The following is a 72,089-nucleotide window of genomic DNA, read 5'->3' as shown; positions in this document are numbered from 1 at the left end:
TTGATTTAATCATATTTAATAAATTAAGTCTAACCCAATTAATTAATTATATTAATTAATTAAATTTAATCTAATTAAATCAATCGTATTAATTTATTTAGAAAAGACCCAAAATTTAATTAATCACATTAATTAAAATCTGGGCTTCCCGTCATATGAACTCTCCATTAAATGATCACACAATCTAACTCTATAGAATTAATTCTATTATATTCATAGTGATTTTTGTGTGACTATATAGGTTCACTTTTGGATTTATGTTAATGTACAATTTAATTTACAAGTAATTTGCACTAGATTAATTAAATTATGTTTAATTAGTTACTTCAGATTAACATTTAATCCAGAGTATACTCGCTATAATGGGTGGACGTCTAGCAACAGTAGCACTAGAGAACAAGCTGTGAAGATAGCAGACTCTCGAGTACATATAGGTATGGTCCTTTCACCTGCCATCTCCTAGTCTTAGTCTAAGGCATAAAATTAGATATCGGTTCCTGGGGCAAAATCGTGTTTTGGTACCGCCAAAAAAGGTCAGTTTTGTTTTTGGTACCACAAATTTTACAAGTTCGAATTTTGTTATCATTAAACAAAAAAATAAGTATCTTTTGTACCAACTTAACGGTAGAGCCCATGTGGGCCTTAACGGTCGTCAACTCCACAATTTTGGCTGGAAAAGTCAAGTGAGTCTGAGAAAAAGGAGGAAAAATTGGTCTTTCAACATTCGATAGTGTTTTGGTACCATTAATTTAAAAATAAGCCTTTTTGGTCCCATAAAATCATGTGAGGCGCAAATTAAGTAATACAACACATTCCAAAATAAAAGATAGAATGCATAAACATAAAGCAAAATTTATTGGTCATATATACACGATTTGAGCTAATTGAAACCAGGTTTGACAAAAATTTGACAAAATCCACTTGACAAAATATATGCATTGCAATGCATAATTTTTCGCTAATTGAAACCTGCCAAAAGACTTCAATCTATACAAGTATTTAACCTATTTCTAGATGTCTTTTTGTTATAAAATTTTTTATAAAGTTTTATTACATGATACATATAATACTTGTTAATTTTCAGAATTTTTGAAAATTTAAGTAAATTTATAAAGCTCTTTGAATTATGCTATACGGTAGGGCCCTTCTCTGCAGAACCGTACTCTTTCTAAAACTTTATTTAACAATTTTAAATAGTTTTATAACGATTTATTATTTTCTATATTAACTAACGAGTTTTGAGTAACATATAAAATTTATAAGATTTTTCTATGGATGGCCGAATTTTAAAAATCCATCCAAGTAAAATGTGAGTCTGTATTGTAGTTATTTTTCATCTCGATTTTGTGAAGCTTTACACCTATTTGTTCAACTAAATTTTATCTGATATATTTTTATATATGTCAATCAATACCTTTATCACTTTATTTAATATTTTTCAAAGCCATATACTAAATATGTAAGTTGAAGTCTTTTGGCAGCTTTAAATTAGCGAAAAGTTGTGCATTGCAATGCATATATTTTGTCAAGTGAGTTTTGTCAAATTTTATCAAACCAGGTTTCAATTAACTCAAATCGTGTATTTATAACCAATATATTTTGCTTCATATTTATGGATTCTATATTTTATTTTGGAATGTGTTGTATTACTTATTTTGCGCCTCACATGACTTTATGAGACCAAAAAGGCTTATTTTTAGGTTTAATGGTACCAAAACACTATGGAATGTTGGAAGACCAAATTTTCCTCCTTTTTCTCAGATTCACATGACTTTTCCCGTCAAAATTATAGGGTTGACGGCCGTTAAGGCCCATGTGCCGTTTACTGTTAAGTTGGTACAAAAAATGCTTATTTTTTGATTTAATGTTACTAAAACCCGAACTTGCAAAATTTGTGGTACCAAAAATAAAATTGACCCTTTTTAATGGTATCAAAATACGATTTTGCCCCGGTTCCTGTCCCGGACTATACAATTATGTACAACTCTAATTTATGCCACTCCTTCAATCAACATAGGAAGTCCATTTCCTATTTGATCGACTATTATGGCCATAAACTTTCTGGAGATACATACATTTCAAAGAACACTGGAGATAGATATCTCAAATCTCACCATTATTCTCACTTTATTTCAACTTTTTCTTTTTATTTCTTCTTAAATCATTACTGATTCAAGCATCAGAGTGCTAACCTCTATTTTGCAGGACTAGTTCTCTGATAATCTTAAAATTTTCTTAAAGATTTTTCGACCCTAGTGGTATGGCCAAATTTCTAGTAAGTATCATTGGCGCCACCTGTGGGAAACACTTGAGTTTTGGCGTGAGAAATGGCGAATTCCAAGAATGGAGGTGACTATGGATCTTACGAGGGAGACTTTTCCCTCCCTGTTGCATCTGGACCTACTGTCTCGTCTACAGACCCGACTTTGGGAGATGCCACCATCCCTGGTCCAGATTCGACACCAGGAGTTAATACTCCAGTCTCGGCTCCAGCTCTTGACCAAGCAGATGGATTTGCTGCTCTGAATCCGTTCTTCTGTGTGTAGCTTCCTCAATTCATCATGGAGATTATCAACTCAACCCTCCGCAGTTCTCAAGCCAGCGGAGAAGGACCCTCTTCTCAGCTGAAAAGAGGAGGAATACTAGGAAATCAAGGTATGGATGAGCAGATTCCAGAACACGTGCTTTGCAGTGCTCCTCCGTCAAGAATATAATGAAAATGTGAGTGGGACGTAAATTGCAATTTTTTGACAGTTTTGGGACAAAATGTGGTGGGGGGTAAAATAATGAGACCAAAATCACAAACAATGTAAGTCGTGGGATGTATATTGCAATTTGACAGTTGTGGGACATATATTGGAACACAGAATCATGAAAAGCATCATCATCTTTAACTTTGCAACTCATGTTCTGATCAACATTTTCTTGAGCTACAGTCAGATACGAAGGCGGGTCGTAGAAGAACCCTAGCTCCAGTTTCTCAAGAGTGATGCTAATTTCCGTGTAGTTAACACCAGCCACAGCCAAAGCTTCTATGGACATTAATGTTTGATTCAGGACAGACTTTTATGGATGTTTGTACAAAGATTAATTGAGAGAAGTGATGATGAGAAGTGCAGTGAATTTGGAATTAGTTAATGAAAATATATTTTACAATCATGCAAGTTTACTTATTGTGGATCAATAAACAATTATAATACTTATTAATGGGAGTATAATGACACCCAGAGTTTTTCTATTATACAGTATTTAATAATTTCATAATATAACTAACAAATATTTGTAAAAAGTTAACCATGAGATATACTTATTGAAATAAAGTTTATTCATACCATAAATCGATATCATGTGTACAAAAACTGTTAGGAACTGAATGTGTGCAGAAAAATATGAGAAAGGAGGTACTTGCAAGACACAAGAAATTCTTCGGTAGTCGAAAAAGGAGGGTAGACCACCACGACCTCAGTGGTAAATGCGAAACTTTAGAATGGTTCTTACAGCATGTGATCTCTCGGATATTGGGTATAGAGGAGATCCCTTCACGTGGAATAATCGGCATACATTCCCGGATACCATGCAGGAGCGTCTTGAGTGTGCTTATGCGAGTATTGGTTGGTTGCAATTGTTCCCGGACGCCTTCATGTCACATCTCCTGAAAAGTTGTTCAGACCACAAAGTACTTCTTATTCAGTTACGAGAGAACCCAACCAATGTGCCCCAAAGGTCTAAGCCTTGGCAGTTTGAAGCTGGTTAGGTTCAACTCCCCCCAGTGTGAAGAGGTAGTGCGTAGGGGCTGGAGGACTGCAACTACGTTCCGTTCAAATAGAGGTATCTCAGCTCATATTGCACACTGTCAAAGTAGTCTGTCTACTTAGAGTTCTTGGGTTTTTCATCGGGATAGGTGTAGACTTAAGACACTTGAGAAACGGTTGGCTTTGCTTTTGAATGGATCATGACTCTAGAACAGCAGCAAGAAGTGACTTCCATTAGAAAGGAGGTGGAAGAAACAACCGCCTTTGAGGAAACTTCTTAGCATCAGAGAAGTAAAGCGATATGGTTGAAGGAGGGAGACCGGAACACAGGATTTTTTCACCAAAAGGCTAGTCATAGATTCCAAAGTAACTTGATCAGAAAGCTTAAGGATTCTGAGGGGCCGTGCATCATTGAGAATGATGACATCCAATGGCTACATTATCTACTACTTCCAGTCGGTCTTTGCTTCTAATCACCCTAGGGATGATGACATAGCCAGGGGGACGGAGCACCTATGCCGTGTAGTGGATGATGGGATGCGAGAGGACCTTGTGCAGCCATATACAGAGGCCAGAGTGACACGGGCCCTATACCAAATGGCCTCCTTTAAATCGCCGGACCCTGACGGTATATCACCCATCTGTTTTCAGAAATTTTGACATATTGTTAAACAGGATATTGTCACTTGTGTGCTTACTCTTTTAAATTCACACTCTGTGCCTTCTAAGCTTAATGAGACTAATATTGTTCTTATTCCAAAATGCAAAAATTCGGAATTCCTTTCCCAGTTCCGGCCGATAAGCTTATGTAATGTGGTTTATAAGCTAGCTTCTAAGACCATTGCTAATAGACTTAAGGTTTTGCTTGATAGAATTATCTCCCCTGCCCAATTTGCTTTTGTCCTAGGCCGCTTAATTACTGATAATATTTTTCTGGCTTTTGAGCTTAACCATTACTTGAATACCAAAACTACGGGTAAGCAGAGCTTCATGGCGCTCAAGCTCGACGTTAGCAAAGCTTATGATAAGGTTGAGTGGACCTTCTTGGAACAGATTATGTCCAAACATGGATTTTCTTCCCCTTTCATTCGTCTTGTTATGCTTTGTGTTACGTTTGTCTCGTTCTCCTTTCTGCTTGGTGCTAGTCAATTTGGTCACTTGATTCCTGAACTGGGACTGCGCCAAGGGATGAGGTGTTTCCGGCTCCCAATCACTCTACTTTCCTAGATTCAAGGTATGAGTGTCAGGTTCTTGTGGAATAATCGAGGAAGATTCCTGAACTGGGACTCCTCCAAGGGGATGAGGTGTTTCCGGCTCCCAATCACTCTACTTTCCTAGATTCAAGGTATGATTGTCAGGTTCTGGTGGAATAATCGGGGATCTTCTAAGATTCATTGGGTTTCTTATCAATGCATGTGCGAGAGCAAGCTGAAAAGTGGTTTGGGATTTCGACACCTTCATCTATTCAATCAGGCTATGTTGGTTAAGCAGTTATGGCTTATTATGTGTTGTGCGGAGAGGATTCTCTCTTGTGTGCTCAAAGCGCAGTATTTCCCCAACAACGACATCTTTTCTGCCACTTTAGGCCACCATCCGTCTTTCACTTGGAGAAGTCTTATGTCGGCCCAAGAGCTTTTTTGGGCCGGCTTTCGTTGGAGAGTAGGGTATGGCACTAGCATCCGCATTTGGTCTTACCCCTGGCTACCTCGCCTGCTCACTTTTCACCCGATCACCAACCCTCAGCTGCTCCTCGCGAGATATATGTGGCAGAGTTGATTGATCCTTCCTATGGGGATTGGAATATCGAGAGGGTTAGTGAGCTATTTTTGCCCGTTGATTCCACTCTTATTCTTAGCATTCCTCTCAACAGGTTTGGTTGTGACGATATCATGGTTTGGCACTTTTCGAGCACTGGGCTTTTTAACGTTAGTAGTGCTTATCATCTGGCCTGTGAGCTTGAGAATCGATCCTGTTGGAGTGGTTTGCTGGACACTGAACAGGGTTGGTGGCGGAGTTTATGGCAGGCCAAACTCCCAAATAAGGTTAAAGAGTTCATTTGCAAAGCTTGCTTGAATGACCATCCTACCAATTTGAATTTGGCTAGACGGATTCCGACTCTTTCTGCTGCTTGCCTATTCTGTTAGGATGACCGAGGGGATGTTTCCCATGCGTTGATTTCTTGCCCTTTTTCCCGTCAAATTTGGGGCTTGGCAAATTTCAGTTCATCTAGTTTACCTCAGTGGCCCTTGGATACTGTTAGTCGCTTCCACACTCAGTTCCCTTGTCTGAGCTTCAGGTTCCAAGTGTTCAGCAGCTGAAGATGAGATTTTCTTTCTTTCTTTCTTCAATTTTTTACATTCTCCATTTCTCGACTGCAAGAAGCACTGCTCTCATTTCAGCTGACTAACAATTGAAGCCATAAACTCCAATTAACATGAAATTAATTAAAATATAAAAAAGGATAAGAGTTGCCGATAAACATAAAAATAGAGTATTCCGTTGCCGGGACTCGAACCCGGGTCTCTCGGGTGAGAGCCGAGTATCCTAACCATCTAGACTACAACGGATTTGTTTAACTTGGCGACGTAAAACTTAAATCTCTGTTTTCTATATAATTCTTTTTAGAATCCGACTAATCAAAAGAACTTAAGGTAATAGGAAAAATTAAAATTTTTATTCTGTAATTTAGAGATGGGGTAACGTTAATAATTAAAAAATTAGAATCTTAAAAATATAATTTTTAACAACAATTCCACTAACAAGAAGTTGTGCTAAACAAGTAGTATAAAAATATTATTTTATATTAAAATTTCAGCTGCTGTTTGCTCCTCTTTGGAGAAACAAATGAATAAAGTCATACTTTATTAAATCTGAGCCATAAAAATATAATTTTCAAGCAGCGTACATAAACATGCCCTTTACATGAGAGTCAGTCCTAAATAAATAAATTTAAAAAATTGATTTTTTATTTTGAAAATTCAATATTTTTTTACTCGTAGAGAAAAAAAAAATATAAGTAACGTCTTTTAATTACAAAATTAGAGCATTAAAAATATTTTTTTACAAAGTTCGTAAATCGACATGCCCCTGCATGGGGTTTGGCAAGGGTAGTGATGAACAAGTAAATTATCAGCCCAATCCGAGAAATCGAGTCTGTCCTAATACTTAAATGACGTATGAAGCATGTCCTAGAATATCTCTCTCAATTAAATGGACTCCACCCACTTGAAGAAATTTGACTTTTTTCATTATGGACACTTACCACAGTAAAAGGGGGGGGGGGGGGGGGGGGGGGGGGGGGGGGGGGGGGGGAAAAATCATAAGAAATATTGATTAATTATAACTGGTTATTAGCCATTTTTTCTGTAAATAATGTCAAAAATATTAATTATACCTAAAAATTATAGCAAATATTTTGATTAGAGCTGAAATTATGTAAAACGTCAATTTACTGTGGTCCAAATTAAAAATTTTCACATTTTCTTTGTTAGAATATAATAAATAGTATTAAGTTATGATCATTTGTAGTATAGAAAAGAATTCATTTTTCTTTTGTCGACCATTATTATATCACAGAAGAAAGATCTATATACATATATGGATGCCGGACTAATATTGCATATCGACCCCAAAAAACCGTTTACAGTCATTCACACTACACGATCCAAATGGTACCACCTCTTTGATAATCTGTCTTCGACGATGCACTGGGGAGCTAAGACTTTGTAGTAATAATGGTCCACAAAATCCTTTCTGGTTAGGTCATATGTAACCTTAACAATTGTTTCGAACTTAAGATTCTTGCACTTATTGCACCGGAATCTAATCTTATCCATGCCCATATATGCATTCTAATCTTTAGCCTAATTAATTTATCAAATCATAAACACCATCCTCAAATTCTAGTTTATTTCCGACATTCTCGGGTAGGTTTTTCTCATAAATTCGCTTTTTGAATTATCTTAATATTGTTACCTAAATGCATGCATATAAAAATATAATTTAAATACAATATAATATACGGTACACTGACTTACATATTTTATTAATATCGAGATAAAGGTACACATATTTTCGCAATAATTAGCATAAATAGCATATTTAAATGTAACACAATTTAAGTGAGTGAGATACAATATGTATTGCAATCTAAAGAAATTAATTAAAGTGTTTAATTATTTAGATCGAAATATAAAATATGTGTATTTAGGGCACCTATAATAGAATATATAAATACATAAATTAAATAATTATCTGGTTAATGAAGAACCGCCTGCTTCACTTTACATTGGATATACTGATTAAAATCTAGGTCGCAAATTCAATATAAGCTATAAAAATAAATATATTTCGATGCTTAATTAATAGAGAAAGCTCTATTGCCTAAAATGTTTGGGCAACAGATTTAAAGACAAATGTGCGACAGAAAAAAATGATACCTGGATTATCATCGTCAAAATTGAGACGGATTTTGCGACAAAAGTAGTTGTTAAATTGGTAAAAAAATTTTGTGACGATTTGCGAAACGATTTCATCATTGTAATGGAACTAGACTCTGTTGCTAAATCAAGGTGTGTCGTGTCTAGTGTCGCAAATTGCAACAATTTTAGCACCGAGTTTCCAACAAGCACGCATTTTCCTAGTTGATCTGTCCTGAGCTCAACTCATATTTGTCCCAAATTCATTACAAATTTGCTGCAATAGACTGTCATCGCAAAATTTATTGCAAAATTCTGGCAAAAAAGGAATTCGCAATGGCAGATTCTCTCACTGATTCCATGCCAATTTTGCAATGGATTTTGCGACAAATTTGTTGATGTAAAAATTCAATCTACATTTTACAACGAATTTTCTTGCACTTTTGTGCCCCTGCGAATTTCCGACCAAACGATAAAAGTTGCCAAATTTTCAAAATTATATGACTAAATTGAAAAAATTAATTCGTGCATGATAAAAAATGCCACCCTTTTAAATTATAGGACTAACTTTGCATTTTTTGTTTCAATTTAAAATATCAAATAATTTAAAGATTTTGTTATTTTAAATTCAAAATTCAGAAATTCAAATGTAGCCTATGAAAAGTCGACAGCATGTGAACACGTACCACAACTGCACAATCATTGTAAGAGTTCATTCAATGAATTGAAAAGGTATCTTTTATTTTCATGAAATTCAAATAAAAATTCAAATCACGTTAAAATGCCACGTTGTTCTCGTGACAAGTTAAATTAATATATTCATATACATATCATTTTCAGACGTTGATATACAGAAGCTTCTAATGATAAAATATCTAATTAGGAGGCGTTTACTTTGTAGTATGAATTATTCGAGTGATACAATAATTTATCACTAAGGCCGTTTTCATATTGATGGATTCGGTTGGATAACTTGCCTAATCCCTCCTAGTTCAATGTTTACTTTTTTTTATATGAACTCAGTGATAAAATTTGAGCACATAACAAAATATTAATTTGATGGGATAATTCATCCGACTTTGATTCGACTCGAATGTGCAACTTTGATCAACGAATTCGATCTGATCATGTCACCTCCCCAGATCTATAATGGGGCCTGAGGATAAAACAAGCAAATTAGGCTAGTCGGGTTCGTTCCCGACGAAAACCCTACAACGCCCAAGTTAATTGGTGGTCGAGATAGAAATATGCGACCTGAAGCTAATTAATCAATGCAATAAATGCCCTTTACCTCCATTCAGTCGGATCTGCGGTATTAATAGGGTCAATATTGAAAACTGTAGATATAGCCACATGTCACGATCTTAGGCTCCTTGTCTCCAACCGTACGGCGCGCAGTTATTTCAACAATTGGGTTGACCTACGGGGTGAGTCCCAGCGACCCAACCCGTAGGTCTGTGCGCGATTCTTCAGCAATAATACCCCTTTTTGTCTTTGAATAATTAATTCCTCATCAGACTTCATGAGATTGGATGCATTATCCCACAATTTATTCCGCCACCCCGATAGATAAAAAAAGACCAATTTTTCACTCAATTGTCCCATCTCTCTTTCTATATATATATATATATATATATAATATGTATAAAAGGATATTTCGTGGTTTTAGTTAACCTTATGCCACATTGCAAACGTACCACGATATTTATCCTAATATTTTTATTAAATAGAGTTAAACAACATATAATTTATCCTGGTTTATCTTATTTTATATTTAATTTTGAGTTATTCTATCACTCATTTATCCTATCCAATAAAATAAACGAGGCCTGAATAGGTGATAAAAAAATTAGGGATTAATTGTGAGTTGTTCACTTGTATTGATTGTGTAGTTGAGATTAAACCAAACCCCATGTTTACTTCATTTTATTAAAGGGTAAATTACGACCTCCGAGGTTTGGGATAATTATAAATACCCTCTTGTTGTTTGAAAAATTACCAATAACTTTTTTATTTTAATAGCGTATAACAATTAGTCTAATTTTATAGGTTTTCATACATTTTTTATGGTGAAATGATCGAATTTCTCTTATGGATTAAAAATTATAATTTTATTTATTTTTTAAAAAAAATTAATTTTTTTATGAACTAAGTTGATAATTTTTTTATAATTTCTAAATTTTTCCATCCACCCCGTTTGATTTTTCTAAGTTTTTTATTTTTTTTTAAAAAAATACAGTAAAGGTAAAGTTGACAATTTCCTAGGGGTATTTTTTGTAATTTTTCAAACAACGAGTGGGTATTCATAATTATGTCAAATCTCAGGGGAGGCCATTGTAATTCACTCTTTATTAAATACTAGTTATTGTGGTACGCTGTTCCTGCATGTATATAATAAATAGTATTTCACACTTTAAAATATATTATAAATAAGATTAAAATATATAAACTAATATTACATAAAAAAGAAAGAAAAGAAAAGAGAATAAATTTATCAATTAATTTAAAATTTTGAGAGTTGAATAAGTTAGTTATCTTATCAATTAAAGGACATTTTTGGGTCTATAGAAAATTAGTACAACGGTATCACTTATTGCCATTTGTGAGTGTGGGTAGCCTTTCTTATTAGTATAGATATGATAAGATACATTTTACTTAGGGATAATTACATTTCCCTCCCCTGAGTTTTGAGGTAATTACACGTAGACTCCGTGTGGTTTGAAAAATTACATATAACATTCCTGATGTTTGCTTTCGTAAAACAAATAAGTCCCTATATTAGTCAAAGTTTACTGAATTTGCTAATATTAATAAAAAAATTGAATGAAAATTGATATTTATATTGATTGCTTGATGCTAACTTATTGCAGATCAAATACTTTTTTGAACTGAACTATCCTTATAACGGTGAAAATATACCTCCTCACATGCATTAACGCGTGAAGAGGTATAGGAGTAATTTGGTAACAAAAAAAAATTATTTGACTTGCAAATAAGTCAGTACTAAATCAATCAGAGGTAAATATAGATTTTTTTTTCTAATTCCTTTTGTTAATATCAACAATTGAGTGAATTTTGACTAATGGAGGGAGTTATTTATTAGACGAAAGCAAATTTTAGAGGTGCTAAATATAATTTCTCAAACTATAGGGAATCTACCTGTAATTACACCAAATCTCAGGAAAGAGGAATGTCATTATCCCTTTTACTTATTTACCCTCCATTTTAAGTTATATTAAATAGACATAAATTTTGGTGTACGCTTTGTGAACTTTCCTTCCATGTTCACAGTTTATCTTCTTCAACTCCCATGAAAAAACATTTTAAGTCGCAGCTATTCCACCATAATTCGGGTTTGCAATTTTCATCATTTAACCACTGTTTCACTTTTCAATTCGATTAAACTCAGTTGCAGTATTCCTTGCTTCAATCATAGCTTAAATGTGCAACCCAAAAAAATAAAAAATCAACAAAAAAATTTCTGTTAAAAATAGAAACTTCGCTCAATATAGTTGTTAAGAAACAATCGTATTGGGCGTGAGATTCATTAAAAAAAAATGCCCAGAAGAAAGAAAAAGTAGCGAGTTCAATCTTACTTCATTTTCGGGTTAAATGCAATTTAATCCCCTATGATATATGAAATGAGCAAATACCCTCCTATGAAAAAAAATTAACAAATTACATCACCGTGTTTCAAAAAATGAAGCAAATTACCCCCTATCTATAATTTAGATATGGGGTGATTTGCTTTTTTTTTTTTTTCAAAATATAGGGGATAATTTGCTATTTTATTTTTCACAAGAATTTTTGTTGCTCATTTCTCAAATTAAATAAAAAAATCAATTAAGCTCAACTGAACAAGGAAAATTAAATAAAAATAAACAATTAAAAAATATATAAAAAATAAGCTTCCGTTGCCGGGAATCGAACCCGGGTCTCTCGGGTGAGAGCCGAGTATCCTAACCATCTAGACTACAACGGATTTGGTGACACATAATATAATACCCAAACTCTTATTAAATTAACTCAATTAATGTCGGAGTAGAACTATTTCACTTAAATCTTTATAAAAACTTGATTCAAATCATTACAGTGCAGCATAATTTAAATATTATTATTAGGATTATAAAGCACCAATGATTTTAAGTAATTAATGCCAATAAAATCTAACTTAGTCGATGAAGTTGATGCCCTTAGACCATATGCACAAATCCCATCAATGTTCGAGACTTTTTCGTCCATGAAGTCAATAAAAAATAAATTTAAACACAAAACCAAAATGAATACTTCAAATAACTGTTTGAGAGAAGAATTAACAGAAAAATTTTAGACTGAGTAGATTATATATATATATATAATTTAATGTAATTTATCCCTTTATAATACTGTAAATGAGTAAATTATCCCCTTATACAAATAAATTAGCAATTTAATTCTTTGTATTTTTTAAAATGCAACATTTTTTACCTTATTGTATATAATATCACAACAGGGTTGCTTGCATTTTTCTCTTATTTATATGAACAAACATCATACACAACTTTGATAAATTTGGATGTGTAATTGCTTATGATATGAAACTTTGATCAAGCATTTGAACCCTTCCTGAAATATTAATCAAGCATTCATCTTCACATAAAACACAACTGCAATGCAATTAGATTCACGCAATTATCGTCGGAGTTCAAGCGGCCTTCACTGAAGCAACTGCTTTTGCCCATTCCATAATCTTCACTTTGATCTTCTCTTCATTTTGCAGCACAGAATGATGATCAGCATCGTCATCTTCAACTCTGCAACTCCTGTTCTGATCGATATTTTCTTCAGCTACAGTCAGATACGAAGGCGGGTCGTAGAAGAACCCTAGCTCCAGTTTCTCAAGACTGATGCTAATTTCCATGCAGTTAACACCAGCCATAGCCAAAGCTTCTATGGACATTATTGTCTGCTTCACACAGACTTCTCTGTTGGAAGATATTTTAGAAAGAAATTAGACATAAGTGAAAGAGAGACAACCCAATACTTATACAGCTGCATACCCACAGTATCTTGTACCCATTTTTATTTAAAAAAAAAAAAATTATATTCTTGGTCGTATGTTAGGGTCCTTTTCAATTTAGTCCCGTTTCTTATGATTTTTATCATATTGTATCACATAAATTGAAAATTTTCTCAATTTTAGTCTCAAGCGCACTTCTCATCCGGTAATTTAACGGAATCGTCAGAATCCCCCTAAAACCCTGCTAACGACTCCATTAACTTTACCACATTTGGAGGGAGTGCAACTTGAGACGATTCGAAAACATTGAGAGATCTACGACTATAGTCACTAATGTCATTATTGAGGATGTCAGATTACGTATTATTAATATTAACTTGCCGAGTTCTGTTAGTACTAATGCATTTTATAGATTATGGTGTATCCTTTGGCCTGTCGCGGGAGAAGCTAGCACTTGAGCACTGTTGTATTATATCTTTATTCACTTCTATGAAATCTACGTTTTTCCGAAAAAAAAAAAAAAACGACTCCGTTAACTATTGGACAAAAATGTGTCATGTGGACTAAAATTAAGAAAATTTTCAACTTATAAAATGCAATGCCAGAAAATTGCAACAAATATGACCATATTGAAAAAGATCCCTAACATAATTTCCCTTTGTATTAATGTCAGTTAGGTTTCGGGGATGATAAAGGAAGTTCAGACATTGCACATGCATGAAATGCGGGGCCTCTATATATCCCGTGATATCTTTCGGCGTTTGCGTACACCTCTGTTTATTTATTAAAATTAATTGTTGTAGCACGTGATTCTCACGAGCATATTATAGTGTGAAATAAAGACAAAAAAAATTATAAAAAGAAATAAAACGTAGTGAGGTGAGGAAAAAAAAGAATGTGTTGGAAAAAAGAAATTTAGAGTAAAGTAATAAAAAAAAAAATTATAACTGTGGGTTTATTAAAAATACGAAAGCTTATATGAAAAAAAAAATATAGAATGTGAAAGAGAAAAAATTAATTGTAATAAGGTTCATTATAATTGAAAGTTTGTGAGAGCAAAACATATGGAGAACGTGAGAGAGAAAATGGAGTAGTGGGGTGAGAGAAAAAAAATTATTAAATAATTAAAAAATATTAAAAGTTACTATTATTGGCATTTATTTGAAAGAATAAAATAAATGAAAGAGTAAAGTAGACAATAAAAAATTAGTACGATCAATGAGTTTTTTTTTTTTTGTTTTGTTTTTTTATAATAGTATATATTTATTAAAATTACTAATTTGTGGCACACTTTATATTTATATAATTTTTATAAATATCATTTAAAATAAAATATTTATAAAATTTTATTATTTAATAAAGTAATTGTAAAATAATAAAGTATAGAAATTTATAAAAAATGATGATTTTTTTTTGAAAAAAATAATAACTATTTAATTATAATGGAGGATCGAGTGAAAAATTAGATGGCCGGGTGAAAAATTAATAAATAAATTAATAAATTAAATTAAATATTAAAATTAAAAAATTAAAATAATTAACACCAATTCTCTCCTTTTTAATTATATATAGTATAGATTGTAAAGCTCCACTACAATTTAAAAAGCCGTAAATAAGGAACTGTACATTCCTCCTTTTACAAATATCTTCCATTTTTTGAAATTGTGAAAATTTTCTTGTAGGGTTGGTGTCTTTTTTCTTTTTCTTTTTTTTTGTTGGGTTGGCAAAACCTTAAAGTTATTTTCTATATGATGAATTTGAACATAATATACGCTATTAAAAAAAAAAAAAAGAAAAAATTGTAAGCAATCCCATTGTGATATCGCATATGAGCAAATTTACTCCCTTATGAAAAATAAATAGCGATTTACCTCCCTATATTTTTTAAAATACAACAATTTACCCCATTATATTTTTTAAAATGAAACAATTTACCTTCCTGTATAAGGAGATAAATTACTTTATTTTAAAAAGTATAGGGAGATAAATTGCTATTTTTTTTCATAAAATAATAATATGCTCATTTTTAATATCATAGGAGGGTAAATTGCTACTCACCCTTAAAAAAAAAGTGGATTATTTCTTAAGTTATATGTAGGGGTGGCAGATGAGTCGAGCCGGCTCGCGAGCTCGAATAGTCGAGTTGTTCACGCTGGTGATTTTTTTTATATATATATTTTTTAATTTTTTTATATATTTAATTTTATATTTAATATTTGATCAGTTTTATAATCTAAATTGACCGTATATTATAATTATTAATCAATACCATATATTTTATTTTGAATAATAATAAATTATGGTACTTTTATTTATATATTTAATCTTTATACAAAAATAAATTTAATCAGTATAGGACTTCCTTTAGCTCTAAGACTAGGGATCTAAGGAATTGGTGGGAAATCCTGCAAAGCCTCAGCCGATAAGTGCATCGATCAGCCGAATAGAAGGAGCCAATGAGCCATGGATGGAGATTGATGAACCCTAACAGAATCTGTGTACACCGCCGTGATAGAGGGCTGCGAATCTGATTCGATACGCATCGGCGCACCATGAGAACCTGTTCCAGATAGCGGTGGTGGTGCGGTACATGAGCTTAAGCGCTCTTTACCTTGATCGAAGTCCATGATCTCTCTCGTCTCCTTTTCTTGTCTGAGTTGCCAGATCCTCAAGCTTCTTGGTGGAGCCAACCCTTTGGAGAGTGAAGTGACCGATTGGCAATAACTTAGTAAATTATAATATTTTTTATAATTAAAATTATTATTTAATATGATATAGAACTTTATGTTATATTTTAATATATATTTGTATTACGTTAATATTTTTTAAATTGACAAGTAATTCACTTATGATTCTTTATTATTTATAAAATTTATGTCAAAATTTAGTAATTCTTATGAATTAATCTAAAAATCATAATAATAATAATAACAAAAATATAATAAAGATGATGATGATGGTTGAACAATTCTAATTATTATTTTTATTAGATATATAATGAGATTAAAAAGTTTAATCAATAATTACGATATCTTAAAATTCGGGCAACTGATTCGTACGAAATTTAAATATATACAAAATTGTGCTCATTAGATCATATCAACAGTATGATCTAAAATCACATGACCTAATTCAACGATACACCATTTTGAATGATTACTCTTATGTTTCGAGTACGATATCTCGACATCCGTATGTTCAATAAGTCTAAAACTTTATCAAATGTATTTTTTTTATAAGTTTTACATATCTAATGGTCTAATCTGAATTTTGATGGCCCGATTAACCCATATTGTTCAACAATGTAAGATGATAGTTACATCAATGTTATACTAACATTTATAAATATATAAATTTTGCAGAATAGTTACATCAATGTTATACTAACATTTATAAATATATAAATTTTGCAGATTGTGAACATATATTAATTTAAACTATATCTATGTAAAAATTTTATGATTCAATCTAATGATTTAAAATAATAATGATGATGATGATGATGATGATGGTTGAACAATTCTAATTATTATTTTATTATATATATAATTAGATTAAAAAGTTTAATCAATAATTAAGATATCTTAAAATTCGGGCACCTGATTCATACGAAATTTAAATATATACAAGACTGTGTCCATTAGATCATATCTGGCGGTATGATTTAAAATCACATGGTCTGATTCAACGATACACTGTCTTCAATGATTACTCTTATGTTTCGAGTACGATATCTTGACATCCGTATATCCAATAAGTCTAAAACTTTACCAAATGTATTTTTTTTGTGACCTTGTTCCCTTTACTATTGATTTGGATCACGAAAATCTGACCCTATTCCACTTTACTGTGTTATTTTTTAATTATTTTGTTTATAATTATTCTTTGTGATCAGTAATATTGGTCTGTATTTACTAAGCAGTTTCGTATTTCATATTATGTAATAGTTGGTTACGGCATTCTGAAAAGCTCAATCAAAAGAGGAGGTTTCCACTCTACAGTGGTATCAGAGCCTCGTCTCTGATCCCCGTCTCGCCTTGGTGGTGGTATCTTCTAAACCCCTCCTTTTAAGATTTCTGCAATTTTTTACTATCTGTTGGTTGATCTATTGATTACTATTTCTATCACTGTTTACCGTGGTTAAATCCTCCTAATATCCCACCTGGTCGGACCCTTGAGGTCGTCGGGTATCTGGTCGGGACTTAGGCTGGAAGGCCTCAATTCTTATTATTGTGTTTATTTTTCTGACATTATTATTGCGGTTATTATTTCTTGAATTATTCTTGTGGCCTATTCTAACTATTTTTCTGAAATATTATTGTGATCATTCTCTGGTAATTATCTGTTGAAGCCTCCTGTTTCTGATCTGTGTGATCTGTTTTTGAGACAACTCTCTGAAACTATTATTGTGATCAGTCATGTTAAGATAAATCCCACTGCTTTTTGGAACTACTGTTAAAACAAGTTTTCTGAAATTATTGTTGTGTAAACCACTATCGTGTCAATTTCTGAAATTGCTAAATCTATGATAATAATTTTTTGAAAAGCTATTTTCTTAAATTTTCTTTGAAACTTCGTATTAAACACCTTTTTTTTTTTTGTTTAAGACTCTAATTTTCTTTTAAATGGCCGGATATAATTTTCAATCGTTTGATGGAAAAAGTGATTTTTCTATATGGCAACAGAAAATGAAAGAAATTTTATTTCAACAAAAGGTTTTCAAAGCAATAGATGGTAAGTATACTGAAAATGTTTCAAAAGAAAAGAAGATAGAAAATGATGAATACGCTTAATCTTGTATTATTTTAAACCTATCTGACATTGTCCTTAGGAAAGTAAGAAAGCAAAATTATTCAAAAGAACTTTGGAAAAAATTAGAAGATTTATACATTGAAACATCATTACCAAGTAAACTCTTTCTGTTAGAGAAATTTTTTAGATCTGAACTTGACTTATCTAAAAATATTGATAAAAACCTAGATGATTTCACCAAGTTAATACAAGACATAAAACTCACAGGTGATAAAAGCATAGATGAATACTCTCCTATTGTTTTACTAAATGTCATTCCTGAAACTTATTGTGATGTTAAACCAACCATAAAATACGGTAGGGATATTGTAGACCTAGAAACTGTCCTAAATGGTTTAAAAAGTAAGGAAACGAATTTAAAAATAAATAAACCCAATCAAAACCAATATGAGGTTAATTTTGTTAGGGAAAATATTTAGAAACTCTGGCTCTAGATACAACAGTAGAAGCAAGTCTAGAACTAGAGAGAACTTATATAAAGATGATAAAACAAGAGAACGACGTTGTTATAACTGTGGGATTAAAGAGCATTATATCAAAGACTATAGAAAATCCAAAAGAGCAAATAGAGAAAGACACTACGAAGATAAAGAAAAAGTTAATAATGTTTCTGACGATAATTCTGGTGAAGTTTTTGTGGTATTTGAAGCTAACTCAGTTCATTTTGTGAATGAATATGAATGGTTAATTGACTCCGGCTGCACTTTTCATATGAACTCGTTTAAAGAAATTTTTTCTAACTTTAGAAGTGAAAATTCTGGTTTTGTTTCAATGGCAAATGAAAAGAAGTGTGAAATAAAAGGTCTTGGTGACATTTCTCTAAACTCTAAAGAAGGTTATAAGTTAATCTTAAGAAATGTTAGGTACGTTCCCGACCTAAGTCATAATCATGTACTGTTCTTGAAGAAGAGGGTCTAGAAGGTAGATGGCAAAAGGGACAAATGAAAATAATGTAAGGATAACTTATTGTTTTCAAAGCAGAACGAAAAGGAAATTTGTATTTGTGCTTTGTTACTTATGATTCAATTGCTGCATCTGTGACTGAATATAATAAAACATCCCTACGGCATAAAAGGTTAGGTCACATAAGCTAAAAGGGGCTTGAAATATTGAACAAGGAAGGCATTCTAAGTAACAAAATTGAAAATTTAAAATTCTGTGACGATTGCGTGATGGATAAACAACATAGGGTGCATTTTCCTGTCTCACCCTCACCTAATCCCTCTATTCTTGCATTTTAGATTATGTACATGCTGATGTTTGGGGTCTCTCAAAAGAATCCACCCACGGTGGAAACTGATGTTTTTTGTTTATCGTTGATAATTTTTCAGGAAAAGTTTTCATTTTCTTATTAAAGCATAAATCTAAAGTTTTCAAAAAAAATTGAAAAATGAAAATCTTTGGTGGAAAACCAAATGGGAAAAAAGTTGAAATCTTTTCGAACTGACAATGATCTTGAATTTTGTAATCAATGTTTCTCTGACTTATGTGATAAATTCGAAATTAAATGACACAAGACCAATCCCTACACCCCCAAACAAAACGGTGTTGCTGAATGCATGAACCGGACTTTGCTTGAAAAGGTTAAGTGTCTATTGGTTAGTTCTGATTTATGAAAAACTTTTTGGGGAGAAGCTGTTTTGACAGCTTCCCATTTAATAAACTTATCACCTTCTGTTACCATTATTTGAAAAATCCCCTGAAACTGTCTGGTCTGGAAAACAACCTGATGTCTCTTCTCTTCGTGTATTTGGGTGTTCTGCTTTTGTTCATCAAATTCTGACAAATTAGAACCTAAATCTCTAAAATATATTTTTATTGGTTATCTGGAAGGGGTAAAAGGTTATAGACTATAGGTACGTAGTCAACCAGGTTTTAAAGTTCTCATAAGTACAGATGTCACTTTCAACAAAAACGATATGCCTTGCCTTACCAAAACAGGAATAGAACATAAAGAATCCACCTTCAACAAGGTAGAGGAAAATACTAAGGATAACCAACAGGGAGGAGAAGTTATAGAGAATTTTGAATAACAAAACTTAGAATTCCTGAAAATACGAATGCAGAAAACACTCTCGAAAACTATCGATTAGCTAGAGATAGAAGTAGAAGACAATCTAGGATTCCCTCTAAGCTTAAAGACTTTCACGTATCTCTCTCTCTCTCTCTCTCTCAATGGATTTAGGAAAAAGCCGTTGTTGCTTTCCTTAAGCACCAACAGTCTACCCCTTTAAAAGTGGTTTCACCCTTCGGTTTCGATTATCCCGATTCTCTAACATCTCTCTTTTGTTCTTAACTTAAAGTGTTCGAGCTGGTTCTTTGGAGTCTCGGTGAGCGAGTATCTGTGAGGGTCTACGTGATCGGAACTTTTGTGAGGTTTGGTCGGAGGTGGAGCAACCGTGGGTCGGTAAGTTGAGGGTACGGTGCCTTGTGACCGTGTTCCGTTTACTATTGATTTGGATCTGGCAAATCTGAGCCTATTCCACTTTACTGTGCTATTCTTTAATTATTTTGTTCATAATTATTCTTTGTAATCTGTAATATTGGTATGTATTTATTAAGGAGTTTCGTACTCCATATTCTTTAATAGTTGGTTTGGGCATTATGAAAAGTTCGATCAGAAGAGGAGGTTTCCACTCTACAACATATATTCTAACTCGTAATAGGGCATGACTATATCATATTTGCACAACACATAAAATCTCTTATGAAATGGTGTCTTGAACCCGTAGAGACATCTCTTCATCAAAGCCCCACTTGCACGACAAGGATGGTTGAAAATAGACCGTTGGATGCTATTATCATTCCTCGTAAGATCATCATTTCTACCATGCCTGCTTCGCTTGCAAAGAACGTGCAGCTCAAAGTGGTGGAAAGTGAGTAGCCCGATTTTTCCGCTAATTTATGCCTGGACAATGGATGTCCCAATGGTTAATTTGTTCTTCACCTTTGTTTTCAAGTCATAGTGGAACTTGTTCAAATAGTTATAATATGGTCAACAAATTCTGGAATTCCAACTTCCATCAAACTAAAATAATTTCTCCTATCAAATACAAATAAAAACTTGAACAATTGTATCGAGCACAACAGATGTTTGATACTATAATTTGGGGTGGGGGCTGCGCGAACGCAAGCCCCCGCTACCACAAATTATGACGTAGGCTCCACCATTTAGGCAGACCTTAGGCAAGCACCCCTCCAAAGTGCAATGGAAGTCACCAACCTAGGCCATGGGCCTTCTTGATCGCCTATCGACCCCGTCCAGGTAAGTATGTTTCAAGTTGGGATTCCTTTGGCTAATATGCGCTCCTCTCCTACTAGTCACACAATGCTCATTCGATGTGGGATGCATATGGATTAAAAACTTAAATTTGCAGTTTGTTAATGAAATATGATCTGCTAGATCTCACATTGATGATGACGATGATGAGGTTGCTCTACGTTTCTGTTTGACAATGATGATGATGCTGCTCTAGGTTTCTGTTAGAGAATGATGATGACACTCTTTGTTTATATTTAGTGAATACATGTAGACTAGAATTGGTGAGGTGCGCCAGGCCAAAAGCAATAGTGCAACGCCAAAGCGACGCTTGAGAGCCCCAGCAGCAAGCTACCGTGATGGGCTCTCCCCCTAAAAAAATTAATTTAATATCATGTGGACCGATGGTCCATGTATCAGATATTAAACTGATAAGAACAGATACTACACTTGATCTTAGCCAAAAGGCCGAGAAAGGTATGATAAACTCAGTGTTGGAGTCTAATCTTTTGTAGCACCCACAACCTTTTTGTATGCTCTGTTCATTTCTGATGTGGGAGATCATAATCAGATTTTTGAGCTGACTATAAATATACCTCATTAAGTACAATGGCAAATAGTTAAGAAAAGAAATTAAATGAAAATGATTTGTAGGAAATTTGTGACCTTATCGTTCCGGTGAGGCAGATATATCTATAGGTAGACGATGGTGGTAGTGATGCTGGTAAGTTTCAGGGGCGCAGGATAGCCTATAATGTGTTGGCTTCTGCAGCAAATGTACTTGATGTGGTTGGATCCACAAGCAGGGTCTGAGGCACCTGAGCAGGCTCCAATGGTAGGTTGGTCGCATCAATGATTCCAAATCATCGGAAGCATCAACCGTGGGATGTGGAATAGGCGGGCTACAACCTCAACCATGTCCCAGAGGAGGAGGTGGACCCTGATCATGATGAATCTATAACGGAAAATTAAAATTAAAAATATAATATAATTATTTTGCAAAGTTATAATATTTTGTTTAGATATACTATACTATAATTCACTAAAATTTATATTAACTAGTATTTAATTAATTATGTTATGTTATAACATTGTAAAGTATATTAAAAATTACAGAAAAAGTAATATACTTTTAACAAAATTTATCCAAAATTGCGGAAAATTTTCACAAAAATCTCCAAAAATGCACTAAAATTAGAGAAAAAAATTTAAAATTTTCAAAAAAAAAAGTAGCAATTGCAAAAAAAATTTCATAATTATGTTGGGTCTACCTGGGTGTGGCAATTGGAGGCTAGAGATGGAAATGGACTAGTAGAGGGCAGTGGCGAAGCGGAGGCGGAGGGACAAGATCCTTAATCAAAATTTAAATCGTCCTCCCCCATCAGTAGCGTTCCCAGGTTCTTGTGCATTGTTGTCGGAGTCTGGATCGATCGAGCAATAAAGGGATGGGAAGACTTTTCATCACATACATGAACATCTCCTCAAGTTTCGTGACTCGTTGATCGAGATTTGGGCGTGGCGGTGGCCACAGTGGTCGTTTTGGGCTATGATGGTCCAGAAGATGAGTTGTGTCCCTCTAAACCCACACCGAGGATACATTACTTCTTCCGTTTGCACACTGTTGACATCCGCAATTGTTGCTCAATAATGCCCAGCGAAGCTTCAAAAAAGGCTGAAGGATCTTGCTCATCAGCCGTTGCTTGGGCCTATTGCTCCTCCAGCATCTTCTGGAAGGTTTCCTATAAAACGAAAAAATTCATTATTGATAGAAATATAAATTAATTAAAACTAAAAATAAAAATTGTTTCTATAAACAACTTACCACCACTTGCACTCCCCGTGGGCCACTCCAGCTCCCACCGCCCTTCTGTAGCATTTTGGGAACAACTCCCCCTGCTTTAGAGTCTAATCGATCAGTGTCTCATCAACGGTAAATTAAATATTCATAAAAATTTAAAAAGAAAAAAGAAAAAAAAAGTTATCAACTCTTGTTTGTTCATCCCGATTGATGTTGATCACCGACGATGATTGTAGCTACTGTAGCTTTGTTTGCCGCCCGATTAGCTTTATTTTTGACGGCCTCCTCATAAAACTCTGGGTTGGTCCAGTAATCCTGCAGCTGGAGCTAGATCTCATCGGCTAGCCACATTGGTTGGACCAACTGTGCCCTAGCATTAACAAATCGCTTCCGTAGGAACCTCCCAGCGAATATTCGGAACACTTTGAACATGGACGTATCGCTGCAATCCATCAGTAAGTTGCAATTTTCACATAGCTAAAAATAAATTATAAGTAACTAGTAAAATAAATATTTAAAAATATAAATAAAATATTTTCGAAATTTTTACCTTGAGATTGTCTACGAGAGCTACTGCTGATCCAGTGAATTTTTTTACATGCATCCTTAGGAACGGGAAAAATAGCCTCACACCACAACATTGATGGCGCTGTGGAAATCTTAGTCGGACCAGAAAATATAATTTATCAGTAATATTCGGCCAAAAGATTAAATGAAAATGATTTGTAGGAAATTTGTGACCTTATCGTTCCGGTGAGGCAGATATATCTATGGGTAGACGATGGTGGTGGTGATGCTGGTAAGTTTCAAGGGCGTAGGGTAGCCTATAATGTGTTGGCTTCTGCAGCAAATGCACTTGACGTGGTTGGATCCACAAGCAGGGTCTGAGGCACCTGAGCAGGCTCCAATGGTAGGGTTGGTCGCGTCAATGATTCCAAATCGTCGGAAGCGTCAACAGTGGGATGTGGAACAGGCGGGCTACAACCTCAACCATGTCCCAGAGGAGGAGGTGGACCCTGATCATGATGAATCTATAACGAAAAATTAAAATTAAAAATATAATATAATTTTTTTGCAAAGTTATAATATTTTATTTAGATATACTATACTATAATTAACTAAAATTTATATTAACTAGTATTTAATTATTTATGTTATGTTACAACATTGTAAAGTATATTAAAAATTACTGAAAAAGTAATATACTTTTAACAAAATTTATCCAAAATTGCTGAAAATTTTCACAAAAATCTACAAAAAAATACAATAAAATTAGAGAAAAAAATTCAAAATTTTCAAAAAAAAGTAGCAATTGCAAAAAAATTTTCATAATTATGTTGGCCCTACCTGAGTGTGGCAATTGGAGGCTAGAGGTGGAAATGGACTAGTAGAGGGCAGTGGCGAAGCGACGGCGGAGGGACAAGGACGGATCTAGAGGCGAAGTGGAGGTTTCTTATACATTTATTTTTACTTTTACTTTTCTGTTACATTCATTTTTCGATCCCAACCAAACAAATCCTAGGTGAATTGCATAACAATAATGTAAAAGAAAATACTAAGCTAAAACTTTAAATAAATAGGACAACATATTGAATAACAATAGTAATAAAACTTGAAATTATTATTCAGAAACATTATTAAAGGAAAATTACTTATGAAAATTTTAGGCCAGGTTGTGTTTTGTTTTTATTTTAGATTGTATTTGTTTTCATGAAAATTGAGAATATGTTTATATTAGTTGATGGATTATATTTTATGTTGTTAATAGTATCAGATCAAAATATTTTTTTTTGTTTGATAAAAAGGATAGCTTTATTTTTTCATTATTACTAATAATTAAATTTTTTATTGAGAATTGTTAGTGATGTAATACAATAAAGAAATATATTTTTTTGGAATGGATTTTTTGGACGGGTTTATAAGATTTGGAACAGATTCTCTGTAATGAAAGAACATCAGTAACTTGTAAATGCTTTAAAAAAAAATTGTATTGTAACGGCCCAAAGCTGTTATAAATTTGGGTCGGCTCTTGTAACAATCTCGACACCTATTACAATCATTGACTGGTAAATGAAAAAATATCGTATTTAAACACAATTTTAAAAATAATAAAAGATCCTTAATCTAAATTTAAATCGTCCTTCCCCATCAGCAGTGTTCCGGGCGTCTTGTGCGTTGTTGTTGGAGGCTGGGGAATTAACTAGAGTTTGGATCAATCGAGCAATAAATGAGTGGGTAGATTTTTCATCACATACATGAACTTCTCCTCAAGCTTCGTGACTCGTTGATCGAGATTTGGGTGTGGTGGTGGCCATGGTGGGTGTAGGCAATGGTTTGGGCTATGATGGTCCAGAAGACGAGTTGTGGCCCTCTAAATGCAAATCGAAGACACGTCCCTTCTTCCGTTTCTGTTGTATACTATCTGGTTCAGGCATGTTGTACGACTGATTGTCGATAGCAACTTACTGAACAAATAAGACTTCCTTATGATCAGGGTGATAAATGATTCAATTGATTTCAAGGTTTGGTTCAAACGTCGTATATAAGTTGATGAATTTGATTTATAACTATGAAATAATGAAGCTTTCTTATACTTGGAATGGATTTGTTATATGAACCATCATATTTTTTTGGTATGAGATGATAACTTTTGTAACAAGTATATTTAAGATTTTGGAACTATTCTTGCATATTTCTGTTATACATTTTGGAATGGATTTTTGAAAAATGGACACCCACCAATTTTTTTTTTCTTTTATATATGTTCACAATCACAATGTGCAAAAACATGTATATTCTTACTCGTAATAGGGCGTGACTATATCATAGTTGCATAACACATAAGTCTCGATGAAATGGCGTCATGAACCCGTAGAGCCATCTCTTCTATGAAGCCCCACTTCCCCAACAAGGATAGTTGAAATGCTATCATCATTCCTCGTAAGATCATCATTTCTACCATGCCTACTTCGCTTTCAAAGAACGTGCTGCTCAAAGTGGTGGAAAGTGAATAGCCCGATTTTTCCGCTAATGTATGCCTGGACAATGGACGCCCCGACTGTCACTTTGTTCTTCACCTTTCTTTTCAAGTCACGGAGGAACTTGTTCAAATAGTTATAATATGGTCAACAAATTCTGGAATTATGAAAATTCCAACTTCCGTCAAACTAAAATCATTTCTCCTGTCATATCCAAATAAAAACTTGAACAAATGTATCGAGCACAACACATGTTTGATACTATGATTTGGGTTGGGGGCTGCGCGAACGCAAGCCCCCGCTACCACAAATTATGACGTAGGCTCCACCATTTAGGCAGACCTTAGGCGAGCACCCCTCCAAAGTGCAATGGAAGTCACCAACCTAGGCCATGAGCCTTCCTAATCGCCCATCGACCCCGTCCAGGTAAGTATGTTTCAAGTTGGGATACCTTTGGCTAGTATGAGCTCCTCCCCTGCTAGTCACACAATGCTCATTCGATGTGGGATGCATGTGGATTAAAAACTTAAATTTGCAGTTTGTTAATGAGATATGAATTACTGCTGCTAGATCTCACATTGATGATGACGACGATGATGCTGCTCTACGTTTCTGTTTGACAACGATGATGATAATGCTGCTCTAGGTTTCTGTTTAGACAATGATGACAACGCTCTTTGTTTATATTTAGTGAAGACATGTAGACTAGAATTGGTGAGGTGCGCCAGGCCAAGGCAGTAGTGCAACACCAAAGCGACGCTTGAGAGCCCCAGCAGCAAGCTGCCGTGGTGGGCTATCCCCCTAGAAAAATTAATTTAATATCATGTGGACCGATGGTCCACGTATCAGATATTAAACTGATAAGAACAGATACTACACTTGATCTTAGCCAAAAGGCCGAGAAAGGTATGATTAACTCAGTGCTGGAGTCTAATCTTTTGTAGCACCCACAACCCTTTTGTATGCTCTGTTCATTTCCGATGTGGGAGATCAGAATCAGATTTTTGAGCGAACTATATATATATCTCATTAAGTACAATGGCAAATAGTTAAGAAAAGAAATTAATCTCTGATGCTATCACGTTTGATTTCTATTTATGTGCCTGCTGCTGCAACAGCATTAATCAGCTTCCATTTCAACTGAATAATATGTATGTATGCTTCAGCAGTTTCTTGGAACAACTTATGAGACCAAATAGTACAACATATATTATATTATAGGGGCCAAAACCTTTTAGAGTTTCAGACCCTCCAAAAATTAGAGTATGCCGTTGATTGAGGCAAGCGCACGGTATTCTTTAGTAAAAGGCGAAAGAATAGTTCGCTCTGTGCTTACCTCACGGCTCCTTAATTTCTCTCCTCTTCTCCTTATTACATTTTTCTATGCTACTACATCTGCCAACCCTTTATTGCTTTCTCCATGTGGGAACAAATTAATTAGTCCATGCCTGTTCTGCTTCTTGTTAATTCATTTGTATTAATGCTCAAGGCTGTGCATGCTTTGGTTTCAATCAACATTGTCTCTCACGTACTGAAAATTAGTCTTATTATTCTGATATATATTCAATGATAGAACACTACTGTAGTTCCAGGCATGTGTCTTCCAAAAGCTGTGAGTGCAAGAGAGATTACAAGTTCTAATTTTCCCTCATGTACCAATATATGAACAATAATATTCAGCATCCTCCTCATTTTTCTCCCACTATTCAGTATCAGTAGAGAAGGCAACTAATATTTCAATGTGATTACATTTTTAGGAGATATTCTATCATAGACATACGATAATATTTCATGATAAAGTTTTAAGGGTTCGTTTGGTTCAAATGAGATGAAAAGGGATATGAAAAAGATAATAGTTTTTTCTTCAAGTTGTTTGCTATGGTTGGGACGGGAGTAAATGCCAAAATCTTTTCGTTGTTCGGTACGAAAAAAGTATATTGAGAAGAGAAGACTAAATTCTGTAATTTTACTTATTATCCCTTTCTTTTTATTTTATACTACAAAATAAACAAGTTAATTTTATACTAAACTAAGTTTAGAATATAAAAATATAAAAACTTGTTAGTAAAATTATTCGTCAACCAAAAACAAATATATTTTTTATTAACAAAATATTCAATGAAACGAGTATTATGCATTTATTCGTAGCTATTCACTTTAAATAAAATAAAAATTAATACAAACAATCGACGGCGTAGTAGTTTTTCAGATTATTTGCTTATCATTTTCTGAAATACCAGTATTACCAGCAAAAAGTAATAATGAATTAGAGCAAAACTATATATATGGGTAATACAACAAATAAAAATAAAATATTTAATTTTTTGGTTTTTTTGCTCTATACTTTCACTTTTCCACCCAAATTTTGACCAAACGAAATTGGACCCCGAGAGAATTTTATCTACATCCAGTTTTATTTTCTCTCTAGCTATTCTTCTTAATCAAATACCAAACTTTTTCTTATACATCTATTTTTACTTCCACTTTTTTGTTACATCCATTTTTCGATCCCAACCAAACAAATCCTAGGTGAATTGCATAAGAATTATGTAAAAGAAAATATTAAGCTAAAACTTCAAATAAATAGGAAATCATATTGAAGAACAATAGTAATAAAACTTGAAATTAATATTCAGAAACATTATTAAAGGAAAATTACTTATGAAAATTTTAGGCCAGGTTATGTTTTGTTTCTATTTTCAATTTTGTATTAGTTTTCATGAAAAATTGAGAATATGTTTATATTAGTTGATGGATTATATTTTATGTTGTTAGTAGTATCGGGTCAAAATATATTTTTTTTGTTTGATAAAAAGGATAGTTTTATTTTTTTCATTATTACTTGCGTCAAATCCAATTTATTTTTTTATCAAAATAAATTAATAATTTATTTTTTATTGAGAATTGTTAGTGATGTAATAAAATACAGAAAACATAACTTTTTGGAATGGACTTTTTGAACGGATTTATAAGATTTGGAACAAATTCTATGTAACGAAAGAATATCGGTAACTTGTAAATGCTTTAAAAAAAATTTGTAACGGCTTGCCCCAAAGCCGTTATAAATTGGGGCGGGCTCTTGTAACAGTCTCGACACCTATTAGAATCATTGACCGGTAAATGAAAATAGGTTGTACCTGCTTTTAGAATGAAATTTATTAAATTATTTGCTTTGAATTTTACAACGATTTTTATAACAGAAAATGTTAAATTCTTCAAGTTTTTGGAATGTAATGTGCACCTCATTTCAAATGGGACGGAACGGTTCTAGTACCTCTTTGTGGAACAGTTTTTATGCCTCTATTTAGAACAAGTGTTGTACCTCATTTTGGAATAAGTGTTTTACCTATTTTTGGATCGGGTTTTATACCACATGTTGTAACGGATTTTCTTCCGCTTTTTTGAATGGTTTTATACATAATTTCTGAAACATATTTTGTATATCATTTTTATCAGTTGTTGTACCTCATTTTGGAACGAGTTTTGTTTCGCAAATTTGATCGGCCTTTTACTTTCTTGGAATAGTTTTTTAACGAGTTTTATGTTATGTGCTCATAAATTGTATCGCAATACTCATTACACAATTCGCTACAAATGTAAAATATTTGATTAAAATAATTAAATTACTGTTAAATATTTTTTTGCATTTAAATTAATTCCATATTTCTTATTCTAATAATTTCTTTGAATTTAAAATTTATAAAAAAAGAATTTTGAAATTTCTAAATTTGGAATATTTAAATAAATAAAAATGCAAGTGATTGTTAACAACATAATAAGAAAAAGAAATAAACAATTCATTTAAAAATTGTATTTAAACACAATTTAAAAAAAATTAAAAGATCCGTATTGAAAATTTAAATCGTCCTCCCCCATCAGTAGTGTTCCCAATGTCTTGTGCATTGTTGTCGGAGTCTGGATCGATCGAGCAATAAAGGGATGGGTAGACTTTTCATCACATACATGAACATCTCCTCAAGCCTTTGGAGTTTAATCGATTTGTGTCTCCCGTCCAAAAAAAAAAAAAATCAATCAACGGTAAATTAAATATTCATAAAAATTTAAAAAGAAAAAAGAAAAAAAAAGTTATCAACTCTTGTTTGTTCATCCCGATTGATGTTGATCACCGACGATGATTGTAGCTACTGTAGCTTTGTTTGCCGCCCGATTAGCTTTATTTTTGACGGCCTCCTCATAAAACTCTGGGTTGGTCCAGTAATCCTGCAGCTGGAGCTAGATCTCATCGGCTAGCCACATTGGTTGGACCAACTGTGCCCTAGCATTAACAAATCGCTTCCGTAGGAACCTCCCAGCGAATATTCGGAACACTTTGAACATGGACGTGTCGCTGCAATCCATCAGTAAGTTGCAATTTTCACATAGCTAAAAATAAATTATAAGTAACTAGTAAAATAAATATTTAAAAATATAAATAAAATATTTTCGGAATTTTTACCTTGAGATTGTCTACGAGAGCTACTGCTGATCCAGTGAATTTTTTTACATGCATCCTTAGGAACGGGAAAAATAGCCTCACACCACAACATTGATGGCGCTGTGGAAATCTTGGTCGGACCAGAAAATATAATTTATCAGTAATATTCGGCCAAAAGATTAAATGAAAATGATTTGTAGGAAATTTGTGACCTTATCATTCCGGTGAGGCAGATATATCTATGGGTAGACGATGGTGGTGGTGATGCTGGTAAGTTTCAAGGGCGTAGGGTAGCCTATAATGTGTTGGCTTCTGCAGCAAATGCACTTGACGTGGTTGGATCCACAAGCAGGGTCTGAGGCACCTGAGCAGGCTCCAATGGTAGGGTTGGTCGCGTCAATGATTCCAAATCGTCGGAAGCGTCAACAGTGGGATGTGGAACAGGCGGGCTACAACCTCAACCATGTCCCAGAGGAGGAGGTGGACCCTGATCATGATGAATCTATAACGAAAAATTAAAATTAAAAATATAATATAATTTTTTTGCAAAGTTATAATATTTTATTTAGATATACTATACTATAATTAACTAAAATTTATATTAAATAGTATTTAATTATTTATGTTATGTTACAACATTGTAAAGTATATTAAAAATTACTGAAAAAGTAATATACTTTTAACAAAATTTATCCAAAATTGCTGAAAATTTTCACAAAAATCTACAAAAAATACAATAAAATTAGAGAAAAAAATTCAAAATTTTCAAAAAAAAGTAGCAATTGCAAAAAAATTTTCATAATTATGTTGGCCCTACCTGAGTGTGGCACTTGGAGGCTAGAGGTGGAAATGGACTAGTAGAGGGCAGTGGCGAAGCGACGGCGGAGGGACAAGGATGGATCTAGAGGCGAAGTGGAGGTTTCTTATACATTTATTTTTATTTTTACTTTTCTGTTATATTCATTTTTCGATCCCAACCAAACAAATCCTAGGTGAATTGCATAACAATAATGTAAAAGAAAATACTAAGCTAAAACTTTAAATAAATAGGACAACATATTGTATTGAATAAGTAATAAAACTTGAAATTATTATTCAGAAACATTATTAAAGGAAAATTACTTATGAAAATTTTAGGCCAGGTTGTGTTTTGTTTTTATTTTAGATTGTATTTGTTTTCATGAAAAATTGAGAATATGTTTATATTAGTTGATGGATTATATTTTATGTTGTTAATAGTATCAGATCAAAATATTTTTTTTTGTTTGATAAAAAGGATAGCTTTATTTTTTCATTATTACTAATAATTAAATTTTTTATTGAGAATTGTTAGTGATGTAATACAATAAAGAAAAGATATTTTTTTGGAATGGATTTTTTGGACGGGTTTATAAGATTTGGAACAGATTCTCTGTAATGAAAGAACATCAGTAACTTGTAAATGCTTTAAAAAAAAATTGTAACGGCTTGCCCCAAAGCTGTTATAAATTTGGGTCGGCTCTTGTAACAATCTCGACACCTATTACAATCATTGACTGGTAAATGAAAAAATGTCGTATTTAAACACAATTTTAAAAATAATAGAAGATCCTTAATCTAAATTTAAATCGTCCTTCCCCATCAGCAGTGTTCCGGGCGTCTTGTGCGTTGTTGTTGGAGGCTGGGGAATTAACTAGAGTCTGGATCAATCGAGCAATAAATGAGTGGGTAGATTTTTCATCACATACATGAACTTCTCCTCAAGCTTCGTGACTCGTTGATCGAGATTTGGGTGTGGTGGTGGCCATGGTGGGTGTAGGCAACGGTTTGGGCTATGATGGTCCAGAAGACGAGTTGTGGCCCTCTAAATCCAAATCGAAGACACGTCCCTTCTTCCGTTTCTGTTGTATACTATCTGGTTCAGGCATGTTGTACGACTGATTGTCGATAGCAACTTACTGAACAAATAAGACTTCCTTATGATCAGGGTGATAAATGATTCAATTGATTTCAAGGTTTGGTTCAAACGTCGTATATAAGTTGATGAATTTGATTTATAACTATGAAATAATGAAGCTTTCTTATACTTGGAATGGATTTGTTATATGAACCATCATATTTTTTTGGTATGAGATGATAACTTTTGTAACAAGTATATTTAAGATTTTGGAACTATTCTTGCATATTTCTGTTATACATTTTGGAATGGATTTTTGAAAAATGGACACCCACCAATTTTTTTTTTCTTTTATATATGTTCACAATCACAATGTGCAAAAACATGTATATTCTTACTCGTAATAGGGCGTGACTATATCATAGTTGCATAACACATAAGTCTCGATGAAATGACGTCATGAACCCGTAGAGCCATCTCTTCTATGAAGCCCCACTTCCCCAACAAGGATAGTTGAAATGCTATCATCATTCCTCGTAAGATCATCATTTCTACCATGCCTACTTCGCTTTCAAAGAACGTGCTGCTCAAAGTGGTGGAAAGTGAATAGCCCGATTTTTTCGCTAATGTATGCCTGGACAATGGACGCCCCGACTGTCACTTTGTTCTTCACCTTTCTTTTCAAGTCACGGAGGAACTTGTTCAAATAGTTATAATATGGTCAACAAATTCTGGAATTATGAAAATTCCAACTTCCATCAAACTAAAATCATTTCTCCTGTCATATCCAAATAAAAACTTGAACAAATTTATCGAGCACAACACATGTTTGATACTATGATTTGGGTTGGGGGCTGCGCGAACGCAAGCCCCCGCTACCACAAATTATGACGTAGGCTCCACCATTTAGACAGACCTTAGGCGAGCACCCCTCCAAAGTGCAATGGAAGTCACCAACCTAGGCCATGGGCCTTCTTGATCGCCCATCGACCCCGTCCAGGTAAGTATGTTTCAAGTTGGGATACCTTTGGCTAGTATGAGCTCCTCCCCTGCTAGTCACACAATGCTCATTCGATGTGGGATGCATGTGGATTAAAAACTTAAATTTGCAGTTTGTTAATGAGATATGAATTACTGCTGCTAGATCTCACATTGATGATGACGACGATGATGCTGCTCTACGTTTCTGTTTGACAACGATGATGATAATGCTGCTCTAGGTTTCTGTTTAGACAATGATGACAACGCTCTTTGTTTATATTTAGTGAAGACATGTAGACTAGAATTGGTGAGGTGCGCCTGGCCAAGGCAGTAGTGCAACGCCAAAGCGACGCTTGAGAGCCCCAGCAGCAAGCTGCCGTGGTGGGCTATCCCCCTAGAAAAATTAATTTAATATCATGTGGACCGATGGTCCACGTATCAGATATTAAACTGATAAGAACAGATACTACACTTGATCTTAGCCAAAAGGCCGAGAAAGGTATGATTAAATCAGTGCTGGAGCCTAATCTTTTGTAGCACCCACAACCCTTTTGTATGCTCTGTTCATTTCCGATGTGGGAGATCAGAATCAGATTTTTGAGCGAACTATATATATATCTCATTAAGTACAATGGCAAATAGTTAAGAAAAGAAATTAATCTCTGATGCTATCACGTTTGATTTCTATTTATGTGCCTGCTGCTGCAACAGCATTAATCAGCTTCCATTTCAACTGAATAATATGTATGTATGCTTCAGCAGTTTCTTGGAACAACTTATGAGACCAAATAGTACAACATATATTATATTATAGGGGCCAAAACCTTTTAGAGTTTCAGACCCTCCAAAAATTAGAGTATGCCGTTGATTGAGGCAAGCGCACGGTATTCTTTAGTAAAAGGCGAAAGAATAGTTCGCTCTGTGCTTACCTCACGGCTCCTTAATTTCTCTCCTCTTCTCCTTATTACATTTTTCTATGCTACTACATCTGCCAACCCTTTATTGCTTTCTCCATGTGGGAACAAATTAATTAGTCCATGCCTGTTCTGCTTCTTGTTAATTCATTTGTATTAATGCTCAAGGCTGTGCATGCTTTGGTTTCAATCAACATTGTCTCTCACGTACTGAAAATTAGTCTTATTATTCTGATATATTCAATGAAATAGAACACTACTGTAGTTCCAGGCATGTGTCTTCCAAAAGCTGTGAGTGCAAGAGAGATTACAAGTTCTAATTTTCCCTCATGTACCAATATATGAACAATAATATTCAGCATCCTCCTCATTTTTCTCCCACTATTCAGTATTAGTCTTAATCAATTTTTGACTCTACATAATTAATTATTTATTTTATTATATATAAATACGTGAACTCCGCCACTATTAATTATTCAGTTGAGGTGCGTTTTTAACAAAAACTGTTCTTATTTTTTAAACTGCTCCAAAAATCCATTCTTAGAAACAAAAAACGATGTCATTTTATCCAAAAATTTTGGAGCATTTTTAACAAAATCATTTCTATTTTCTAAAAAATCGCTTTTTAATTGTGTGTCAAAACTATTTTTTCAAAAAATATTAGAAAAATAAAAAATATAGGAAAAATCGTCTCAAACATGTTAATGATCAGAAAAAGTATACCATAAATTAATTAAGGTCATTGAAAACGTATAATGCATTAAATTAAATTGATATATGTTTAGAAGATCAGTATATTTGTATATATAAGATTGTTAGTCTTACATAGATGTATGTAGCATCTTATACTATTATATTGGATCGCCTAATCAGACTGTTAAAATTTTAATCAGACCATTGAAAATTATTGAATCGACAAAATACTACATTTAATGAAGTTTTGGACATTTTTGTTATAAGAATGCTGAGATATAGTAATTATACATAATTAACGAGGTTAAAAACGATTCAACTATCCATCATATCATGTGATTTTAGATCAGACCACTAGATATGTTCACATATAAAAGTATTGTTATACTTTTAAGTTTGGAATTAATCAAGGTCCCGGATTTTGAGATATCATAATCGAAAAGTGAACAAGGAATTTGTGGACATATTTAGAAACGATTTTTTGTCAATCATTTTAGAAACGGATAGTTTATACATTTAGGCACGACTTTTAATTTTAGGAACGATCAAATATTGAAAACCCATTCCTATGTTTGATTTTCTCTCCACTTTTCATTTGATGTGAAATTAAAATTTTTGAACTGATTTTGGAACGGCTAAAAGAAATTGATCATTCCTAAATTTTGATTTTTCCTCCTTTTTCATTTAGGATATTGTAATGTATTTAGGACAGATTTTTTTTTAAAGTCCGTTCAAAGGTGGAGCGGTCTTCGAAACGGTCTGTTGGTTTTTGGATCGTTTCTAAATAGGAATTCTTTTCTTATTTTTAAAAATAATTTTATTTATGTGAGAACATTATTTTGCAGATCGTCCACAAAAAATCCGGTCCAAAAAACATTCCATTCTGTAGCGGGTTTTGAAACGATTTTTGAAACACATTATTTCTTAAGTAAAACACATAATTTGGAACGATTTTTGGCATAATTGATTAAGTGTGTACTAAAACTGTTCTAAATTGTACCTAATTTTGGAATACATTTTCAAACTATCATTTTTTTTATATCCATTGTCACACATAGGAACGGTCATTGCAAGACTGTTCCTAATTTTAATAATGTGTTCAAAATAGAGTTCCAAATATTAACCGTTACTATTTTGGAGCAGTCTTTGGAACACATATTGGAATAGTTAGTTTGGAAGACATATTGAAACAGTTTGACCGTTCCAAAATTATAATCCAAAAAAAATATGGACCATGACGTCATCTATTAATATTCGTTCCTCATGTGTTCCAAAGCCTGTTCCAATATGGAACGGATTTTGGAACGGTGACCTTGTCCGTGTTAAATCCTAATTTTTTTTTTTTTGGTAATAATGTATATATTGGCTTTATTCCTATACCAACGTATATATTAGTATATAGTATTGATGTTTCATATTTCTCCACCGAATCTTGATTCAAAAGATATTAATTTATTATAACAATTTAAGTAGTTATGCAACCATTATGATCTCTTTACTATTGGGTTCAATAAAATATTCCAATCATTTTTTCTCTATGCTTTTCTCAGTTATTCTTTTTTATTCAAAAATTTTATGATTCTTCTTTATTTTGCATTATCAATATATATCAAGTGTATAATATTTTTAAAATACTCTTTTGATATGGTGGGCATATTTTAAAATGAAGGATTGAGTATTTTACTTTAATGTCATCTTATGCCTATATTAATGTATTTTAGTGCAGTTAAGTTGACTACAAGAAGGTATGCATGAACGATAAAATTTCTTTTCTCTAATTGCATTGATGTTTTGCTTTGTATAATTTCTCAACAAAATTAGCATTATGAATTTTGATTTTATTTTAAGATATACACATCCACAACTCTTTCAATTAATCTTAATGGTACTAATTTTCTCTCTTTTTATATTTATTGTTTGAACTACAAAAATAAGGTCAATGGATTTTTGAGAAAACTAACATTTGTCCTAAAAATCGTTCCAAATTGAGAGGGTTTTGAGACAAATTCAGACGGAATTGGGACACAACGTCTCGTTGTAATACTTACCGTCCCAAAATTCATCCCAAAAGCGGACAAAAAATAGTAATCGTCCAAAGCCGTCCCAATGTTATTCCAAGATTTTGGTGGATACACTACAAAAAGAATGCGGGATTTGGGGCAAGTTTAAGAACGATTTTTTTCTTTCTTTTTTTCCCTTTGAACGGTTTTAAAGTGACCGAATTAATTTGGATCGATTTTTGGAATGGTTGGCTATCCTTCCTTATAAATCACGTTACAAAATGGTTCATACCTGACCGTTTCAATTTGGGACGGGCACTGTAACACATTGCTAGATATCATTCCTAATATTAACTAATTTGTCTAAAAAATTTTACTTTTTTAATTGGAATGGACTAGACGACATCTGGAACGGGTATATTATTTATGTTGGGTTACTTTTGGAATGGTCTTTGTGATACTCGTGCCTGAATTTTGGAATTATATTTATTTGTATTGGTGATAAATATAGGAACGGTCTTTGATGATTTGTTTGTCAATCTTTCCAATAGTATTAGGCACGATTACATTTTTGTTTGGAACAGTCTTCTATAACTATTTTAGGAATGTTAGTCTTATTTAGGAACAAATATGTAAAACTATTTTAATAGTGATATTAAGAACAATCATTCTTATTTTGGACACGTACTTAAAACTATATTAGCAATGGTATTAGAAATGATTAGCCACTATTTAGGAAAAAGTTTTGAAATGATATTAGTAATGATTTTTGGAAGGTCAATGCAGTTTAGAAACACGAGTTTAGAATTTTTTTAATAATGGTATTAAGAACGGTCATTAATTTAGATCTGTAATATTTTCTTTATAATTACTAAAATTATTTCTAGTTTTTAATCTTATAACTTATCTATATGTTATAATTTTTTATTTTTATGTAATAAAATTTAATATATAATTAAATTAATTTAATAAATTTTAAATTAATTATATTTATGAATTTAATTAATTGAATAAATATGAAATAATGGAATGTAATAAATATTATGAAATATGAATAATTAATGCAACTATTAAATTAATATGAAATATTATCTTACAAAAATTAAAAAATATTAAAACCTAATCTAAACCCTACTCATCAGCGACGTCCATATCGTCCTGGTTTGAGGTAAGGGGGGCTGTCGGAGGCGGTGCTACGGTCGGTTGTGACGGTCCCGCAGTGAGGAGGAAGCCCGCATCGTCCTCATCATGACCATCATGTTAGCCATCATCGTCTCAAGGTGGCCAATGCGGTCTTCCTAGCTAGGTTTGGTTGTGGCGGTGGTAGTGTTGGTGGGGGTGGCGATGGTGATGTGAAGGTCTGGTTGGAGATCTGAGCCTCAGAACCAAGACCGAACACTTGGCCCTTGTTCTTGCACTCGACTGTAGCCAATCACATTTGTTGCTCTGTCATCGCCACCGAAGCCTCCGATTCGATCAGGCATCATGGTCCTCCGATTCGATCAGGCATCATGGTCCTCGCCGAAGAAGAGCCACGGGCCTAAATCCAAGTTAGGACCTGGTGACAAAGGCAAGGGCAAGGAGCCTGCAGAGCCTTCTCATCCCCCTCCTCCCAAATCGCAAGGCCGGCGTGTGCTGAGCAGGATGGCTAAGGAAGCCGCAGACAAGACTGGAGCAGAAGAAGATCGGGATAAGTTTTTGCGAGTGGCGCAGCTCGCCTCATGCTGGGAAGAGAGCCAGGCGGCTCTTCGAGGTAACGTGCCGCCCCGGAGTGGGATGATATGTCGAGCTCGTCCCTTTATGGCGAAGCAGGAAACGACACTTTTGCTGTATACAACTCCTTTGTTTCCGTTCGCGATCAAGGGGCGTTGGTGACGAACAGCCCTATTCAGCTCGAGGAGTTCGCTGCTCACTCCTTGGTTCAGGTACATCTATCAGCTGATCTACCTTGATTTTTCATCAGTTCGATCTTCTTATTCGCTGTCTTTGACCTTGCAGGTCATGACCTTCGTCCGGAGCCTGAGTCTTAAGTGCACCCATTACCGAATGAGTTTCATTCAATCTGACCAAAAGGTGCAGAATCTTAAGGCTCAGTTGGCAGAGCGAGACGAGGAAGAGCGAGGAGGATAATCTGCTGGCTTTGAGCGACGAGGTCCAAAAGCTGCGAGCCGAGCTCGATGCCTCCAAGAAGAAGAAAGAGATCCTCCGATCTGAACATGAAGTGGCTCTATCGGAGGCCAAGAAAGAGGCATTCGAGGCCGGGCGTGAGGCTGGCCTCGAGGAGGGCCGCAAGCGTGGGGTAGAAGAAGGCCAAGCCGGTTGCATTCCGATCGAAGAACATCAGCGCGTTTTGGCCGGCTCTAGGATGTCCGCGGTTCGTGATTTTTTTAAGACCGATACTTTCACGACCGCTCTCGAGGTCAAGTCTGCGGACTCGTTCGCCAAAGGCTATGAGACCTGCTTGTCTCAGGTCGAAAAGCTTAGCGGATTTAACGAGTCTTTTGACCACAACAAATTGGACATCTCGCTTGATGGCGACCTCCAACCTCTTCCCCCGGATCCTGAGCTGAAAGACGACGAGTTTATGGTCCTGAGGGACGAGCTAGAGGCGGAAGCTGATGCCTGATCAATCCCGATCTTCTATTTTTGTAATAGGATTTGAGCTGACTGATCAAAATGTAAATCCTAGAGATTTTTAGAAACATCATTTTTTGTAAACAGGACATCGGGGTGAGGATTTTTTATGACCCCTGTATATGACATTCTGTTAATGGAAAAATTTCCTTCCAACTTTTGGTAGCTCGCGCATTTTGCTTCTTTATCTGCCAATTGTATATCTCTCTGATCGCATGAAGCTTGCCTCCTTTCGATCGTTCTTCCAGTTGGCTCACGTAGCACATCTTTTTCGGATCGTATGTCCGGGGTGTGTCTTTTTCAGTTCGCGTTTGCTTGGGTGCGTCTTTTTCAGATCGCATGTTGGACGCGTCCTTTTCAGTTCGCGTTTGCTTGAGTGCGTCTTTTTCAGATCGCATGTTGGACGCGTCTTTTTCAGTTCGCGTTTTGCTTGAATGCGTCTTTTTCATATCGCATGTTGGACGCATCTTTTTCAGTTCGCGTTTGCCTGGGTGCGTCTTTTTCAGATCGCATGTTGGATGCGTCTTTTTCAGTTCGCGTTTTGCTTGAGTGCGCCTTTTTCAGATCGCATGTTGGACGCGTCTTTTTCAGTTCGCATTTTGCTTGAATGCGTCTTTTTCAGATCGCATGTTGGACGTGTCTTTTTCAGTTCGCGTTTGCCTGGGTGCGTCTTTTTCAGATCGCATGTTGGACGCGTCTTTTCAGTTCACGTTTTGCTTGAATGCGTCTTTTTCAGATCGCATGTTGGACGCGTCTTTTTCAGTTCGCGTTTTGTACTTAGAAGATTCAAGTAACGAATGATAATAAAGACATAGGAAGGTACACACACGAATATAAGCATGAAAACAAATACAATTTTATAAATCCCATTGGGTAAATTACAGTGGGTACAAATGTTTAATAATAACAATGTTCAACATGGACACAATCTTCCTGACCTTAAAATATACAATTGGTAATCTGCTAGAAGTCTTCGCGTATGATTTTTCTGCTGACGGGTCCTTCGTTGTTCGATCTGTTCGTTGATGGCCTTTCACAGGCTCCTTGTTCGATCCGTCAGTTGATGGTCTTTCACAGGCTCCTTGTTCGATCAGCTGGTTGATGGTCTTTCACAGGCTCCTTGTTCGATCAGCTGGTAGATGGCCTTTCACATTCTTCTTGTTCGATCTCCTTGTTGGTGGCCTTTCGTAGGCTCCTTGTTCGATCCGTCAGTTGATGGCCTTTCACAGGCTCCTTGTTCGATCCGTCAGTTGATGGCCTTTCACAGGCTCCTCGTTTTAAGCATAGAACTTCTTCAGGTTTTGTATGTTCCAAGGACGTGGTAGTTCTCGACCTTGCATGTCTTGCAGTCTATACGTGCCCTTCTTTCTAATCTCGATCACTTTGTAAGGGCCCTCCCAGGGCGGTTCCAGCTTTCCCACGTGTTTTGAGGCCTCTGCCTTTTTCAACACGAGATCTCCCACCTGCAATTGGCGTGCTCGAACTCTGCAATTGTAGCTCTTCATCATTAAACCCTTGTGGTGTAAAATTCGAGCGTATGCGGCCTCCCTCTTTTCTTCAACGACGGTGAGGTCGAAGCTTCACTCGGTTCGATTCGTCTCGGGTTCGTACTGCATGACTCTTTGTGATTCCTCCCCGATTTCTGCTGGAATGATGGCCTCGGTCCCGTTTACTAGGCAGAAAGGGGTCTCGCCCGTAGCGATTCGTGGTGTTGTGCGATAAGCCCACAAGACCCCAGGCAGCTCGTCAACCCACGAACCCTTGCTCTCGAGGCGCGTCTTCAAGTGTTGTAAGATCGTCCGGTTCGTCACCTCGGTCTGTCCGTTCGCCTGAGGGTTCGCAACTGCCGTGAAGTGCTGTACGATCTTTAGCTCCTTGCACCATTCCGTGATCTTCCTGTCCTGGAACTGCGTGCCATTATCAGATATCAGTATCCGAGGTATACCAAATCTGCATATGATGTTCTTCCAGATGAAGTTGATGACTTCCTTCTCGGATATTTTGGCCACTGCCTCCGCTTCGACCCACTTGGAAAAATATTCAACCGCCACAATGATGAATTTCTTCTGTGCCTGCGCGGGAGGAAAGGGTCCCACGATGTCGATTCCCCACTGATCGAACGGACACGCTATCTTGATTGGTTCCATCGGGGTCGCGGGCTGATGTATTAAGGAAGCATACCTCTGGCAGTTTTCACATTTTCTCACCAAGTTCTTGGCATCTCCGACTAGGATGGGCCAGAAATACCCCTGTCGCATTACTTTCTGAGCTAGCGATCTCGCCCCTGAATGATTTCCGCAGCTTCCTTCGTGTATTTCACGCATTACGTATAAGGCTCTCTCTTCATCCAAGCATTTCAAGAGAGGGCCGTCCACTATCCGTTTGTAGAGCTGGCCCTCCAACAACGTGAATCGAGCAGCTCAAAATCTGACTCTTTTCGCCGCCACCGGATTGCTAGGCAAGGTCCCGTCCTCGAGGTACCTCACGATTTCGCTCATCCAAGACCCTGCCTCTGAGACGACCTGGACTTCCGTTCTACTCGCAAGGGCCGACTGCTCGCGTACTAAGGCTGTGATTTTGCGATCTCGGATTCCATCCATTGCCGCTCCAAACTTCGACAGAGCATCCGCTTTGTCGTTCTCTACTCTGGGGACCTGCAAAACGGAGCATCTACTGAACCTCCCCATCACTCGCTGCACGATCTCTTTATATTGGGTCATTGTTCTCTCTCTCGTCTCGTATGTTCCTTCGATTTGCATTGCAGTCAACTGTGAGTCGGTAAAAACTTCCAGGTCTCGAGCACCTGCTTCATGTGCAAGCTCCAGTCCCAATACCAATGCCTCATACTCCGCCTCATTGTTTGTCACCGGGAATGATAGGCGAGCGGCAACTTCGATCTCGATTCCCCCTAGTCCTTGGATCAATATGCCTGCTCCTCCATTATTCGCGTCAGAGGACCCATCAACATGCAGTATCCATTTCGAATAGGGGTGATCAGCCGCTTCGGGTTCCTTCTGGTCGTCGGACAGCTCTGTGATGAAATCTGCGAGCACCTGCGCCTTCTGGGCTGTTTTGGGTTGGTACTCAATATCGTGCTGCCCCAATTCGACCGCCCATTTGATCAATCTTCCGGAGGCTTCCAGCTGCGACATCACGTGCTTAAGAGGGTGGTTCGTCAACACCACCACTTTGTGCGACTGAAAATATGGTCGTAGTTTTCAGGCAGTCACTACTAATGCAAGGGCGAGTTTTTCCATCTCTGAATATCGCGATTCTGCCCCCTGGAGCATTTTACTGACATAATAGACTGGATTCTGGTTGCTAGCTTCTTCTCTCACCAATACGGAGCTGATCGCGTTCTCGGACACCCCAAGATACAAAAATAATGTCTCCCCTTCTCTAGGGTTCGCGAGCAGTGGAGGCTTCGTGAGATATTCCTTCAATTCCTGCAAAGCTTGTTCGCATTCTGGAGTCCACGCGAAACTCTTGGGCTTCCTTAAAGCTTTGAAAAATGGTAAGCTTCTGTCTGCCGATCGTGATATAAATCTGCTTAAGGATGCGATCTTTCCCCTAAGCTTCTGCATCTCTTTGATCGAATTTGGCGACCTCAAGCCCATTATGGCTTGGATTTTTTGATCGCCTGAGAGAGATCTTCCAAGTGATCCTGCGACCTCCTGCTCTTCACTAGCATATCATCCACGTATACTTCCATAGTCTTTCCCAAGAGATTTCCGAACATTTGATTTACTAGCAGCTGATATGTGGCACCCGCGTTCTTCAGCCCAAATGGTATCATGTTATAGCAATAGATCCCTTTTTCCGTGACAAACGAACTCTTGTCTCGGTCTTCTTTCGCCATGTGGATCTGGTGGTATCCTTGGTAAGCATCCATCATCGAGAACATTTCGAACCCGGCTGTGGAGTCGACCATCAAGTCAATTCTTGGCAAGGGATACGGATATTTCGGGCAGGCTTTGTTTAAGTCTGTGAAATCAACGCACATACGCCATTTTCCCGAGGATTTGGGAACTAACACGACGTTTGAGAGCCAATCGGTATACTGAATCTCGGACACGTACCCGGCTCTTAACAGTTTTTCGACCTCTTGTCTGATTATTTCATTCTTGTCACCCCCAAACGATCTCTTCTTTTGCTGCACCGGTCGAGCTTTTGGGTCGACGTTGAGGTGGTGAACGATAACCCCGGGATCGATCCCCGTGAAGTCCGAGGAGTTCCATGCGAATATGTCAACATTCTTTCTCAAAAATTCTATCATGGCTAGCTTCCCTTCCATGTTCGTGCCAATCCAGGTGGTTCTCTCGGGCTCATCCGGTACTAGCTGCACCTTTTGTATTCGCCGCTGGGCTTCATGTGCTCCACTTCATACGGTCGGGGCTCCGTATCTTCTCTGACTTTCTGCTTCTTCGACCTCGGCTCTCCCTTTATAGATAGGTTGTAGCATTTTCGAGCCTCTTTCTGGTCGCACTATACTTCCCCAATCCCGTATTCGGTAGGGAACTTCATCTTCATGTGGTACGTGGAGATGACGCCCGGAACGAGTTCAGTCCTAGCCGACCCATTATAACGTTGTATGTGAATGGAGTATCCACCACCAAGAACTTGACCATCAGGGTTTTCCTTTTTGGTTCCTCTCCCATGGATACTGGCAGTTCAATCGTCCCCAGTGAGGCCACTTCGCTTCCCCCGAAGCCGACTAACGGGGTTTTCACGGGTTCGAGCCTCGCGTTCTCCAGCCCCATTCGATCCACCATGTTTTTGAAGATGATGTCCGCGGAGCTCCCACTATCAATCAACACTTTGTGAATGGTGAAGTTTGCAATATCTAACTTGACGACCATCGGGTCGTTCTGTTCTCCACTCTCCTCCAGTCTGTCTGAACTGTTAACGAGATAGCATCTTCATCCTCTACCTTCAGCACAAACTCCTTTTCTCGAATCGAGCCGGCCGCTCGAGCGCATCTCTTTCGTGTTCGGCTCGAATCTCCCGCGGTCGGTCCTCCTGCGATCGTGTATATGACACCCTTGGTGGGTGCATTGTTTCCGCCCATCGGGGCTCTGTCGGTTTTTTATGGTCCCAGGTTTCTGTCTCGATCGCGGCTTCTCGATCTGCTTCTCCTTCCTTCTCCACCGATTTTGCAATTTGGGGGCACGCGATCCCTAAAATATCCCTGTCTGACAAGCCTTTCGATCTCATCTCTCAACTGATAGCACTCCTCGGTGTTGTGCCCCCTCTCCCGATGGAATCAGCAGTATTTGTTGGAAGTTTTCTTGGAGGGAGTGTACCTCGTATGCCTGGGCCACTTCAGTAGGTCGGCATTTTCAACCATCATCAGGGCTTTCTCTCGCGACATAGCCAAGGGAGTGTAGTTGTGGTATTTTGGGATGTATTTGGGCTCCTTCCGCTTCTCTGTTTTTGGTTGCTTGTGCCCTCCTTCCCTGTTCTCCTGAGCTCGCCTGGGTACATAATCTCGTTCCCTTCGTTCAGAATCTTTCATCGCGTTCATCTCCTCTTCGTCGATGTACTTCTGTGCTAACGCTATCAGTTGTTCGACATCAGTGGGCGGGTCGCGCGCGAGGGCTGATGCGAAGGAGCTCTTTCTAAGCCCGTGAATGAGGATACTCACGAGCATATCGATCCTTAGCTCTTGCACCTCCAAAGTTTCGTTGTTGAACCGGCCCATGATTTCAAAGTTTCGTCCTCCCTCTGCCGGATGTTGAATAGATGGGTGGCGGATCTCTTCTGCTTCTTCTTACTCGCGAAATGAAAATTGAATTTGTGCACGAGCTGTTCATAAGATTCGATACTTCCACGAGGCAGATTGGTAAACCACTCTTGAGCTTCCCTGTGAGTGTGGTCGCAAACAATTTCGCCATTATCGGGGGTGACTGTCCGTAAAGATTCATCACCATTTCGAACGCAGCCACATGCTCCTACGAGTCTCTCATCCCATCATATCTCCTCAGATCGGGTACCCTGAACCCCAGCTCGACTATTTGGATGAGGATGTCGTTACAGAAAGGGGAATTCTTGTTTTGCGAGACAATCTCCCCTCACTTCTTCAGTTCGTCGATCTGTTTGGTCAGGCTGTGTATCTATTTGCCCACACTTTCTACTTCGGCCCGGGATATCACGAGCTCCCTTCTCCTCGCACGTCCATGACTGCTAGAGCCTGCGTCGGACGACGCTGGTCACTTGCTGCGACGTTCCTGTTCGCCTTGCACCCTTGATTCCCTCAGTGGTTCAACACTTTCGAATAACTGCCTCCTAGGCGTTTCCTTGACTAGGGGGGTCGTTGTTCTCCTTTCGTATTCTACAATTGCTTTTCGACTTGCCTCCTCTATCATTTTCTGTAACTCGTCAGGAGTTAGTTGGATGTTGGTTCCTGTTCCTTTCCTGGGTGTCTCCTCTTCCGCAGCATTTCTCCTCGATGAACCTTCCATAATGATAAAGAATTCTCAGATGTTCCCACAGACGGCGCCAACTGATCCGGGTCGAATTATTCGATCTCCTGAGACGATCTCACTGCAGATTGACTAACTCTTCCGAAACAGATTTTGGGTCCCCTGAGAACAAAACACGCACCGTGAGCTCGTCGGGCACGTTCCCGACAATGACCCTCCGACGCTCAAGTTAGGTTGATCGAGTGAAATGTATGCGATCTCAAAGTTCGATCTCAATTAATGCATAACAGTTACCTCATTTATGGCGTATCGGGGTCTATTTATAGAACACAGTTGTACGTCAAGTACTGGGCCACGTGGCCTTATCTTGCTGGTTCACGTTCTGATCGAACGGTCGTCATTGTCCGGGTCTTCCATCAGTCTATGCGACCCGGGTCGGGTCCTCTGCGACCCGCCCGCTATAAAACACGCGGATCCTGGTCGCGAAAATGACTATAATGCCCTTAATGAAGGGCATTTCGGTCTTTTTGCAGGGGTGATATATATCCGCCCCCACCTTTTCGACGAGGATTTTGAAGGACATTTCGGTCTTTTCGATCTTTTCGATCTTTAATGAACGCCAACAAACTTGCACTTTGAAAAAGTGGGGGAGTAATGATGGGTATATATATATCACCCCTGCAAAAAGACCGAAATGCCCTTCATTAAGGGCATTATAGTCATTTTTGCGACCAGGATCCGCGTGTTTTGTAGCGGGCGGGTCGCAGAGGACCCGACCCGGGTCGCATAGACTGATGGAAGACCCGGACAATGACGACCGTTCGATCAGAACGTGAACCGGCAAGATAAGGCCACGTGGCCCAGTACTTGACGTACAACTGTGTTCTATAAATAGACCCTAATACGCCATAAATGAGGTAACTGTTATGCATTAATTGAGATCGAACTTTGAGATCGTATACATTTCACTCGATCAACCTAACTTGAGCGTCGGAGGGTCATTGTCGGGGACGTGCCCGACGAGCTCACGGTGCGTGTTTTATTCTCAGGGGACCCAAAATCTGTTTCGGAAGAGTTAGTCAATGTGCAGTGAGATCGTCTCAGGAGATCGAATAATTCGACCCGGATCAACGACATTGATTTGTTAAGTTACTATCTTTGGGACAACAATTGGAACTACTAATGTCGTCCCAAAATACTAATGTATAGTTGGGACTTGGCCACAAATGCTTCTCTCATTTCCCTTTTCACCACATCTCTCTGCAAATACGGCGTAGGTCTCTCATTCTCCTCTCATCGCCGTCTCTCACTCTCCTCTCACAGCCGTTGCGCCCCTGCCGGCCATCATCTGTCGCTTTCTCTCTCTCCCTCTTCAAGGTCTTGGCATCTTAGTCAGTGGCAGTTTTCATTTGTTTTGACTGGAGTAGCATTTTTGGTATTTGCATACAGAAGAGATGTAGACAGATACAAGGAAATATGTTCCCCAGAGCTGTATATTCTCATCCATTTTGATGTCATGTTCGGTACTGTGCTGTAATATATGTATTTTGTGCTATTGTTTTAAGGACTACATAAAATGGCTCTGTTATCGTGTTCTCATAATGGTTTGTCATCCTTTCTATAGAAGAAGTGTTTGAAATTTCATTACGCTGAGCTTTCTGTGAACTGTAATTAAATATTTTTGTAGGGGAATCTGAAGTAGGGACCCTCAATTAACTCCTCTACTATTCTTTGTGTTTTACTTTCCAAATATGCCAAGCAAGATTTTGAGTCAATATAGGATTTGTTTGTGGTTGGTATCATGTAAGTGAAACCCAGTCTCAAACTCGCAATTCACGGTAACTTTATGCAGTTTACTGCATAATCCCCACTGCTTGAGACTTTTGAGTAGTTGAGGTTAAGTTGGCATGAAGCGATTATCTGAACCCCTACTTTGTTGTTATTTTAGTTGCTGCCATTTGGTTCCCAGTTAGAAAAGTTCCTTTTTTGATGCTGAGAGGCTCACCTTTGATTCCTTTGTTACCAGTGTTTCATGCACTACTGGTGCATGTAGTACAGCAATTAAATGATTTGGGCCAGTGAACTTCTTTGAGTTGGAGGTTTCAGGTGGTTGGTGGTCCCTTAATATATATGTTATGACACTTGCATAATATTCGAACTTGTTGAACATGGATGAGTTATGAATGGTGACATGACATAATTTTTAAGTTCTTCAGATTAATATGTATTTTTTGCCTTACCAGTTTTTTGGTTCTTGAGGGCCCTTCCGCTGCACATCCAACACAGTACAAAATCATGCGATAGTAATCATATGTTTATGTCTCCAGAATCAGTTTTTATTTTGAGTTATGTCTCCAGGTTAATTTTCATTTTGGGTTTAATTGTTGTATGTCCTTGTTTGAATTTAAATTATATATACTCTTTAAATTTAGATAATAGTGCCAACTAACTTGTCCTCATCACATAATTCAAAAAAAGTGGATTACATATATATATATATATATATATATATGAACTTTCTTAATGAGATTAACAAACTCATTTACAGATGAGTTATTGTATATAATGATATTTGATTTCATATACGGCCTGAATTAACTAGTAGTGTCTATTTACATAAGATGCCGCTCACCCGTGGATCAAAGACTACAAAACATCGACAAGCTTACTTCGATGTTTCCAATTTCCCATAGAATCTCCGGAGCTTTCCTAGCCACTATCGTTTTCTTTTTTTATCTTCTTTGTCTGAAAATAGGTTTGATTTGCTTCACCTATGAGAATGTCTACCAATTTTTCTTTTATTCATCAAAGCTCATCCTAATCTCCGTTGAGATTACTGCCTTAGCCCTGGCCTACCATATTTCTAATGGAGTTCGTCATTTATTGACGGATTTTTCTGGATTTGGACAGAAATAACTGCATCTAGTCCCGCCTCGCCCCCAGAACCTCCAATCTCAAACAACTTTAGGAAATTAAACTTATGTTGGGCAACCTATTCGACAAGATGGGAATCCAAATATTGCTCCCCGACCTAACACCGACTGCTGATGCCCAGTTGAGGAGTCCACGCAATAGCAGGACAAAGAAGCTGCACACCCTTAGACAAATTTTGCCTATTGTGAATAATTTTATGATGTACTCAATTAATTAAGTAATATGAGCAAGCATCACGTGCAACTATTGCTAGTAAGGAAGAATTAATTTTTTTGGGTAGTCTTTCCTCAACGTGTGTGTCGTAATTAATACCTCTTTCACCAAAAAGGTAAATTTATTAACCAGATTTAGTCACCTAATTTCTTGCCTACAAAAATCTCCACTCCAAGAAGAGGTAAAAAATTTACATACACCTCGACAATTTCACAAACCTCAAATCTCCCATCAATTTTAGTTCTTTTTGCAGGCAATTTATCAGATCTTCCTTTTCTCTTCGTCCCTATACATAAACCCCGTTTTCATTTTTATTTTTTATTTCCCATCATAATTAATTGTTTTTCTTGTAATTAATTCATTGTTTTTTCAGTGTAGAGCAGAATTGTGGTATCCATAATTGAGAGGATGAAGAGGCCAGCAGCTTTCTTCAAGGTCTACATAGCTGAAATCAACAACAACGATTTGGTAATTTTACTTAAGTTTTCACTCATCTCTTGATTTTTAATTATATATATATATTGCTAAAAAATTTCCTTATCAAAAGGAATATTTATAAATTAAGTTTTATTTTTTAAAGTAATGTAGAAAAATAGTCTGTGGTGTGCTGCACGTACGCCTATTTTTTTTTTCTTTTTTCGTGATATTTAATAATAAAATAATTTTTCTGCATCCATTTATGAACCCTAGGGTTTTATTTATTCAAGATGTGAGGTGGATATTTTGAACCAGGTAAATCAAGGGGTCTTATATTATTTTATTTTATTTAAATGGGCAATTCAGATTTAACTTAAAAATTAATAATTTGTCTTACTTGATTCAATTTAGAGATTTAGATTTGAATGAATATGTAAGACCTAATATATAAATGTCAAATTTCTATGGGAAGGGTTACTGGGAAAATTGATCTGTCAATAAAATTCTTATTCATTGTTATTTTTTTTGGTTGAATATGAAATAAAATTATGGAATTTGTATAGGCAAACTATTTTATGCTCAATCTTTTATTGGAAATCCATTAGTTCTTTTGACGTGTTAATTATAATTCACTTGTTAGTATTTATGGTAAACATAAATGTATTCAAGTAGGTCTTACGAGCAAACACTATGAAAGAAAAAATTAGGCGATATGTCGACAAGATGTTGTTAGCACTAAGATAAATTACATTTTCTTTTGAACTATATTTTTTTTTTGCACTTTGTCATTTAAATTTTTTTGTGTCAATTTTCCATCTCAACTTTGCGAAATTTGCACTTTGCAATATATGACCGTGTTTTTATTGATTTTTCAGCGCGTATATGATGTTGGAGGGCAATGTAATGTGATTTTTTTCACATGTCAATTGAATGTGATGCTTTATGCAAAAAGATTGATAAGAAAATGGTCATTAATGGCATAGTGCAAATTTCTTAAAATTGAAATGGTAAGTTAACACAAAAAAGGTTAACAAGATAAAATGTAAAAACGGACATAATTCATATGCAAAATATATCACTACAAATATATACAGAAATATTGTTATTATTTCAAATTTTGTCACTGTCACTTGACATTTTATATTGCCAATACCGTATTTTCAATTTAGCTTAAAAAAATTCTCAATTTTATAATTACTGTTTATGTGGGGCAAAAGAATAAAGATGTGTTTGTGTATCAAAGGAAAAGTAAATACTTGCATACAAGGATGACTCGTGTGTATGTGTAAAAATCAGTTGATCTTGTTTGAAAAGACTAGAGAATCTCGTAATAAAAATAACAAGACTTAGCATAAGAGCATGAAAAGCAAATAAACTTAAGATATCAAACCCTAACAAGAAATATGAATAAAGGGTCTCTAATATTTAATCAAAATTAAGATATCACTTCATGTTTCTTGTATAATTTTTAAGTATTTTCCTGCTAGGCAATCGTCCCATCAGACATGTTGATATAACTTCTCATTTTATATAATTTTATTTCACAGTTTTTTGTTATGTTTACCTATTTATCGAATCGATGTAGTGCTTAATTAGTTTAATGAAACATTGATGTAATCATATAATTACCATTTTTATAAAAGAAAACGAGAAAACTATTGGATATGTACATTTCAATCATAAATGGTGCAAAGTAAAAATTTCGATACAAAAAATTATAAGAAATTTAAGTTTCATGCACTGATGATGCTACTCCTTGATCTAAATTGATTTATTTATTTATTTGCATAACAGAAAATTCCTCAAGCATTCGTGCAGCGCGTCCGCAAAGCATTTCCAGAGAAAGTATACTTGAGAGACCGATGGAACAACGTTTGGCCCGTAAAAGTGGCACAAGTTGGGGATGATTGGTATATTCGCGATGGTTGGGTTAAGTTTGTGGACGATAATTTCTTGACAAGCGGAGACATTTTGGTGTTCGAGTATTTTTGTGACAGTTTGTTCAATGTGAAATTATATGGATTATCCGCAACTGAGAAGAACGTGTCCCGGCCCCTTATACTTACGGATGGAGACGAGCAGGAACAGGATTCCGAGGAGGAAACTGAAAGTGAGGATCATGATTACATATTCAGGAGACGAGAACGAGATAATTATGAGGATGATGAAGAGACTGAGGATGGAAATTGCCGTCTGGTCCATCAAGAACACAGGCATGAAGTACGTGAACAAGTTAATCACACGGGTAATTTAGCAGTCTTCTTGCAACATAGTCTTATCATTTTGTATTTAGCTTATTCTTACCAGATGATCTAGTGGGAATTAACTTTATGTAGATGTGGGTGGTCCTAATAGAAACAAAGCAGGACAATGGATAAACTTCAGTGGTAAGTATGGCATGGAGATCTTCCAAGCTGGACTGTTGGAACAGCCGACGAATCCTTATTTTGTCACCAAAATCATGCCGAAAAGGAAGGGCGACTTGGTGAGGTTTAATATGGCACAATTATAGCATTATATATATGTAATAGAATTGAAGGTTGTTATTACATTTCGTCCTATGTATCCACTTCTAAGACAATCCCTTCATCTGGTGATAGTTTATTCCCATGGATATAATCAAATATAGCAACCTTGACTTCACACAAGACATGACGTTGGTTGATCCTAAAGGGAGGAAGTTTCATGCAAAGTGCAAAAAATGGAAGGACGGAAGGATGGTAGTCGCAGGAGGCTGGAGAAGCCTATGCAGATTGAACTTCGTGGAACAAGAGGACAGATGCATCTGTGAGTTCGTGCAAGGAGAGGGCCGATGCCTACTCCTCAATGTCACTTTCGTCCGTGCACGCGATCTGCGTTAGTGCTGAGACTGAAGAGATGAAGGGAACAAAATAGGAAAGGTTTTATCAAGAAGAGTTATTTTTGTGCAGTGTTTGCCTGGACGACTTCTGATTTTCAACAATGAAAAATTGATGAGAAATTATCGTGCAGTTATATATGTGACGTGCCACATTTCAGTTTGTCATGATGAACTTAGATTTTCAAATTTCCTATTTTTGTATTTGGATGGAAGGATTCCGGCAATGAATTTAATTAGAAACATAATTATGTACCAATCTAAATGAAGTCTATGTGATATTTTTTGTTTGATTTTATGATTAATGGTGAGTTGCATGTTGTTATTGATCAATGGAAATGATATGGCATATCAAACGAGTTGAGTGTTGTGATTGATGATGGGATGTCATACGAGTTGTGTGTTGTGTGATATTAAGAAAAAAATGATGAGATATTACGATTGAGGTGATGATAGCCGACAAATACCATTGAGTGATACATTCTAACTTAGTAGGCAGAGCCCTAAGAAAATGAACTATAGTGTCAGATATTATGTATTGGACTGATAAATGATTGTGGGCATGTGTTATTTCTTACATATGTTGTTATTATATGATGAATATTTGCTAGTTGGTGTGATTGTATTATGATTAACTTATTGCATATGTGTATATATATAGATTGATTGACTATACTTATTGAGTATGCAACTTATTTCTTGCCACATATTTTTCAGGAGATACGTCACACTGCTTGGATTTTGAGCCGTACCGTCACTCTTATTAGGTGGGTCAACCGTGACATCTGAAGTCGAGATTTTGGACAACGTGGTTATTAAACATACTAGTCTTTTATTGGTTTTGCATTTAAAATTTTGTACACTTGGCTGTTGCATTATCTTCTTGTAAAAGTTATGCACATGAGTATATCAGTAAAAAGTAAATATAAACTTTTAACGATATTTATTATCTCTTATGATATTTACATATTGTATTGATAAAAATAGAATTTATTTTACAAGTTCAATGAAAATTTCTTATAAATGGGTTGAAACAAAGAAAGAGTATAATAATTAGTGTACTTAGGTGTAGTGACGTAGGGGGTGCTACAATATGGCCCCTCGTCGTAATATGAACTATGCCCAATATCAATAGGACATGACCTCGTGTCATCATCATGTACACACTCTTAGTCATAATTAGAAGATCAAAAAGCCGGATTGACGATATCGAAAATCATCCTCTATGCCCAATCCATCTGCGCCACATCACCCAAGTCTGTACTACCTTCCTCCTGAGCAGTGGAGCTTGCTCCTCCTGCATAGGAGGCGCGGTGACGGCATCAAAGTATTCCTGCACCATCTCTTCGCCATGAGAAGTCTAACTATTATAATTCGGCATGAACCCTTATTCATATACAAGTTAATATTTACCTCGTCTAGTGTTTCAAGAATTTTATTTTTGCACTCATGACACGGACACTTAATCTTCTCACTGTCCATATATGCATATTGAGAGTTGGCCCATTCTAGAAATGTAGTACACAATCCTCAAATTCAAGCGTAAGACCTACCATCCTTAGCAGGTTCTTCTCATATATTCTTTTCTTTAACTGTCTTAACATGATGATTCCTAACATACATATACATTAATTATTATTATAGACATGCATTTTAATCGATAAAAGTAGAAAAAATGTAATATGTTAATAAGTACTACATGTATTTTAATTGACCAAAAAGGATTACCTGATCAAAATAGCTTCAAATATCAATAAAATTTTGAGAGAGATTGAGGAGACAGAGAGAGATAAAGAGAGTGAGTATAAGAATGCAAGAGAAATAATGAGAATAAATAAAATGAAAGTTACATATATATAAAATATTTGGAACAGGCATTGGAATGGTATTTGGAACTCCGAAAATAGCCGTTGCACCACATTTAGGAATGAATGTTAGAACACTTTTGGGAATGGCAAAGTAGTCGTTAAGATTTAGCTGCTGCAATGTAGTTGAAACGGGTATTGTAATATAACTTTTTTCTATCTATTAAGAGAGTTTCAAATTGTAACTCATGGTAGAACGGTACTTGAAACATATATTATTTTCCACAAATATTATATTTAGGAACGAGTACTGTAATTCAAGTATTCCTAAGTATTTAAACCGTCTCAAATTGTACCTTATTTAAGAATGAAATTTTCAATTGTCACATATTTCAATGGACTTTGGACTGCATTTTGAACGGTACGCCTCTGCAACCTGATTCGGTTTCTCAATAGTTCCAATGACCTTTTCAACTAGGAGCGTTCTTTCGACACATCATTTATTCTGTTCAAAATTCCACTTTTTTTTTTTCTTTAGTGAACGAGGGGGCGCAGGTTAGAATTTTTTAAATGAAAAAAACGGAGATAACTAACAGATGGATGGGAGATTGGCTGTGAGTGGGGTGTCAAAATATTCTCCGTCGGATGGAATTTACAACTGTGGTAGGCTTGCGTCAAGAGTTGGTCAGACGGTAAAGATATGGGAGGAGAGAAAAACTAGATCTAGATATATACGTACTTGTACACAAATATATACATATATATTAAAATAATATATAATTGTCTATATATTAAAATAATATATTTTTATTTTCTATAAAAACATGATTAAATCTCAGCCACATATTCAGATCAGATTAAAAAATATGCGCCGTTGATTCAGAAAGAGCATTTTGTTATTACACAACAAGACTTATGTTCAAATACACCAAGAACAGTGCACTTTTTTAAAAATTATAGGGAGTTATGCGATATTTTTTTTACAAGAAGATTTATTTAAATATTTTAGACATCACATCAGAGTAATACAAAATTTATCCTTTTCTAACTATCTTTTAAAAAATTAATCAAAATAAGATGTTAATTACAACTAGTTGCTAAAAAAGTGTGGATGTAGTTGTAAAGCACATAAAAGAAGTGCCGACTCATCTAAGGCCATAAAATGCAGATCTGAAATTCCAATGAAAAAGAGTGAAATCAACTTTTCACAAGTGAAAAACTACCAAAAAGTTATATTAAAAAGTATTACAATGCAATATGCTGTTGTGATCTAATTACATGTCAAAGAAATTTACTTGAAAAGTGCTTAGATATATATTAAATTGATCTTAAAATTATTAAAGTTTAAGTTAATAATAATTACTTTATTTCACAAGAGCAATACTCATTCATCACAATCTTAAATTTCATGCCTCATAAATATATCATCATCATGTCTTCTATCACTTTATGGTAGGTGAAAATATTGTTGAGCATGAAAATTTTATTTCTTTTAGTGAAAATTACAGCGATTTCTTTTTAAATTTTTTATAATTAAAAATATCCCATCATTATTTAAAAAAATTACTAATATTCAAAATAGAAGTCATGTGATTATACATTGTTCATTATTATCTTTGTCGAGTAAATTAAGTGTCAGCATCCTTAGATATGTTTGTGGGGTTTTGTTTAGTTTATGGTACTTGAAAACACTGATTTTTTTTTTTTTGTGTCTCAATTTTTTTCTTTGCCTCCTATTTTTGTATTTTTTAAATTATTCTCAACATTTTTTTCTCTCTCTCTCTCAACTTTCACTTTTCTTTTTCTTCCGCGACTCTTCTCAATATCTTCACACAACTTTTATCTTTTTACTATTTTGTATTTATATAACTAATATTTATATCTAAAAAGTAACAATTATATTATTTAAGTTTTAAATTAGTTGAACACAAATTTTGGTGTGCCACACATACTAATTAATAGTGATTAGTGTCAATGTATTTTTATGTAGTCAAATTTATTACATCATTTAATATATTCGAATTTAAAACGGATTCAATGCATTTTGATGCAAGCAAAAAGTTCCTCGTTCGGGACTTGAGACATTTGGACTGAATTTTTTACACTTCTTGAAACGCGGGCCTACAAAAAAATACGTTAGTATTGAAAGAAACGGTACAAGCCCGGGACGTAAAATGAGCAACAGAAGCAATAAATAAAATATTAGACCGACGCGAAAATTATTTAAGTGGTGAGTTCATCGATTACTTAAAAGAGAATGGAATTCTCTCTAAAAGGACTCCTCTTGGAACGCCACAACTTAACAACATGGCTGAAAGGAAGAATGGAACCATGTTGGACATGGTCCGATCCATGATATATTTTACTAAATTGCCCTTATCCTTCTGGGTTTACGCTCTTGATACGGCGGTCAAGTTGCTCAACATGGCGCCATGCGATATCATATGAGATATGGCATGGTAACCATGTGCCCTACAAAGACTTAAGAGTGTGGGGTAGCCCCGCATACGTCAAGAAGCTAGTGGTAGACAAATTGGAGTCAAGGTCTAGTCTGTGCAGATTTGTCAGATATCTGAAAGAAACTACATGATACTATTTCTATGATACGTCCGAGTAAAAGGTTTTTCTCACGAGAAACAAAGTGTTCTTGGAAAGGGTTTTTCTTGCGGATAACCGACAAAGTGAGGTACTGCTTCCAGAGTCAAGTGAAGCACCTCAGCAGAATAATGCGACGCCATCTGTACTTATGTTTTCCACTGATAGTGTTTCGGTCCTCCGTAGGTCAACCAAAGTATCCCAACCATCTGATAGGTATGGATTCTTGGTCCTGACTAGCCAATTAGATGATGATCCAAGGATATATGGAGAAGCGATGTCAGACATCAACTCGGATAAGTGGCTTAAGACCATGAGATCCGAAATGGACTCGATGGGTTGAAACAAGGCCTAGACCCTCATAGACTTACCCAAAGATGTTAACCCTGTTGGGTGCAAATGGGTCTACAATCATAAGCTAGGAGCTGACGGGGAGGTTACTACCTTCAAAGCCAGGCTCGTGGCGAAAGGATATACTCAACGACCTGGGGTTGACTTTGAGAAAACCTACTCACCCATAGCCATGGCATTCGGATACTGTTTGCTATAGCAGCATGGTATGACTATGAAATATGGCAGATGGACGTAAAAACGACCTTCCTTAACGGCTTCATTAAGGAAAGGATCTACATGAATCAGCTGGAGGGTTTCACTTATGTTGGAGAAAAGCAGAAGGTTTGTCGTCTCCAAAGGTCCATCTATGGCCTCAAATAAGCTTCCCGAAGCTAAAATATGCATTTTGATGAAGTTATACGGGGTTATGATTTCATCAAAAATGAGTTTGATCATTGTATATACAAGAAGATCCGCAGGAGCTTAGTTGCGTGTCTTATGCTTTATGTGGACGAAATCTTGCTCATTTAGAAATTATGTCAAGATGTTGGGAGATATTAAAGCTTGGTTGTCCACTCAATTTTCCATGAAGGATATGAGTGAGGCTTCCTACATCCTTCGCATCAAGATCTACAGGGATAGATCTAGAAGGATGTTGGGATTAACCGAATCCTCGTACATTGAGAAGTCGAAGAGATTCAAGATGGAAAACTCAAAGCGAGGATTCCTTCCGATGAGGCATGGAATTAAGTTGTCAAAGAAGAAGTCACCCAAGACTGATGAGGAACTTAAGCAGATGTCGAACATCCTTTATGCTTCAGCCGTAGGCAGCATTCAGTATGTTATCTAGTGCACTAGGCCCGATGTCGCGTACGCTTTGAGCGTGGCTAGCAGATATCAGGCGTGTGTTGGGGAGGCACACTGGAGTGCGGCCAAGACCATACTCAAGTATCTGAAAAGAACTAAGGATATGTTCTTGATCTACGGTAGTGGAGAGTTAATAATGGAAGGCTACAGCAATGCTACCTTCCAGTTGGACCATGACGATGCCAAGTCTCAATTGGGTTTTGTACTAAAGCTGAATAGTGGTTGGAAGAGTTCCAAGAAAGCTACCACAACAGATTCCACCACAGAAGCTGAATACATAGCAACTTCGAAAGCAGCTAAAGAAGTAGTTTTGATAAAAAATTATATCCAACAGTTGGATATAGTACCTAACATTGCTAAGCCGGTGGTTATCTTTTGCGATACTAATGGGATGATAGCTCAAGCAAAGAAACTGAGATCTCATCATCACTCCAAAGACATTCTTAGACGCTACCATTTGCTTAGAGAAAAGGTGAGCATAGGTGACGTTTGGATGGATCGAGTCAGCTCAGCAGAAAATATAGCAGATCCACTTACTAAACCAATGTCACAAATTGCTCATACTCAACATCTTCATAAGATGGGTAGATGACCAGAAAATCAATTAGAGTGGCCTGGATGTAATCTATTTTGACAATTCCCGATATTATGTAATATAATTTAGTAAATAAAATGAGTATTCACTATTGGTCTCTTTCTTTATTGTGCTCATTCTTTATATTCATATTTACTCTAACATCACAAATAAAGCCCACAGACCATTTAGACAACTATGCAGTTGGAACGCGCATTAGATGTCGGTCATAAAATCAACTGCCAATGGGTTGGGTCTAAAACGTTCCAAGTTGAGGACCTCGAGATTGGATATAGAGTGTCCTACGGAGACTTGCACTAAGAGTTGCATTCATTTGATGAGTGTTGCATTTCATCGATGACAGACGTGGAACGTCTATGCGATCTTAGTGGGTTGATTGGCTAGGTGTTGAATCGATTGAGCTGACTTGTGGGGATCATCATATGAAAGCCTTGGAAGCTTGGTCAGTATGACTTGAATCCCCGACTCCAATAGTACGGGAGTAGTTCTCAGACTTGAGAAACCACGGCAGTCACGTGCATACGATTACTGCATCTTGGATCTGACGAGAGGTGATTATATCACAAACATGATCATTATAAGTCTTTTCCAGTGCAGTCGTGTATGTAGCAAGGACGTTGAGTTTCAAGAAGAGGTTCCTACGTTGGACAATTAAGCGTAATGCGGGCTCAAATATTAAAGCATAGGCGCATAGTCTAGGATGGGAACCGACACTAAATTTCATGCCCTACACTAAGGTTCGGGAGACGGTAGACGAAAGGACCATACCTGTATGGAATCAGGAGCCTAAATGTTCACACGGGCAATCACCTTGTCTCTAGTGCCATAGATCGTTAGTAGATGGCCACCCATGGTAGCGGGCTTGATCAAGAATGATTAATTAAATTAAATTTAATTAATCAAAAATATTGGGCACTAGCCTAAAGAGTCACACACAAATCACTGAGGAAGAACAAGAAATTACTTTGGAATTAATCCCACAAGGTGTAAATAATTAGATTACTCATACATGAAGATACATTGGATGGATAGCCCAAAACTAAATTAATTGGATTAATTTAATTTGGACTTGTCTTTATTAATTAATTATTGGATTTATTAATTAACAAGAGGCATTTTAGGTTTGTGTATTTAATTGGATTATATACCTATTGGGTTTAATTAGTTGAATTTTATTAAAATTCATTGGGCCTTGAATTTATTTTATATAAATTCGGCCCACTAGCAAATTGATGGAGGGAGAGTTGATCAAAAAATTGTATTTTTGAAAATTGCAAACTTTGGCATAGTTAGAACCCTCTCTGTATAGCATGACTGGATCATACCATATAGACGGAATGGTTACCTTACAAATGCATGGAATGTATCTAGACACATTCCTACTTATCTGTACAAGGTATATATACGAAATAATTACACAACACACAAAATTCTCTCCCTCTCCTACACTCTTAGTCGCCTTCCCCTTTCTCACTAGGTGAGCCTTTGGACTTGATCTCTTCTAGCAAAGAAATCAATGTCTTGTTCATTCCAGTGTGGTGCGGACTTTCTTTGGAGGGTTGCTAATTTGAAACTTTGGGTGAATAACTCAACGCAAATAGACAGTTGGAAGTTTGAATTTTCAAGAATTAATTTTGGTTTTTGCAAAATTTATGTTTCTCCTCTCGTATCTCAACCACAGCCTTGTATGAACATTCTATTCTTCTTTTTTCATACTACATCGAACGCCTAGGAATACAGAGCATACACCCTTTGGTACGATCGTTTATTTTTCCGCTATTATTTTCATCTATTGCTTCCGCTTGCATGTTCTCGAGCCGTTTCCGCTTGTCGCTTTCATGAGCTGCAGAAGATTGGTGTCAGTCCACCATATATGCAGCTTTAAAGGGCAAAAAAAATTGCAACCTTAGTATTGTGGCAACCATGCAGCTTCATTTGGGATGCTATGGGATTGGATGGAAATAACTGCTTAAATCTATTGACCTGTTGTAGTGGAAGTTGAATACAAGGATAGTTGGGGATTCTTGTTTCAGTGTTTGGAAAAATATATTGGGAGGCTTCACTTATGACAAACCTTGGACTTGTACGACATGCAGACAAAAGGTTTGACACGGATGTTTTTGTAATGTTTTACAAACTATAGGGAGGTAATTGTAGTGTTTCAGAAATTAGGGAAAATGTTGGTGTAATGTTTTTAAGTTACATGGATGTTTTTGTGATGATGGGGTTTTGACACTTGCAGATATGAATCCATTTTCAATCCAAATTATTTGCAGTTTTATTTTATTCAAATAATTTACTCGACCAATTTTTAATACTTCTCCGGTTTTATTTTATCATTTATGAAACCCCATAGTGTAATACTTGATGGTATTCTTTAACAAGAAAAATGGGCTTAGTTTCTAAAATTTTGTATTTACAAAATCAATTATAAGATTATAAATATTCCACTATAAAAAAATTGATTTTTCATCCACTATATATAAAAGATCACGACTTAATTAAAATCGTTAAATCAATGCTATTAACCTCAGTCGAACGAAACTAATACGAAAAATTAAATCTTTACCATAATTAATTAATATTTATCATATTTTTCAGTTATCATTAGTCATACTTACATAAACAAAGCCAAATGGTCGTTGCAGATCATGATTAATTTATATTCAATATGAGTTTTTTTTTTAATAATAGTAATTAACTACAGTAAAAACTCATATATTTTCTGGCGTCACTTTTTATAAAAGTCAAGTTATTCTAAAATTAATTTTATATAAAAGCAATTATGTAACCACAATTTCAAACCAGACCTTAAAAGCTTAACATTAATTTGAATTGTTATTAAAAGCTAGGCTTAAAATTGGCAATGCCATTTAATTTTAAAATGGGGCGAATAGCGATTTATCCCTTGTGATATTGAAAATAAGCATATTACCCCCTATAAAAAAAAATATATAGCAATTTATTCCCCCTCTTTATACAGGGAAGTAAATTGCTTCATTTTAAAAATCATAGGGGGGTAAATTGTTGTATTTTAAAAAATACAGGGAGGTAAATCGCTATTTATTTTTCATAAAAAAGTATTTTACTAATTTGCAATATCATAAGAGGGTTGCTTGCATTTTTTCCTTTTACGATATGGTCTTATGGATTAGGTTTGCTGCCCCCTATTGCCCTTCAATTATAGGGTTTTTTAATGGTGCATTACTATATATCCACCTTCATCCTCTCTCTCTCTCTAGGTCTTGAATGGACCTGCCCAAATAATACATTTGATCTGTACAAAAATTACCAGACAAAAAATATTTTAGTTATGTGTTCAATTATCATAAAATTTCAAATTATTGTTGTGACCATTAATAGTATTTTAACAACTTATCACCATATCAATTAATGATATAATAATGATACATTATAATTATTCAGTAACTATTATTAAAGTAGACGAACAATTAATGTTCATTGAATCTTTTAATCCGAATTAAATACGGATTATATGTTAATAATTGTGAATTAAAAGACATCATATATTAAGTTGCATTCGATTTATGTGATCTAATTAATTCAAGTACACTTCTGCATAAATTATTCAATTGTTTGATAGTACAATATGAGTGATTTGAGATACTAATAAACGTTTTTATTATGACCTCATGATTATGAAATTTCAGATTCACTACCTTTTCATTGATTTTTAAATATGACTTTCTTGTATTGAGATCTTTACATTACCAAATATCAATAGGAGAGGAAAGAAAATTGAAGTTGTTTATTTTATTATTAACATTTGTCCCAAAAACTAAGAAAGTAGAGATGACGCCTGTTTGGGAAGACTACGTCGGCGTCCTATATGTCGTTCAAGGTCCATATAGTTAATATACTGTCGTCAAAAATTAAGATCTAACTACATGGAAATCAACACACATGTCACGATACATAGAAAGCAAAAATGACACGCTACGGATCCGTCAGAGGAACTGCGTTTGCTTCTTAGTTGCATCAAGTGTACCTCTAAGTCTCTAACTAACCTATTAAATGTCGCCAAAAATCAAATTTTAATTATATGGGAATCAACACATTTAGTCCTACCAAACACCTCGACAATAATTCGAGATTATATTCGATTTTAACCGTTGGTCCATAATAATTGGTAAATAATAATAATAATAATAAATTAAAGCTGTGACCATTAGTTTTCAATTTATTATTAGATGAATGTCAAGTATCAATGTAAATATGAATTTTCATTTTCACATTAAAGATTTCCATTTATAGTTTGGCCTTCATTTATTACCAAAGCCAAAACTTGACCTGTGACAGTTGCAATGAAGTCTCATTTACTTCACCTAAGTGCACTAAATAAAGGTGTGGAAATATACGGTCAGAAGCAGCACAAAACCGCCAAAAACAAACAAACAAAATTGTTTACATCAATGTCCAATTTTTTAAAAATAAATCAATAAAATAATTATTTTCTTTTTAGGGTTTGTGACCAAACTCTTAAAACACATAATCCCATTTTCAGCAAATTTACCTTTTTCATGGAGAAACTTTATACACTTTACATATATTTCAGGGTTATATACGTTCTTGTGCTTCCATCCCCTCTACTATATTGAGGCAGCCTCTATCCCCCTATACTAAAAAATGGAAAAAAATACAAGCAACTTCCTTATGATATCGTAAATGAACAAATTATCCCCTTATTAAAAAATAAATAGCGATTTACCTTCCTATATTTTTAAAAGACAACAATTTATACCCTTATGATTTTTTAAATGAAGCAATTTACCTCAATATATAAGGAGGTAAACTGTTTCGTTTTAAAAAGTATAGAGGGTAAATTGTTATATTTATTTTATAGGAGGGTAATATGCTTATTTTCAATATAACAGGGGGGTAAATTGCTATTCACCCCTAAAAAATGTAATGCTTCCTTCTTTTGCATTAATTATTTCGACAAAATTATCCCTTATGTCATGTATATCAATTTTTATGTTATTTTCAAGGGATGATATTCTTATACAGGTGACAATATACCTCTTTATATTTATTAGCGTGTGAAAATATGCAAGATAATTTTGTTAGAAAATATTTGTTAATTTAACGTGCAATAAGTCCGTAATAAATCAATCGAAAAAAGATATAGATTTTTATTCAATTTCTTTTGCTAATATCAGAGAATTCGGCGATTTTTTACTAACGGATGGGTCTATTTGTTAAACAAAAATAGAACGTCATTAGTACTAGATGTAATTTTTTAAATCACGGGAGGTATACGTGTAATTATACGAAATCTTTAGGAGAGGATGGTATAATTTTACCTATTTTCAATGTAACTTTTAGTATTTTGTACTTTAAATCGATAAATTATTTTCTAATAAGAAGAAAGTATTTTTAATCAAAATGTAGAGAACAATAATTATAACCCTAGGATTCAAATAAAAGTTAAAAGTGCTAAATTAGTATAGTAAGTAGATACATATAGCAAATACTAAACATAAATATATATATATATATATATATTTTGCTTATTCGAATAAAAAAAGAAGTAATTTTGTGAAAAATAATGGATAATTGTATCTTCATAACACATAAAGAAAATGACCAAATTTGTTTAACCAAAATTTGAACACTTTTTGAGGAAAAAAATGACTAACCATATTTAAATATCAAACTAATTCTCAATAATTGTGATGTGTATGTCACATGCAAATTAATTAAATTATCTGCACGTCACATGTAATTTTTTATTCAAATTGACTGGAAAAAAGATAAAAAATTATCAAAATTTCAAGCTATAGAACTAAATTATAAAAACTAATTCGTTTATGACAAAAAATGCCACCCTACTGTATTATAGGACTAAAATTGTCATTTCCCCCTCAATTCAAGAAAGAGTTAGGGTTGAAAAATAACTCAAACTACTTGATACTTGATTGAAAGCGATCAATAAAAGCTCATCTAGATTCGATTTACTAAAGTTAGTAAATCGAACTTGAACATTTTTTATTGTTCGATAAGCTTTCATGCTCAACGGTTTCCAAGTGGATTCAGGAAGAAAACATTATTGTACGTTATTCTTTATTTCAATAGTGCAATTTCAAAAAGAAAAGGGTCGATGTAATTGAGGCTTGTACGCACATTAGATTTTCTAAATCAATTGATCCTACTGTATCTAGATCAGGGTTCCTGTTTAAGAAAGCTGTGTTAGCTTTCTATTGGCTCCCATCTTACTTAACGGGGCCCTTAGTTGAATACCGATCAAAATTGTGTGAAAATTTTTCACTTTTCCAATAGAGACTTATTAGTTATGTTAAATACCCCGAAAAGTCCTCATTTACCCCGGCAGGCAAGCTCCGCAGCGAAAGGAATGAAATCCGTCTATCTCAATCAGTTGAATTAATGAAAAGGGTCGTGAAAGGTGATCAAATCAGTTTACCTTCTAAGAAGCGTTATGCTTAACACATGCAAGCAAAAATCGAATACCATCTTACTTAACGGGGCCCTTAGTTGAATACCGATCAAAATTGTGTGAAAATTTTTCACTTTTCCAATAGAGACTTATTAGTTATGTTAAATACCCCTTTTTGGTCACTAAATACTTTTCGAGAGATCTCCTCCAAATCACTGGTATGGCCATCGAAATCTCCATCTTTTTGCATAAAAGGCGATATTAATCGTTCACACTCGCAGATCAGCTTCCAGGTCTGCTTTGGGCTATGGTCATTGATGGGATAACAATTGTACTAGCACTAACTATTCTGCTCATTTTTATGAATCTATTGAAGTAGCCTTCGCTCGAACCTACGGTTAGTGAGAAGGGTATTATAGGTCTCTAAACTCACCGACCTCTAAGCTGTGGGGGTTTGGGAAGTTGTCAAAGCTCCCCAATATTCAACCTAGGCTCTATAAGAAAATATTTAGGGAAGGCCCGGTCCTTCTTTACTACTTGAGAAGAAAGACCCCCTCCTTTTCGATCTTGTATTGAGAAGATCTGGGCAGTACTCGTAATGCACGCTTTTCTCTCTCGGGCTAGGTTCCGAGCTCTTTTTGATCGAGAAAGAGGGATCCTCTAAAAAGGAATTTCTTCTGTATCGAGAATCGTCGAAATAAGCAAGAATACTATTTCTACGGAAAATGCCATTGATGGGAATTTCAATTGAGATACCTGAAGGGGGCATTAGTTCGTTCTCGCGTTCTTGAATCGATTGGAGTGGAATGATGAATCTATTTCTTCGCCTCTTTGAGAATAAATCAGAATTCTGGTAGAGAATGGTCGGATCTATGAGATTACAAAGACCAGTATATATAATTCGACTAAGGTCTAAATAATCAGGAATCCTATCTTCTTTTTTACCCACGAAGTAAAGAATTTTTGTCTCGACTGATCATTCGTTCCTGAGAGGTTAGAAGTGGATCTTCTCTTGATAGAACGAGACTGCGCACTCATATTTAAACTCGTTTTTATTAGTGTAAAATTAATAAAATATACTTAACAATATTAAATTAATCGAGTTTGATTTATATTTGATTCAATTAAAGTTTATTTGAACTTGATTAAATTAATAATCAAATCAAATTTAAAAATAATTTTTTAAATTCGATAATAATTTAAATAAATTTGAGCAATTATATACTCGATTCTAGTCGAATCATTTACAAGTCTAGTTGGCAGAGTTGAAGTTGACCCGTGTTTTACCTTTCCCGAGCTTCTAATCCGATGACCTTAACCTATGTATGGTTTTATTTTGATTATCAATTTTAGATTTTAATAGAAAATATGTGTTTTGAAGGTTTGTATGCATTTTGTAGCGACCTAAATAGTCAAAATTAAGAGAAATTCACTTTTGATCGTTTAAGCAATGTTTTTAAAATTCGGATCGATCATTAAATCGAAAAATTTAGTGGGTTACGAGTCATTGGTTCAACTGTTGGTCCAACTGTGATCGAATTGGTGACGTAATATATATATATGTCATAAATAATTATAAAATATATAAAAATTAATTTTAAATATTAAATAATATAAATATACTTAGAAATTTTGTCTTTTAAGTATTTTTCTCTTTGCAGTTAATATTTTCAATAATATATGCCTATAATTAAATAACATAAAATAAAGATATAATAGCCTAATACAATAAATGTAGCATAAAAGTACAAGAAATTCAAATAATAAAAGTCAAGTCATATCCAAAATACAAATTTTAAAACATCAAAAAGTTAATAACATCCAACACCAATGACTTAACACACTAATTGTTCTAATTATCCAAACCATAAAAAGATAATCCAATCAACATCGCGGTTGGACCGGCGGGTCGAACGGTTCTCTTAAAAGATACAATTTTTACTCTCTATTAGGTTTTGCCTCTTGTCCTGCCCACTTTGTTACCCCAGTCAGCGGTTCGAGCGGTCCAACCAGACGATCCGAGTTGGGTTTTAAATTACTGCCTTTAAGTTAGTCACTAAATCACTTTTGATTCTTCATATTCCGACCTCATTAATTTGGTTCCTAAATTTTAGTAAAAATTAAAATGATGAAAGTCTAATCGCTAATTAACAAACAAGGGTCCTCTATTAGTTTAGGTGGTTAACTAACGGTAATGACTAACTTTGATTATTTAAAAAAATAGGATCATACTTCGTCTGAGAATGCGAAATCACAATTCCCTCAAAAGAAATTTCACAATCGCACTTACATCCCTCCAAAAATTATGCATTTATACTTGACTCTCTTTCATTAGAGTTTGGATGAAAATATCAACAAGAGAATAAATATAATATATATATGGAGTGTAATTAATGTTATTATATTTTTTTCTCATAAGTATAAAATTATTATATGAGAATACTAAATAAGGAATAAAGGGTCAGGTCAATCGGTAAATTTTCGAAAGCGGTGTATGTGTAATTTTAAAATTTATTTGAGACAAGTATAATGTCGTATTTTTAAATATCATCTAAATATAATTAATTTAAAAATAAATAGGGATGAAAATTAATAAAATTTGAAAGATAAAAAATACCAAAAATAATTTAGTAACTATTTTTGAGGATCAAAATAGAAATTATCCCAAAATGAAACCAAGAAAGGGCTATAAATGTTACCGTCTTTCCCAAGCCATCGTAGTTTTCGTGTGGCAGTAAAATTGGACTTTAGCTGGTAAATTGTCGCCCCTTTTTAACCTCTGAGAGAGAGAGAGAGAGAGATGCTATTGCAATTTGCAAGTGACTTCTGCTGTGTCATATCATGTTAGTGACCTTTTTTACTGCATCCCATTAAAACTTCTCAACTTTTACATATATTTATATATGATGGGATAGATTTATATATATATATATATATATATTGGATAATTGTACGGTGGTCCTACAATTAATTTAATATAATTATATACTAAATTTATATATTTAAAAAATTATATCCAATATCCATCATCATTATTTTTTATACAATAAATAAATTTTTCGATTAATCAAAACTTATTAAAGTTGCTGATATTAATGAAAAGATAAAGATCGTAGTTATCCTCAATTGATTAATTACTGATATATTATAGCGTGTGAATATATATCAGAGTAGTTTGGTTAGAAAAATATTTATTTAACTTGCAATAAGTGATAAATCAATTGAAATTAAATATAAATTTTTATTTAATTTTTTTACTAGTATCAACAAATTTATAATTTTTAAGTAATTAAAAGATCCATTTCTTACACGAGAAAGCAAATGTCATTCTATTAAATATAATATTTGTAATCATAAATAATTTATGTGTAATTATACCAAATCTTAAAAGAAACAGCATAATTATCCCTTTTCTTCTTTTATTTTTTTATTTTCAAGTGTTTCTGCATTGTATTGGAAACGTGACTAATCCTATTTGAGGTGGTAGCAATAAGATTAAATGCTTATATACGTTCGAGTTGATTTCTATTTGTAAGTGTTCTTAATCTATATTGGAGATGAGAGGACACTAATTTTGTTCAAGTACAAGTATTTGAATTTTTTGCCTCGTATTTTAGAGTGTATTTGGATTTGAACGGAGAATTTAAAGAAAATATTTCAAATAATTCTATTTAAAAAGAATTTGAAATACATTCATATTTATTAAAATTTAATTAAAAATTAAAACGAAAGGATTTTAAATATTTTTTCATTTAACATTATTCAAATATATTCAGAGAATTTATTATGAAGGATTTAAAATAAATGATTTTAAACTCTTCAACCCGAATGCAATCTTAATGAACTGTATTGAGTTTCAAATTTTATAAAAAAAAAAAGTTTGAATTTGATTTTCAGGACCTGACTCTACACAAAATATGATAAAAAAAAGTTGCAAGACATAAGATTTACGTTATTTGGAGAATCTTGACGCAGATGGCGCCTTAAAATGAACTTACACTAGAATCATTTTAGTTGTGTTACAGCGTATTATCATCCATCAACATTATGAAAATATAATTTTCTCTCTAAAAAACGAAAAGAAAATGTCACGACTATGTTTGAATTTGCGATAGTTCAATTTAAATGTAATATTAAAAAGACTATCATGCAATTAATATATTAAATATCGAATAATTTAATTTATTATATTTTTTGAAGTTTTGATACGAAACTGATAGTTCTTTAATGTCCGGAAAACAAAAAAGAATTGAAATAATTTGTCTCATCACCTCAAGAAAGAGACTGAAAAGCAGAATATAAATATATATATATATATATATATAGAGAGAGAGAGAGAGAGAGAGAGAGAGAGGAAGAATCTTGATATTGCAATCTTGATATGTGTTTTTCTCATCACAGTGAAAACTGAAAACTAAAACACATAAGACACAGGATACGATATTGCTTTTGCTTCTCTCCTTGTTTTCTTCTGTTACCTTTTTCACTTTTGTTTACTCACAGTCACACACATACATACATACACACACTCTCTCTCTCTCTCAGAGGCAGGGGCAGAGAGAGAAAGTCATGAGCAGCAGGGGGCGAGTGAATTCTCCAGGACCCTTCATTCCAGGCGGATAAACCGGTGTGCTTTCACAGATCCACGAGTGCTAGAAAAAGGGCTTAGGTAATTTTCTCTGATATGAATCTGCTGCTCTTCCTTTTGTTGTTTTGGCCCCAGATGAGATGACTCACTCTAAAGATACACATCTTTTTTTCCCCCACTGCATTTCCATCTGTCGGTTTTGTTCCTTTAGCTGGTGCAAATTCCTTGTGAAATGAGCTACCTTGGTCTCTCTCTCTCTCTCTCTCTCTCTCTCTCTCTCTCTCTCACTCACACACACACGCACACGCACACAGTGTATCTGCAAATTTGGTTTCTTGAATGGTTTGGTGCCTGCCCTCTGTGTGTGTTGTGGTACTATTGTTTCTTTTTGCCCTTTTCTGTGTGTGATAAAGATTGTCAAGATTTCTGCTTTTTATCTGATGTGTGGCTTGGCTTATAGCTGTTCTTTTTTTGCTACCTGGCTATGGCTGATCTATACATTTCTGGAAAATTTTGGTTATATAATGATGTGGGCCCATCTCATTCTAGCTGTTCTTGCTCCTAATTTGCTGTAAATCTCTCAAGTTTCTCTTATCTGAGTGCTTTTTCTACTGAAATTATACCATAAAAAGTGTGCCCTTTTGGTTAGCTTGTATTCACATTCACAATGAGGAGATGTGTTTGTCCTTGATACTTATCTTGTTTTTTGCAAATATTTGCTTCATTTTCTTATGGAATTGATTTCTTCTCTTCTGATAGCATTCAATTGGGGCTTTTGAATTGGAAAAAAAAAAAATGCTTTCTTTCTCATTTGAATGGGGTTTCTTGAAATCCATGTGAACTGTAATTCTTGATTTTATTAAGTCATCTTGTTCTACACTTCTAAATTTTGTATCCCATATTGGCAGGGTAAAAATCTAGTAAATGGAGGAGTGCAGCGATTTTCGAAAATGGGATGAATTAATACCAGATGCACTCGGGCTAATATTCAAGAATCTTTCTTTACGCGAGGTGCTGACCGTAGTACCAAGAGTTTGCAAATCATGGGGTAAAGCAGTTAAGGGGCCTTATTGCTGGCAAGAAATAGACATTGAGGAATGGAGCAGGAACAGCAAGCCTGAAGACGTCGACAGAATGGTTCAGTTGCTGATCACAAGAAGCTGCGGTTCACTACGGAAACTCTCTGTTTCTGGTCTCGCCGGCGACCAAAGCATTTTGTTCATAGCAAATCAGTAAGTATTACGTCGTAACGGTGATTTTCGATGTTTGCTCAGCTTTCCATCACTTTCTATAATTTAACGTATTTGGGATATGATGAGAAGAAAAATGCTTCTAGAGCAATATAATAGGCTGGTGAAAGGATCACGGTTTTAATCATCGTTTATTGGGGCTTTGATGCATGAGTAGACTACATCTGTGTGGGCTTTGGTAGTTCTGTTTTTCTTTCCCTTTCTGGAATCGAAATTAAATCTTCAGATAATTGAGACTTCTTGTGTTACTTGCATAAGTTTGATCTTTATAACTAAACCATGGAAAAGGGATTGATAGACGTAGGACAAATACCTCCAAAATTTGGCCATTTGGGGACATTCTTGTGTTTTGTCATTGTTCTTATATGATTCATCTTGGTTGCAAGTGCTCAATCTCTACGAACTTTGCGACTGCCAAGAAGTGAAATAAATGATTCGATAATGGGAAAGGCTGCTGGAATGCTATCGACCATCACGTTTCTCGATTTGAGCTACTGCATCAACATAGGGGCTCAAGCCCTCGAAGCGATAGGGAAACACTGTAAATCTCTCACCACTTTGCGGCGAATAATGCACCCACTGGAGGTGATCAACAAGCTTTCCCAGGATGACGAAGCCCTCGCCATAGCCACTACAATGCCTCGGCTCAAGCATCTTGAGATCGCCTACTTGCTTGTTGACACATCCAGTATCATTGAGATCCTCAAAAACTGCATACATCTCGAGCTGCTAGACGTTCGAGGGTGTTGGAATGTGAATCTGGATGAGAAGTTTGTGAAACGGTTTCCTAAGCTAAAGGTGGTCGGACCCCTCGTCTTCGATTGTTACGACATGAATGGCTGGGACAATTGCTCCGACTACTCGGGCTCCTCTGGTTACCTGGCGTGGGACTTTGTTGCGGGAGATATGGATGACGATGATCCCGAGATGCTGGATGATTTCTGGGAAGACGAGCATCCCATCGAGGATGTCGAAATGTGGTTTTACGACGATGTCAATGTTGTAGATGCTGGTTACGATTGGCCTCAATCTCCTTAAAGGTATGGATTGTCATAGTTTTCATCATATTTAAGTGTAAGTTTGCAAGCTTTCCCAGGTATAAAATATGTATGGAGCTTTGCTGTGTAAGAATCCCAACTGTTTATGTTTCGAATGGCTCGCTAACGTATTATTCGCTACGAATGGAATAAGAAACAGTTGTCGATTCCTGCTTAATTCAGTTATCATCAATGCTGGTGGAATTGGCATT

The 72,089-nt window shown here is 35.3% G+C and overlaps 3 protein-coding genes, 1 long non-coding RNA gene and 2 other non-coding genes across 7 annotated transcripts; 2 read left to right on the top strand and 4 right to left on the bottom strand.

The window, feature by feature from the left end:
* TRNAE-CUC lies at nucleotides 6,247-6,319 on the bottom strand. The gene has a single exon. It is a non-coding gene; the product is annotated as a tRNA-Glu (tRNA).
* On the bottom strand, nucleotides 12,080-12,152 carry TRNAE-CUC. The gene has a single exon. It is a non-coding gene; the product is annotated as a tRNA-Glu (tRNA).
* LOC110013186 lies at nucleotides 32,639-33,794 on the bottom strand. Its single transcript, XR_002288384.1, has 2 exons — nucleotides 33,479-33,794; nucleotides 32,639-33,376 (listed from the first exon to the last, which is right to left on the bottom strand). It is a non-coding gene; the product is annotated as an uncharacterized LOC110013186 (long non-coding RNA).
* Nucleotides 41,970-43,166, bottom strand: LOC105178423. Its single transcript, XM_011101885.1, has 2 exons — nucleotides 42,849-43,166; nucleotides 41,970-42,746 (listed from the first exon to the last, which is right to left on the bottom strand). The coding sequence occupies exons 1-2, from the start codon at nucleotides 43,164-43,166 to the stop codon at nucleotides 41,970-41,972; spliced, it is 1,095 nt and encodes a 364-aa protein (XP_011100187.1).
* On the top strand, nucleotides 49,369-52,719 carry LOC105178298 (putative B3 domain-containing protein At5g66980). Its single transcript, XM_020699279.1, has 4 exons — nucleotides 49,369-49,586; nucleotides 51,330-51,780; nucleotides 51,872-52,020; nucleotides 52,136-52,719. The coding sequence occupies exons 1-4, from the start codon at nucleotides 49,527-49,529 to the stop codon at nucleotides 52,394-52,396; spliced, it is 921 nt and encodes a 306-aa protein (XP_020554938.1). The 5' UTR covers nucleotides 49,369-49,526; the 3' UTR covers nucleotides 52,397-52,719.
* LOC105178296 (F-box protein FBW2) lies at nucleotides 69,385-72,070 on the top strand. Of its 2 annotated transcripts, none has more exons than XM_011101746.2 (3): nucleotides 69,385-69,671; nucleotides 70,499-70,822; nucleotides 71,227-72,070. In XM_011101746.2, the coding sequence occupies exons 2-3, from the start codon at nucleotides 70,515-70,517 to the stop codon at nucleotides 71,876-71,878; spliced, it is 960 nt and encodes a 319-aa protein (XP_011100048.1). In that variant the 5' UTR covers nucleotides 69,385-69,671; nucleotides 70,499-70,514; the 3' UTR covers nucleotides 71,879-72,070. The 2 variants fall into 2 exon arrangements, with proteins under 2 accessions (XP_011100048.1, XP_011100049.1); XM_011101747.2 differs by lacking the exon at nucleotides 69,385-69,671 and adding an exon at nucleotides 69,681-69,835.

This window comes from Sesamum indicum, linkage group LG15 (genome assembly GCF_000512975.1).
Source record: "Sesamum indicum cultivar Zhongzhi No. 13 linkage group LG15, S_indicum_v1.0, whole genome shotgun sequence".
In the NCBI taxonomy this organism is placed as follows: Eukaryota; Viridiplantae; Streptophyta; class Magnoliopsida; order Lamiales; family Pedaliaceae; genus Sesamum; species Sesamum indicum.
The sequence above is the reverse complement of the archived record's forward strand: the minus strand, read 5'-3'. Positions and strand labels throughout refer to the sequence as shown.

Bases quoted from the DNA above. Each gene is read 5' to 3' on its own strand.
- LOC105178298 (XM_020699279.1), top strand. From the start codon at position 49,527: ATGAAGAGGCCAGCAGCTTTCTTCAAGGTCTACATAGCTGAAATCAAC. The intron at 49,587-51,329 runs GTAATTTTACTT...TTTGCATAACAG, and splicing joins AAATCAACAACAACGATTTG to AAAATTCCTCAAGCATTCGT. The intron at 52,021-52,135 runs GTGAGGTTTAAT...ATCTGGTGATAG, and splicing joins CGAAAAGGAAGGGCGACTTG to TTTATTCCCATGGATATAAT.
- LOC105178423 (XM_011101885.1), bottom strand. From the start codon at position 43,166: ATGGGCTTGAGGTCGCCAAATTCGATCAAAGAGATGCAGAAGCTTAGG. The intron at 42,747-42,848 runs GTCAGTAAAATG...CCATATTTTCAG, and splicing joins ACCAGAATCCAGTCTATTAT to TCGCACAAAGTGGTGGTGTT.
- LOC105178296 (XM_011101746.2), top strand. From the start codon at position 70,515: ATGGAGGAGTGCAGCGATTTTCGAAAATGGGATGAATTAATACCAGAT. The intron at 70,823-71,226 runs GTAAGTATTACG...CTTGGTTGCAAG, and splicing joins ATTTTGTTCATAGCAAATCA to TGCTCAATCTCTACGAACTT.